Source organism: Aplidium turbinatum, chromosome 10 (assembly GCF_918807975.1).
Source record: "Aplidium turbinatum chromosome 10, kaAplTurb1.1, whole genome shotgun sequence".
In the NCBI taxonomy this organism is placed as follows: domain Eukaryota; kingdom Metazoa; phylum Chordata; class Ascidiacea; order Aplousobranchia; family Polyclinidae; genus Aplidium; species Aplidium turbinatum.
Window position 1 is genome coordinate 10,164,697 of NC_137481.1, and position 71,169 is coordinate 10,235,865.

Genomic DNA, 71,169 nt, shown 5'->3' on the forward strand with positions numbered 1-71,169 from the left:
CTGAGTTCTTCAACCTTGTAAGTGTTGATTTTAGGCCTATTTTTTCAACTGAGAAAATAAAAGTTTTATTTTTTTATCTTTCTTTTCTAGGTTTGGTGGCTGTGGACTTTTAAGATAGGGTTTTTTAAATAGAGGGCAGAGGCTTTCACGCAGAGCCGGTTACCGATGGGCAAAGAGAAGTTTTATTTCCCATTGTTGAAGACGTTATTCATTGGCTTATTGCAGGAATTATTTTATGATTATTTTACCCGTTAGGTGCCGCTGAATTAGCAGTCCTTGAAAATGCGTTGCTCAAGCGCATGGCCTATCCCGAAAGCAGAACCAGCGCGCTTCATCTTGAGTCGGGCTTGTAACTACTGAGCTAACGGGGCGGACATTTTGGGATAATTAGGAATTTGTGGTGCAGCACTTCAATCATATCCAAGAAACTTAAACATTGTCATTCAATCCAATTTATTTTTTGCCGCCCTCGCAAGCATTTTCTTTTAACTTATTTTCCCTTTTATCTTAAATTTTTCTGAAGGTGTTACGACCGTGCCAAATCCTTTCAACTCAATGACTTACTTCGATCACAAGCCGGTGTTAATGTTCGCGTTTCGTCGCTTCTACCCTTTTCTGGACCTTTGCTATGTTGACGTGTATTGTTTTTGCTGTGATGGTCAGAAAAAAAACAGCTGAACTGAACTGATGTAGAGAAGGGCAAAGTAAAAACACAAATTTGATAGCCTACCAACAAAAAAGAAAGATAGCAAATCCCAAAGGTTTAAAATGTACCTCATAAAACAGTGTTAGGCTATATAAACACTATCTTAAAATCAGTGATGTAGCCTACGCGCATACAAAAAATATAGACGCCGTCAGCGTAAATGCAAACGTTCGAAAAACCATACGCCATATGCGTCAACGTAACTTGTAAAAAAAGTTGGCGGCGTCAGCGCATACACTAGCTTAAACTAATTTTGTTTGCTAGGTGCCAAACATTCACACGGTATATACCACTTGAAACAAACAGTTTTATTTTGAATTTCCACGAAGATACACAAGTAAGTATGCGGCGTAGAATTTGCGGCGTCTACGTAGGCCTACATCTCTTATGGTAATTCCTGATGAGGACACACGTACGTGTCGAAAACGTTAGAGTTTATTTTTAATTGTGTTACATTTGTGTATGTAATACATCATGTCATGCAGTGGCGTACGCAGGGGGGGGGGGCCATTGGGCCATGCCCCCCCCTTAAAAATGGTTTAGAAGTTAACGACGTAGATTAAGGCATTTAATATGCTTTGCATTGCTTTGTCAAAGCCATCACTGTAACAATGTTGTTTTATAGACTAAGCCAATGCGAAATACATGGCCCAATCCACCTACCCCACCCTAGGTATGCCAATGTAGCATAGTGTTCTGTAAGCCTATTATAGTGATTAGTGAAAGAGAAATGGATAAAGTCTAAACTAAAACCATACTGGGATATCATGAAGACGTCTGGGATATCAATGGCCAGTGGCGTAGCCAAAGGGGAGGGGGGGGGTTTGGGGGTTACAACCCCACTTTGGCACGCGTGTGACGTCACGATATTGAGAATGATGCTTCCAGGCTCTTTATGCTTGGGAATGATGCTTTCAGTCTAAAAAAACTTGCCTAATTTTAAACAAAACTGCATTAAAAGAGCGAGTTTTGCCAATACCAAACATTCAAACATCTCAGCCAGGAATTAACAACAAGAAAACATTGAGACTTAGCTTTATTTCCCAAAAATGCCGAAGAAAACATGATCTTATCCTTTTGCTATGCCACCTGACAGCACCATTTTACAGGAATATTCATACCCACATTTTTGTTGAAAATGCTCTCAGAATGCACCAAATTCAAAGTAATTTTTCAAAATTTTCTGGGGGAGGCCCCCCAGACCCCCGCCGCTGGGTGTCCTCTTAAGAGAAAGCGCCGACGGGCTTCGCCCGCCAGTCGTCAAAAAACCCCCTTTCAAAATTCCTAGCTACGCTACTCTCAATGCCCCCCCCCCCTTGAGAAAATCCTGCGTACGCCACTGATGTCATGGCTACCTGGAGATGCGGCCTGATTTGTCACATTTTGCAGATTTTGATTACAGCTACTGCTAGTGCTTGACTGACATTTTTTGAGATGTTTTTACTTTTTGCGGTTTCCTAATGACATAAAACTTTTTTGTTGCCTTGGGGAAGCAATAGCAAATGAGAAAAAGTAAGTTAAAAAACGCAAAATCAGACTGTTATTGAAGATTAACAGTCTGACTAAAATCTTCGAAATCAAATTTTCTTTGTTTTTCAACATGTGAGGATGTTAAAACCTATTGTGTCATCTGGGGAAAAAAATAAAGAAAGCGTAAAAATCTACTTTTTAGAAAAATTTATTTAAACGTTCGGCCAAAGTTAGAAAAACCTGGAAATTTCTGTAAAATGTGACAAATCAGGCCGTATCTTTAGGTGGTCATGATTATGTTAAACCCGCTGAAGTTACTTTGTTTTATTTCTCTATGGTTCAACCCGGGGGTTCAACAAAGCAAACTTTCTACCAAAAGGCTTTATAGTAATACTGTAGGGGAAGGTGGGGTAAAGTGGAATACCTAAGGGTTAATTCAGTACAGTTCACTGATTTTGCCAAAAAATTTAACTTTATTTATTTGAGCGTTAACTGTAACATATTTCGACAATTTTTAAAGTGCGCTTTTGATGACTGCCAGCTTTTTTATATAAATTTTTTTAATTTTAAAATTACCTCCAATAGTCCACTTTACCCCACATATGTGGAGTAAACTGGACCGTTGTAAATTTTGAGCAAATTCCGTAATTTTTTTCCACGCAATCAAATTATTTACAACTAGCATCATTAGCGAAGACATTATGAAACTTCACAACTGCAGTTCATAAGTCCATTACTCCTATCCATTAGCCTACGAATCAAACTTTGAAAATTTTTTTTAAAAACAGAGTTCACAGATAAAGTTGTCATCCTCTTCATTGCAACCAGCGCAGGCTTCATGCGCCCACAGGATGTCCTTTGGTGATAACAAGGCATTCTGAAAAACAAGAATACAACTAAGTTAAGAATCTGCTCGTCTACTCGATCATGATTGGTGGGATATTCCGCCCCGTTAGCTCAGTGGTTACGAGCCCGGCTCAAGATTATGCGACACTGGTTCGACTCTCGGAGTGTGCGCTTGAGCAACGCATTTCAAGACTGCTCTCCATTTAGCGGCACTTAATGGATGGAATAATTTCAGGCAACAACACCTCAGCAATCGGAAACTTCACTCAGCCAATCTCGGTAACCGGCCCTGCGTCAAGAGCCTCTACAAGTATGCGAAACTACCAGGAATAACCTATCAAGGCTTTGTCAGTCCGAGGATAAAGATTCAATAACCAACCAACCATATCAGAACAACTATCCACTTGAGTGCTAATTAGGCCTACACAGCTGTTGTGTAAAATAAGCTACAAGACTATAAGTAACACAGCACCTAATTCGGTCAAGAAATCATAAACAAACAAAAAAAAATATGTATGACGGGGTAAAGTGGATCACCACTGGTCCACTTTACCCCACCTCTACATTACTACTAATTTAACTGTTGGCCAAATTTAGGCTAGTCAGCAACATGAGTGAATCCACGTAATCCGTACGTGATATAGTGAGGCTCATTTTTATCATTCAAAAAAACTTCTACCTTATGTACATAAGATACAATTTAAGTTACCACACATATCCTACCTTTCAATAGATCAGAGGGTGCAAAAAGTAATTTCAGTGCTTTTTTGTGTCTTCTAAAGTACAGGGGTGGGCAAACTTTTTGTACTGAGGGCCACATTTGAAAAAATGTTGCAGCCGGGGGGCCGCACACTCTCGTTACAAAGTAGGAAAATTTACCCGGTGTGTAAATAAACGCATATTCATATTAAACACAATTTTTGTATTTCACACTCAGTTACGTTTAAAGCTATGCAATCATCATCACAAAAGTTAATGAGACTTGTGCAACTGTTCACAGTTTTTCACAATCTTCTGGTTTGGTTGTGTCTTTTTAAATTGTAGCCTACTCCTTGAAAACAGCCACGGACTCACGGCACAACAAGCAAACTGCTTTATTCCCAATTTCGATAAAATAGTATTTAACAGTCCATTCCTTATTGAAAACACGACTTTCATCTTCAATCTTTCGCTTCTTAACAGCACTCATTATTTTAACAGAGTAAAAATATAAATCTTTTATTTTTTAACAAAAATCCTGTCGAAGCAGAAAACATTAAACAGTGCGTCTCAAATAACAATGAAAAGCTATTTGGAGGAAAGTAGAAGTACTGGTAGGCCTACGGTAGCCGCTACCGTATTTGTATTTTATGATCAAACAATTGCATCAAACAATGCGTGAGAGCATGTTGCAATACATGCGCGACTGACGTGTGTGTTTACGCACTGAAAGTGAAGAGAAAAACACACTCGGAAAGGGAATAATATTTTGTCATGTAACCTGTTTAATTAAAACAATAAGTGATGAGTGGTAGTTTCTGCAAGTGCCGGCGGGCCGCATAAAATGGTCTCGCGGGCCGCATGCGGCCCGCGGGCCGTAGTTCGCCCACCCCTGGATAATGGCGTGTGCAGCATAGACATCTTATTCTGTGGTGTGCAGCTACTTTTCGTCATGCTTCACTAAACTTAATGGTATCCGCTCAGTAGTGAAACTTTAATAGCAAAAAAAGGCGGGGTTCCACTTTACCCCGTTGGTCCGCTTTACCCCACCTTCTCCTATATGTAAAATAAATTTACAAAAGAGGAATTCGGAAAGGCAAGCTATAGGCTACCGGGATTTGGTGCAACAACCAATAATTAACCAATTGTTGCTTCTACATTTGATATGTTGGAATATATTGTTTTTGCTATAAAAATAAAAAGGAGCTACAGTAAACTGTTTTTGGCACAAATTTTATGTTTTTAGTAAATCTTCTTCTTCTCTCGTATTGTCGCTATATGTCAGGGCATCCGTTGGTTAGCCACTGCCTGGTGTCGTCATCGATGGAAATTAGGCCTTCCATACCATGGGGTGGTCTATATAGCCGGCAATCCTTGATAATGTGGGCTACCGTCTGCATTTCGCCACACTCACAAGCAGCACTCTCTGCCAAGCCCCAGCGCAACATGTCTGCACCATAGCGTCCAACACCAGTGAGCAAACGGTTACGCCTTGATGAGGCAAGTCTAGAGAGGCCATGTCCCAGCTGGTTTTCGGACGGGGATCTGAATACTTGGCGAAGTGGGGACGTGCTGCTTGACCATTGTTCACACCACGCCGCGTGGCACCACTGTTTGCTAGGGCTTCCACCAGAGGCTGCCAGAAGGTCTTGTGCAGCGCGTACAAATGGCTTTCTTGATTTTAGCCGCTGCTTTGGTGGATATCTCAGCGTGGTTGTGTAGCGTTTTTTGTAGCATCTCAGCGTTTTTTAGTAAATAGTTATTGCGCACGAATCAGTATGAGGTTAAATAAACTCAGGCAAAGCAGGCTCTGGCGCCTGGCCTGGCCCTGGCGGTGCTGTCGGTGCAAAGGAGAGAAACAGAGAAATGAGAATGTGCCAGCGCGACTCGCGGCTTTGCGAATTGTGTTTTTGCAACAACCCGCGGAACAATCAAACCCTCAGAATTTTTATCGTGAGGTTGCTTCGATTGATTCTTCTTCTTTGCAGTAACCAGAGGTGGGCAAGGCTTTTTTCAGGGAGGTTATATATCTGTGACGTCATAAACGAAGGAGGTGTAAATTGTTTTAAAATTGAGGTCCACCTAAATTTTAATTGAGGATGAAACAAACTTTTTTGTCTTTGGAAGGCTATTTTTAAGTTGTCATGCGCATCGTAGCCAATACAAAATTTCAAAAGGAGCAAATACGTAGCCGCAAGAGGGTCTGGTGGGCCGTTAAATAATGCTGGTCAGTTAAATAATGCTGTAACAAAGGGTGAAATTTAATAATGTTGCATAAAACTAAAACAGTTTTAAGAATAAATACCGTAACTTAGACAAATTAGGCCTATACGGTAATGGTTGATTCAATGATACCTTTCACACTAAATATCACACAGTAGTTAACTATTGAATGTTCACATTACATCTGAAGTGTACGCCTGTACGGTGTACGTCATACATAGAAGCAAAATGTATTTCACTGAATGAAGGCTGTCTCGGTAAAGCTAAGATAGGACAGAAAAATACTTGAGATGGGCCATACCACAAACTGCAACAAGTAAGATCGAACCTAACATGCAGATGTCTCTAATGTTGAATTCAACATTACAGTTGACTACTGGTTTAAAGCAAAATGTTAAACAACAAAATTGCACATCACTGCTTCTGACTCCTGGTAGCAGCAAATGCGTTACATGGCTAAATGTTGCATAAATTTGCTCAAAGAAATAGATCTTTTTCAACAAACTTTTCTAGAGCTTTTCAGTAGCTTTCAAGTTTGCGTCGGTTGCACAATGCACATACAAAAATATTTCAGGGAGAAGAGCAATGGATGCAACCTATTTCGTCCCCCGATTTAGGGGGTCAGAGATAACGGGGGTTAGGTACTGAGTCAGAGACATAGCCACGATGAGGAGGGGCTTGGGACTGAGCAGTCGCTCCTAAAAAATTGGTGTTTGATGCTATCAAAATGTTCTAATGACATTCTAATAGTTAGGAAATCTTGTATTAAATTCTAGGCAGTGACTATTTGATCGGCTCCGGTCTTTTAATCTGAAACACTATTTGACCGGTATTCTTTTTTTCCTTCAAAGCAAAAGACAGAGGAGAAGAAAAAAGTGCCTATATAACTTCTAAATTCAACAATTTTATTCAACTGAGTCAGTGGCGCATGCGATTTTTCTCGGGCTGGTGTTCCCAAGGAAATGAGTTTGATACTAAAGCCTTTGAATTCCTTCAAATGAAACTATAGACATTATCGCTGATTGTATTTTTTCGCAAGACCAGCCCAACCATCCACCTATGAAAAAAGAAATTTTTATAAAACTGCTGCACATGGCCACCGAAGGTATGTTTCTATACAAAGACAAATTATATAAACAAATTGATGGTGTCGCAATGGGTTCGCCTCTGGCTCCAACTCTTGCTAATTTCTTTCTGGCACATATTGAAAATAAAATTTTTTCTGAACTGATGTGAACTGCCATCCTAAATTGTACTGACGTTATGTTGACGACATTTTTGCTATATTTAATGATGATTATTCTTGTATGCAGTTTCTCAACATTCTTAACTCGCAACATCCTAATATAACTTTTACGGTAGAAAAAGCCAACCAGACAATCCCATTTTTTAATGTCAAAATTAAAATTAATAGTAACAAATTTGACACTTGGGTTTGGCGAAAACCAGCCAATACCAACCTCCTTCTTAATTTTAATGCTTTATGTCCTTCTACCTACAAATCTGGATTAATTAAGTGCCTGCTCAAGCGAGCACAAGATATTTGTTCTAATGTTGATAATTTTAATAATGAAGTCAATCGTTTACGTTCTTATTTTAATGCGAACAACTACCCCACATGGTTTTTTAATAAGGTGCTCAGAGCGTTTTTGGATTCACGTTCTACGCAACGCACTCTTAAACGGACGAACGTGAATTGAAAAACTTTCTAACAGTTTCCTTTATCGGTAAAGCATCGAAATGTTTTATCAGTAACATGTCAAGTTTTATTAAAATGAAGTTCAACGTGAATATTATTCCAGTATATAAAACATTTAAAGTGGGTTATTATTTTCAGCTTAAATCTGGGACTCCCTCCTGCTTGTGTTCAAATGTCGTGTACAAGTTCACTTGTTCGCACGACGCAAACTGTACATACATTGGTATGTCCACGCGGCATTTGGCCACGAGAGTGAGGGAGCACTTAGATTTAACTAATTTGAACAGAAGAAGTGCCATTAAAGATCATATATTCGATTGCCAATCATGTTTAAACAACAAACCATCCTTGAAATCTTTTAGAGTTTTGCGTAAATGTTTCACCGAATTTGACACTAAAATCCACGAGGCTTTGCTAATAAAATCATGCAATCCTAGCCTCAATACGCAGTTGTTTGCCGCAGGTGCTTCTTATTTGCTTAACGTCTTTTCTTAATTTATCATATGATGCGTGTTTGCCTCGCGGAATTAACCGCCATGTGATGTGCCTTTCTCCTCTGCCATGTATGGCCGAAAACGTTCGTAATAGTTTATGTTCAGTTTAATATATAATATTATGTTAAATGCCGTGCGGTTGCTTGGTTTCATCTGTTTATGGTTGAAGAAACTCAAGAAAGTCACCTCTTTACCAAAATTGTACTTGCTTTTGCCACCTAGAAGTTTTGTTCAAGCTAAGTTGCTGCTTTACTCAATCAAAAACTCCGATTTTATGGAATAGCCAAGAAGATTCTCCATAGAAATAAAAGGTTCATTGGAACTTACACTGCTGCGTTATTGAGTAGAATAAAACTGTGCTTTTTAATCACTTTTATCATTTGCTTATCTTTTGTACTCAGAGCTGGGCAATGAGCATCTGCTGTAATACCAGTACCCAGTCCTCGAAATTAGCGGCGGCACACGGCAATTGCCGTGGTAAATGCCGCCGCAAACGTCATAATGGCCATTATGCTACGGCAATAAAAATGCCGTCGCAAAATGAGCATTTAATTCGGACAAAAATTGTTCAAAATTTCTTCCTGTTTGATTTACTCGCAGCGGGAGTTTAATCAGCAGAAACATCGCACCAAGACCTCACCTCGGACTATTTTACTTGCTGTGAACACTCACACAGTCTTCGAAATTAGCATATTTTTACTTTGCAAAAACGTTGACGAGGCCAAACGGCAAAAGTTGAAATTGCCTCGGCAATTGCTGTGAACGTTTATTACGAAAAAATTGCACCAAAACGAGAAGAGAAAAAAATAATCGGATAGTCTATCACGACCGCACTGTTTGATTTGTTGTGATGTAATAATACCAAAAGTAGAAAGCGAGCAACGCGATACGCACGCTGTTATGGGGATTCACGTTAAATAAGTCGTTGGGGGGGGGGGAAAGATAGCTAATTTTGGGTTGATTCAACGTTCGAGTCAGCACAAATCGATTTAATTTTCCCGGCGGGTTATATCGCGTAACAACAATGCCCAATAAGAAATTTACGTTTGTTTTACATTAATTCGATATCTAGCGACGTTGAATTATCATGAAATAACGTTAATTGCTCAATCAGGTACAGGTAACAAATCAATAGCTCCCTGCGAGAAGATTGCCTCGATTTACGTATACACTCACATAATTTCGGCACAATTAGGATACTGCGAGCAACACAAAGTCTGTTGGATAAGGAACTAGTCAGAATCGGAATCATCGGATGCTGTATCGGAGGATGAGGTTGTCGCCTCGTCACTGGAATACTTGAAGACGCAAAACTGCCCGTTCATGAACGCGCGATGCCATATGATCGGAAGCGTTTATCCAATTTTGTTCCACTTTTTATATTCGCAACAACACGGGTAAAAAAATAAGCATTCGATGAAAGAATAACTTTTGCGTAACAGTTAAGCCAGTATTTGTAAGGTTGCAAACTTTTTACAGTTCACAAGAGCATTGTCAGCGCATAAAATAGCTTGCCTGATGCTCAGTCTAGGCTACCGCCGTTTAACACACAATGAAGAAGAAGCGCATACAATTTCGTTTGATTAAAGCATACGGCAATTGCCGCCGCAATCCAAGGTTTGTTGATTTGGCGACGGCAATGTTTTTGCCGTCGTAGATGGAAGTTAATTTCGAGGGCTGAGTACCAGTTGATGAAAAGTCACTCTATAAAGTATTGCTAATTTCAAACTTGATTTTTTATAGATATCGTACTACAAATAGTTTAGTTCAGATAAAACAAGGTTTTTTCTTCAGTTATCCTTATTATAGGCCTATTTCAATTTACTTTATTTTATATTATATTTATTATTGCTATAAAATTCTAAAAATCAACTTGCAAAAACACCAACAATTGCCAATATGCTAAATTAAGAATATCCTGCCAAACGTATCAAAAAACAATTGCCAAATTTTTCAAATTTGGCATTAAAAATCCCAACATGGTATAACCCTGATTTCAACGTCATTATGGAAAACATACGTTCTAAGTAAAATTTTATTCTTGTTTTGTATTTTAATCAAAAATCTCTAAAAACAATTCATATTTTTTCTACTTTGTATTGAAAAGTAGCTGAAGTACGACTGAAGCAAATGTAGCATTTCTCCGCTAAATTGGGAAAAAATTATCATTGCTACTGCATCTGCTACTCTAACAACAATGTACGATAGCGCTGCTATTGCTACCAAAAAAGTAGAATAGTAATCCCAGAGTAATTCCAGGTAATGGATTTGCTTGTGAAAGTTTTGTCAATTACTTTTGGCTGATGATGCTAGTTTGTAATATTTCTTATCAAGCAGTTTGTAATGGTTCCCAATTTTGTTAGTTGTGCTATATATTGGTGGAAGGTTTGTTGTTAAACTTTTTGTCTCCAGGACTCTAATCTAGTACTAGTAGTTATTTTGTATCGAGGTTGATTAATAATAATCTGTGGTGCTGTGCTAATGTCCTAAATTGATTATAAAGTCTTGTTATTTCGTGAAACCATAACTATGAAGGTAAGTGGTTTGTTTGTGGATCTCTTTGTTACAGTTATGTTGGGGTCTGCTACTATTCGGCTAGTCCGATTCGGCTGATCCGATTCGGCTAGTCCGATTCGGCTATTACCCTTTTCGGCTACAGCCCGATTCGGCTAGTCCGATTTGGCTGATCCGATTCGGCTAGTTCCCTATTGGGCTACAGTCTTTATCTGTTAGTTCCCTATTCGGCAATTTTTTGAAAATCCAACGATAATCCTTCTGTAATCCAACATCGTTTCTTTTGCATTCCGACAAAGAAAAACAAATTGAAATGAAATTTAGCGAAAAATGTTTGAACTATTAAATTGAACTGTTTGCTCACATAAAATAGACAACGTCTTCTGTTTATTTAGAGAATGTTGTAATATCGCTTCTTTTATAGTTGAAATCATCGAAGCTTTAGATGAGTGGGGTTTAGACCTAACCATTGAGATCTTAAAACTAAAAAGCGAATTAAATTTATTTTTGAACTATCAATGTTTGCTCAGATAAAATTGACATGTATCATGCGTCGCCGTCTGCATGCAAACTTAGAATATATTAGAATCCTCAACTATTACAAAATTCTAAATCCAACGACACTTTCTGTTTATTTACTGTAGAGAATTTTGTATTTTGATCTCGAAGCTTTAGATGAGTGGAGTTTAGACCTAACCACTGAGATCATAAATCATATTTATGACACCGGTTACATCCCTAGTGATATGGTACGTTCCATATTCATAACTTTACCAAAGAAAACCGGAGCAACAGAATGGTCACTCCACAGAACAATTAGCCTTGTGAATTACGTAACAAACAGCTTACTCCGAATCATGTTGATGAAATTGAGACCAAAACTACAATCGGAAATTTCAACAGCACAGTTTTTATTTGTTCCAGACAAAGGGACCACAAAAGGAATTTTTTACATTAAAAATGATAACAGAGAAATGTATGTCCGGTTCTTCTGTTTATTTAGAGAATTTTGTATTTTAATTCGACAATATGGTATCTTTTGCATTCTTGCATTTTATCCAGTGTTTACCTTTGAGTGCCTTCCCAGACGGCAAAATCTGTCATTTTTACATTCATTCAACGTCTGCAGACGTTGAATCAATGTAAAAATGACGAGTTTTGATGTCTGGGTTCGTTCAAAATATGTGTTTTACATGAAAACAACAGTTTTCATGATTACCAATAGGGGTTAATGAGATAAAGTCTCAGCGAAAACGTGTCAACGAAAAAAAGACAGTTGCCAAATAGCGTTTGCAATAAAAGATGAAGTTAAAACCTAAGTGGCAGTTTAGAGTAAACCTGGGTTTCGGCGTTACATGACCTGAAATTCCTTTGGTTAGTTCCTTCGTTAGACTCTCAGTTGATGTTACTTGATCATGGCAGAGGAATCGATTAGTACGCAGCGCAAAGGTGAGGTTTTTCTACATGATGGCTACATGTTTCAACTAGCTCAATATAGTCCAGACGGGCTTAAGAAATACTGGCGTTGTTCCCGACGTGATGAGAAATGCAAGGCTCGCATCAACACTTGTGTGGCAACAAATCAGGTAATAATGTGTGTTATGATGACTATATTTTGATCATTTGAGAAAATGTGCCAAGAAATGTCAAGTACTTGAATTGTAATAATTGCAACCGTTGTTCACCTGCATTGACGTTGGACCTGGGAATGCACCACGGACTGCCCTACCCTAATAATAACAACTGCTTTGATAGTGACGTTGTGCTATTACTTATTACTAGGGCCATTTTTTTACCTAAAAAATTGAAAAATATGACTTTATTTTTTGAAATATATGATAATATATGACTTTGTTTTAAGCATCAAATTTATGCTAATCTCTAATTAATAACTCGTATGTAAGTTTTTACATGTATTTTGAACAATAACACACTCGAACAACTAACAAAACACTTCTATTTCACTTGAAAATCACTACAAAAATTCAAATGTCTAATGCATCCACTGGCGCCGACTTGCGGGGTGGCCAGCCACGCCACCCCATAACCTCTATGGCATGATGGCAGCCACCCCGTTTAGGTTACATTACTTACTGCAAATAAATGTAATTTGAACGGACGTTTAAATCTTTTTTTGATTATTGGTTTTCGCTTCAAGTCAACGTAAAGCAAGAGGTGAACCAATACAGTATTGCGAAGAAAATGATTGTTTTTGTCACAAGCATGATACTTGCGTAACATCAAGCAAGCTACGTGAAGATTACGCAACACGTGGCTACGATTTGTTTCCTTGTTGTTGGGATCGTTTTATTTGTTACTTTTCATAAGTCATTGTTACATTTGTTAGGTTTACAATGGGATTTATTAATCAATAAAATACGATCTTTCCATTGCCTCTCCCAAAAATCTTTTTTGAAAAATTTTAAACTGCTTAATATCGCTATAAATTATGACAGCTATAAAATACTCGGAAATAAAATTAGCTCCACCCCCTAAATGAATATCTATTTTCAAATTAAAAAAATGCAATTTTCGAATGCTTAGTAAAAATCAAACAAAAACATGCAGTTTGAAAGTTTATAGGTTGCCATATTGTGCTATCTGCCACCCCGTGCAAAAATAAAAGTCGGCGCCTATGTGTAGGCCTACCTACCAAACCAGCTACTTAGTAGTACGAGTCAAAGCTCTGTACTCGAAAAGTACCCTTGACTCTTGAGGTCTCAGCACTGGTTGACTTAGTCGCCGTTAAGCTGAACTATCGTAAGTCCAAATTTTTCAAAATTGCGTTTTTGGTTGATTTGATATCTTTATAAACTACAGTTTATTTTGTTAAAGCATCGTAAGTCCATCTGCTTTAGTTTTGATGATACAGAATGATGAACTATCGCAAATTGGAGTTACGATAGTTTTGCAAAATAATAAAATGGGACTTACGATACTCTGCTCTGAAAGTAATTTTACACGTTTCACGTTAACACTCCCTTTTCTTTTAGGTAATTTTTCTTTCAATCGTTTTTTGCATGTTGATATTCAAGGCTTACTTATATTTCTTTCTATTTCGCATAACAATTTTGCTGTTTTATTGTAACTACATTTCGACAATTTTTTATTGTTAAACTATCGTATGTCCATACTCATTTTTCTAACGTTCAATTTTTGCAAAAAAGAATTATCTTTTTTTCAACAACAAAGCTCCATGAAAGACAATGTATATATAGTTTTCATGTTTTTCCGTTAGAGAACTTTTAGAAAGATCAAACAATGTACAGCAAACACAGCGTGAACTTTAAAATTCAATTTTCTCAAAACTGCATTTTTGGAGTTACGACGGTTCAGCTTATTAGCGACGTAGTGGCCTACTGCAAGTGTTTATAATGTTCAGAGACTGGATTGTGTGTTGCAAAATAATGTGTCAAGATGATGTCACAATGCAAATTAACATCAAACAGCAAGCGCTATTACTAGGCTACAGAAAGTAATAAAAATGTTGCTTCCAATGCTAAGTGAGACTCAGCGTGAGAACTCTCATTGCCTCCCTTCCACAAATTATTATCAAAGTTCAATGTCTACAGGAGCTGTTTGAACTGCATTTACAAAGTTACTCCGGCTCAATCTTTGTATTTTGAAGTAAAAATGAAGTCATATTTTATGATCTAAAACAGAAAATATAACTTTTTATGACTTTATAACTTCTTAAATAGACACCGTAGAAACGTCGTTGTTTCACTGTTATCGGTTTGACAACTTTCTGCATTACCAAAAAAATATGACTTTAATGACTTTTACTGGCCCTACTTATTTCACAGGTAGTGAACACTGGCAAGAATCAGCATTTTTAGAAATGAAGACGATGTTCGATCAAGCTCAAACTTTCAGGAATGTCGTTTTATGATTATTCGCAAGAAAGAAAGTTTGTAGCAATGAAATCGGAGAAAAAGTCCGTTTCGACCCACCCTACTTGTTATGTACCGTATTGATTGTATTGACTTGTTAAACTAGGGATTGGAATTTTGTAATAGTTGAGGATTCGAATATATTCTAAGTTTGCATACAGACGGTGACGCAGGATACATGTCAAGTTTATGTGAGCAACATTTTAATTTAATAGTCCAAAAATAAATTCAATTCGCTTTTTATGTTTCGCTAAATTTCAATTCAATTTATTTTTCTTTGTCGGAATGCAAAAGAAACGATTGATGATGATTATGTGTCTCATCTGATACAGACGTTGGCGATCATGGTCTTCCAATCTTTTCTGTCATTTGCCATTCGTATAAAATCGTTCGTTTTAACTGTTGTGTTTGTGGCCCATTGATTCAATCTGTTTAAATAAGTTAATCTTTGACGGCCACTGCTTCTTTTTCCCATCCCAAATCTCCCTGTCGGTAAATATGACCTACAAATTGCATCTGGCGCCTTCTAACTGTTCTTATTATCATATCGTTACTTATTGTCTAGCATTCACATCCGTAGGTTAGAATTGATATTACATATGCTTTCAAAAGTTTAATTTTGGTCTTTGTTGTCATGTTGCGATTCCTGAAGACTACGCTCATTTTACTGAAAGTATCCTTTGCTATAGCGATTCTCTTTTTAATTTCAGTGTCACTTTGCCATCGCAAGTTATAGTGTACCCAAGATATTTCAATTTATCAACTTGTTTCACACCATTGAGTGCAACACACCATTGAATGTATGGTTGCAATTTGGATAAGTTTTCATTTTTGATACGGTCATACATTCTGTGTTTGAATTTAACTCTTACCCATTCGTGTACTGTTATTGACAGCACAATTTAATAAGTCCTGTAGATCGTTTGCAGATTCTGCTATCAGGACTGTATCATCATTCATCAGCGTATCTCAAGCTTGTTACATTTTGTACCCCAACCTTTACTCCATTCATATGTTCGATGTCTCTCAAAATCATCTCACTGTAAGCGTTGATAAGATCTGGAGATCGGACACATCTCTCTGTTATCATTTTTAATGTAAAAATTCCTTTTGTGGTCCCTTTGTCTGGAACAAATAAAAACTGTGCTGTTGAAATTTCCGATTGTAGTTTTGGTCTCAATCGCATCAACATGATTTGGAGTAAGCTGTTTGTTACATAATTCACAAGGCTAATTGTTCTGTGGAGTGACCATTCTGTTGCTCCGGTTTTCTTTGGTAAAGTTATGAATATGGAACGTACCATATCACTAGGGATGTAACCGGTGTCATAAATATGATTTATGATCTCAGTGGTTAGGTCTAAACTCCACTCATCTAAAGCTTCGAGATCAAAATACAAAATTCTCTACAGTAAATAAACAGAAAGCGTCGTTGGATTTAGAATTTTGTAATAGTTGAGGATTCTAATATATTCTAAGTTTGCATGCAGACGGCGACGCATGATACATGTCAATTTCATCTGAGCAAACAGTAATAGTTCAAAAATAAATTTAATTCGCTTTTTAGTTTTAAGATCTCAATGGTTAGGTCAAAACCCCACTCATCTAAAGCTTCGATAATTTCAACTGTAAAAGAAATTTAATTATTCAAACATTTTTCGCTAAATTTGTCGGAATGCAAAAGAAACGATGTTGGATTTTGTTGGATTACAGAAGGATTATCGTTGGATTTTCAAAAAATTGCCGAATAGGGAACTAACCGCTAAAGACTGTAGCCCAATAGGGAACTAGCCGAATCGGATCAGCCAAATCGGACTAGCCGAATCGGGCTGTAGCCGAAAAGGGTAATAGCCGAATCGGACTAGCCGAATCGGATCAGCCGAATCGGACTAGCCGAAACGGGCCATTCCGGTTATGTTGACGTAATGCCTGGTGTCAATTCCACTGCCAATTAAAATAAATACTATCTAAGGCAGTAGTTTTATGTTTTATATAGTTTTGTAGCCTATTATATTGTTTTCAAACATTTAAAATCTTGACTGTAAGTAAGTTGCTATTGCATTGTCAGTCATCAATGAGCCAAGACCAAGAACATATATTTTTCCCTTTTGTAGTAAATATATACTTAAATGGTTTTTATGTTTCAAGAAAGTGAATTCTGTATGTGACTAATTTAGTCTTAAACCTAAAACCAAACATGGCCTAGCGCCAAGTAAACTAATAATAGGAACTGTTGTTTAGTATCAAATGTGATTACTTAGCAATAATTGCATTGCTAATCTGATGAATACCTTAACACAGTGAAAGGTTTCATTTTAAAGATGTGCATTGTCGTTTTAATGTTTAGCTAAGGTTTGGTACCTTAGCTAAACATTAAAACAATTTATCTGTTTCTTTTACCATACTTTTATTCATTGGATAAGCAGTATGACGATTGATGGAAAAATAACTATTGGTAACCCTCATGAACACACAAACATTTCAGCATTTTTAACATACTTATTTCCAATTTTTTAGTCCATAGCGGAAAATAAGCTGAAGGCTTTCAGCATTGGCAGAATGAACGTGACCAAAAATGTCCTGTCAAAACGTGACAAGGATGGCTTGAAAAAGAAAGAAGAAGAACAGAAGACAGCAGAAGTTTATAAAGACTTTGTTGCTACTTTTGAAGGGTCAAAATCAAACATTAAAACATTTGTTAGAGGAGATGTTATTAACCCGGATGCAACAAGTACACTTTATTGTATATGATTAATCAAAATAAAGTAGTTTGTAAAAAAAATTGTGTTCTAAAAATTTAATTTGTGATATTAGTGATTTAGGATAATAGTTTATATTCAGCTGTCCCGTCCCAAAAACATACATCCATGATACACAGATGGTTTTAGTAAATTATAATTAACCGGGTACACCTTAGAAAAAATTTCCTCGCTGGGCTTGCATTTCACATTCCTACTCATGCATCACACATTTAAACCTACACAAAGTATATAAATATATAATTTTGGAAAGCTTGTGAAATTTGCAAACTGTTTACAGTCTTTAATTTGCACTAAAGGCATTTATTCAAAGAAGAACCTGATTCAAAAATGTGCACATGATTTCTGCAGATTGCAAAATAAATCTGAAAGGTCCAATTTCTTTTTTTTGTAAATTTCTGTGGATAATATTGCCGTATAATTATATAAATAACTTAATGGAGACTTTTTAAAAATTAATGTTTCTGTACTGAAATATAATATTTTTGCTAAACATACTCTGAATTTTGAAAGTTTACCTAAATTTTTAGCCCTACTAGCCTTCACAGACAAAATTTTACAAAAACGCTCCATGAATTGATGGCTCATACCCCAACAATCATTGCTGTAAAATTTCAGAAAAATTGGATAAGTGGTTTGGACAGAGTTGCAATTTTGCAATAAAGAAACATGAATTTAAAAAAATCAGCATTAAGCATAAAGTATTTGAAAACAGCACAAAATGTTATTAAGATGATAATCTTTCTTCATAAAAGAGGGGTTGAAGTATTAATAGCTGCACATTAACCCATACTTTTCAAATTGAAGTCAAAAGTGGTGATTTAGTGGCCTCCAGGTACATAAAAATGTATATACTGTAGTTAAGATTAAATATTTTTTCACAAAAATCAAGTTCAGAATCACTAGGTGCATTCCAAAAATTGCAATTTTAAGGCATAAAGAGTTCGAATATGGCAAAAACAATTATGTACATATTCTGAATCCTCATTAAATTTGCTATTTAAATCAACTAAAATAAACAGTTGATAAAAAATTTGTATTTTAAGGAAGTGTGCTCCCTTAAATAATAATTTCTGCAAGCATAAAGTTCTTTGCTGTTATTAAATCGAAAACTAATTTGTGTTTAATAAATTAATATCGGTACCTTAAAATATTTCAGGAAGATTGCCTGATATTGGATTAACATCATAGTATGTGAAATTTGATAAATATTGTTTCTATTCATACGGCTTTCAGGTTCACTCAATTTTATAATTTCAAAATTATTTACAAAAGAGCACTCATGAAATTATGATAGAGAAAAAGTATTTTTATTCTACAGTAATTTGATGCTTCATCAATGCATTATATTGATCTTTTTTAGTAGTAGCTACTTCTGCATTGCAGTGGACACCAAAAAAGGAAAGTTGTACATGCCACAAAAGTCACGCTTTTCTGACCCAGATCCACCCGCAAAGCCCAAGCTTCCCGTCACTCCGAAACTTTCAAAGCCTGACAGACCAACATTAAAGGTTTGTATTGATCGTGTACAATGTTGATGCATAATGTTGATGCAGTACAACCACATAAACAAAAAGCAGCAAAAATACCGAAATGTTCTTTTTTAGCATTGATTTTACATTTTTGTGCATATTATCTCCAAATTACTGTGACATTCTGACATGTGAAAATTTAGTATTGTAGTAGGCCTAGTGGCCTACTGTACTATCACAATGGTTTTCATAATTTCTTATATTCACCATTGAGAGTTCATAACCTACCGTGTTTCTCTTCAATATTCACCATAATTTAATTTAGTTTCTTCAAGACAATTTTCAAAGAACTTCTGTTGCTTGCAGAAAAAAGACGACAAGAAAAAAAGTAACTTGGAGTTATTTAAGGAAGAGCTGATAGCGATGCAGGAGGAACGTGAAATGCGTCACGCTGTGAAGCGCAACAGAAATATGTTCCCTGCCCCTCCCTCCATTAGTCCCGACAGAGAGAACGACAATAGACGAGGAAGATCTTCTCGGTTCGAAGCTGTTGATGAACGAACGCTATCTCGAGTGGCTAGTGCATCATGTAAGCTTGCATGAGTTTGTAATGGAGATTTTGTTTTGTTTAATCTAATCAAAAAAGTTGTAACACGCAAAAACCTACAAACGAACCCAAAATGTAAATACTAAACTCATGTTTAGCGAACGTTTCGAAAACTAAACTGTTTTCATTTTCGATGGTATTTAAAATTTAATCCTAATAATTATTTAATAGGACTGAAGAAAGAAACAGTTTAGTTTTGGAAACGTTTGCTGAACATGAGTATCGACATTTTAGGCTCTTTGTTTTGGCATGGGAGTGATCAGACTTTCCAACTATTTTGCTCTATGGGTTAGTTTTGTTCAACTTTAGGCCTGTTTTTGGTTGTGTTTGTATGAGATGTGAATAAGTTGTTAAAAATTTAGATCTAGTAATTACTGAATTTGTTGTTTATGAATAGGTAGCAGTAACTAAAGCCTTGTATCAAATCGCTTAATGATGGGAGAATGACGACACATTTGCCGAACAAACAATTCCGATTTTAACAAGAACACTTTTTTTTATCAGTATTGTGTATAACTGTAGTATAAAATAAATGTTTACTGCAAAGTGCAAATCTTACACAATTGCTACTTCAAGAGAGTGTTACTTCAATTTCGAAGGAAACTATGCATTCTCGCATATTTGAAAACTTGAAAATTATATGAGAATTAAGTAAAAAATAAAGAGCCCAAAATGTAGATACTAAACTCATGTTCAGCAAACGTTTCGAAAACTAAACTGTCTTCATCTTCAGTGCTGAACACGAATTTCATATCTACATTTTCTTTATTTTTTGGTTAGATTAACTAGACGTTCCAATTATTTTGCTCATAAAAAAACTCTTGTGAAAAAACACAATTTCGACTAACCCTCCCACTCCCATCATTAACCAATGTAATGTGTTGTTTGTATATTCCCACATTAACAATATCTGCTTTACAAAAACAGTGCTTGACGACCTAGTTGCTAAATCACATGAGAACGGCGATCCAATGACGACAAATTTGTTCTTAGGAAATGTAAATCCTAAAATGGATGAACAACAGCTTTGTGAGCTATTTGGAAAGTATGGGCCTTTGGCCAGTGTCAAGGTAAAGTGTCAACAAGCTTTTTCTTTAGGTTCTTCGATAGATATTTGTTAACGTGTCTCATTATTCTCCCATGCCTGTTCCCAATAATGAAATTTCAGGTTATGTGGCCAAGGACTGACGATGAACGAGCCCGCGATCGAAACTCTGCTTTTGTTGCTTTTATGACGCGGAAAGATGCAGACAGAGCATTACGTCATTTACAAGGTACGTCATATTTCATGCGCGTCACAATCTGATCTATTGGATTTTTTGATTTTTTTTGTTTCATTTTTGGCACTTTTTCCACAGGAAGAGATGTGATGGGTTACGAGATGAAGTTGGGATGGGGAAAGACTGTCCCTGTTCCTCCACATCCTATATATGTTCCTCCGTGTCTTCTTGAAAAGACCATGCCACCTCCTCCGTCCGGACTGCCATTCAATGCACAGCCTTTGGATCCAAAGAAAAAATCGAAAGTTCCAGGCGTCCCCCCGGATTTCATTGATCAGAAGGATTTTGAAGATGTAAGGATTACACTTTCTTAATGGTCTACCCATACTTTTTCTGTTTTTATGCATTATAGTATGAAGGCAGTAGGTGTACTGTATATGAAACAGTTATTTAAATTTTCAGGTAAGTCTATTTGTGAGAATGACTCGATTTTGATTATTGCGTCTTGCACATACATTACAATTTCTTCATATAGTGATTTTAATAACTTGTAGAGTGTGACGCAGATTACCCTTTATAGCGTTGCTAAATGTAGTTGTGAGTTCGTTATTTTAACATTTGATCAACATTGGCATACTTTTGAATTATGTGTCGACCTTCGTGTTGTCGCCTGTTCCTGTCCTCAATCTCCAACTCTCAACTAAAGACTTTGAAAAATTCACTCATTCGTGTGGTAGTTCCTACGGAAAGGTATCGATCCAGGGCAAGAGAGTTATTTGTTTTTAGGCCTACTGTAAAATGTCAATTTGCTAGCTGTAAACTCTTTGCTTAAGTAAAGCATTTCCTTGCAATGTGAACACTGATTCAATTAGAAAAAAACTGTTTAGTAGCTTTTTTTTTCAGTGTAAAAATGCAGTTATACCCCTTTGCTGCTTACGGAAGCTATCTAATTCATGCAATCTTCTTCGAGTAGACATTACTTTAATGTAAAAAGGACGGATTTTGCTAGCTGTGTTCAGATGACAGTATTTTATCAAATCTTCACACCATTTTCAACCGGAGATCGTTCACCACTTACATTTTTCTCCAGGAATTTGCTCGCAGTGATCCATCGGATGATAGAGTTTGTCGTTCGCGAAGGGCCGATGTTTGAAGCCATGATAATGAACAGAGAACTTAACAACCCAATGTTCAGGTTCGTGCAAAAATGAGACGTTTACAATGTTGTATGAGCTGTATCTAATACATCAACTTGCTTTGCATCCTCTTAGATAGAGGACATAAACCTGGATACGACAAAAGTCGCATGAAGCGACTTCTTCATTATTCTTAACTATTTTATGGTTTCATTAATAGAAGCAAACGACGTTTATGCGCCTGAAAATATGATATCTGTTCATTTACAGGTTTCTTTTCGACAATAAAAGCCCTGCTCATATCTACTACAGATGGCGTCTTTACTCCACTCTTTTGGTAAGGAAAGCCGACTATTGAGTAAAATTTGTCAACAGTTCTTAAAAAAAAAGTTGTAAAATAACAGCGTAAGTGTTCATTTGGCTACGGGTATAAACTGTCCCAGACAGCAAACCGGTCGCTTTTTACATTGATTCAACGTCTGCAGCCGTTGAATCAATGTAGAAAGCGACTGGTTTGCTGTCTGGTTGGCCAGTTGTCTGAAGACGTGTTCACTAGCAATTTTTTAACTTTACATGTACAGGGCGAGAGTCCAACCAACTACGTACAGAAAGATTTCAGGATTTTCAAAAACGGTTCGTTATGGCGACCTCCGGTGGTAAACCCCTACGCTGGTGGTATGGCAGAAACCGATTCCGAAGACGAATTGCCATTGGCAGACACAGCCGACATCGATAATTTGCCAACAAAGGCCGACGATCCGGATAAAGTTAAAGGGGAGCTCAGAGAAGAGTACGTGCAGAATTCTTTTAATTTCATTTAGTTTTAATTTTCATTTTATTCATTGTCGGTTATGCGATTGCGGACAGGCTCTATCAAGCACAGATATGTGACGCGAAAGAATTCTCCACTTGATTTAATAGTTTTTTTATTTAAAGGGAACGTGATACACTGGAAGATATTTTACGGGGCCTCCTCCCCCGTCAAATCCCCATCGGTGATGCAATGGTCTTTTGCCTGGACCATGCTGACTGCGCTGAGGAGATCGTTGAATGCGTTGCGGAGAGTTTGTCCATCTTAGAAACTCCGTTGTCGAAGAAGATTGCAAGATTGTACCTCATATCTGACATCTTGCATAATTGCTCGGCGAAAATTGCCAATGCATCTTTTTTCAGAAAACAGTAAGTTGTTGTTGACCTCGCTGTTCTAATGTGTCAAAAATTTTGAAATTTATTTTTTGACAAAATAACGCTCCAATTCGTGTGGTTAGTTTCTGACGAAGTTATGCCTGTGAAAACAGAGATTAAGCGTTCTCAATTTTCCAGCTTCCAGACCAAGTTGGAGCAAGTGATGCGAGATCTTCATGCCTGCCACCAAGCGATAAGTAGCCGGCTCCGAGCTGAGCAGTTCAAACAGAAGGTTTTATTGTGCTTCCGAGCTTGGGATGACTGGGCCATCTATCCAGACAAGCTTCTCATTCATTATCAAAACACTTTCCTTGGCCTTGTTGGAGAAGCAAGCAGACCCATCGACGAGGTGAGCTCTTTTTCAGCAGAATTAACGCCCAAGTGACACCTTTGTGATAAACTGAAATATAACTAATAACTGTACAATAACAATATCGCTGATATCACGTTTTCAAACACGTTGCATCGATGATAGTAAAGCTATTCTGGTCACATTTCACCTTTATCTGTTTTTCATTTTTTATCTTTTGCTTCTAACCCGTTTTTCAGACTCCACCTATCACAGAGACACTCAAAGAAGTTGATGGAATAGCTCTGGATGCAAACGACAGTGAAGACGTTTTAAATGAGCTGGATGGTGCTCCTCTTCAAGTGGAAGAAAGTGAAGCAAACGTTGATGGCATACCACTGGACGGGGATCCTCTTGATGGTGCTCCTCGTATGTCAAAAGATCTTTGAATTCTTTTCTTATTTTGGAATCGTTAATGTTAAAATCTGCTTCCAGAGATCTTGTACAAAACCTTTAAGCAGCAGAGATGTGATCTATGTGAAAAGTGTACAATAAAAGTTTTCGCCGTGTTGACACTGCAATGGTCACCCTGTTATTCTATTGCAGTGGAAGAACCGAAACCTAAGCCTCCTCCTGAACAACCCCGATTTGTCCAGTCCAAATGGGAGACTGTTGATCCTGAAGATGTGGAAGCCCAAGCCATGACATCATCGAAATGGGATCAACTCGAAAACCAGAATGTTGACGGCCAGCCACTGGACGATGAGTCTGAAACTTCCAAAATGGTAAAAAGCGTCACCAATGATAATGACTGCTTTCTTACAACCATTACTTCACTAATTGTCATCTCTTCTGCTATTTATTCAATGTCGCCCACATTCACGTACTGTCTTCATTTAAAACGAAGAAGGCTTTAAACCGTGGCTTTGAAAGCAAAAATGTTTAAAAGTTATGTCACGCTTCATATTGATGGATGAACGAACGACGTTTAACCGGTAGACAACTCTGCTTCGGCCCCTATGCCTTAACCCAGGGCTTTCCAAACTGGGGGTCGCAGAGAGTTACCAATTTTACATAGAGTAGGCTACTGCATATTAACAGTCTGTATGACATGATGCGAAAGTGATTAACTTTATTAAGAGTCGCGCACTCAATACCTGTATTTTGCAAGTTTATATGGTGAAATGGAATCGGAGTTTAAAACCCTTTCACTGCATTGTGAAGCAAGGTAGCTTTCAAAAGTCAAGGCTTTGAAAAAGGTCATTAATGTTTAAAAATGAAGTCGTGACTTTTATAACGGAAAAAAAATCAAACTTGATCCACCATTTTCGCGATGACAACTGGCTTTTGAAATTATGCCAAATGTCAGTTTTGCTTGAAAAACTGAACAAATGTATTTTGTCTCTTCTAGGAGATAACATCAATGTTTTGCATTGAAATCTAAAATTGATCCGTTTATCAAAAAAATTAAACATCTGGAAACAAAAGATTCAAAATGATTTATTTGAAATGTTTTCATTTACTGAAAAGTTTTTGGCTAACTATGATGTAAATTCAATCGTTATTAAACCTCTGGTTATCGACCATGTGTTGAAACACTTTCAGAAGTAGTTTACTTCAGAATTGGACGTTACCAAATTAGATTGGATTTAAACTTATTTGCAATGCAAAAACAAAGTAGGCCTACCAGGCACCTCTCTCTTAAACCACAGGAAGAACTTGCTGATCTATCTTTTGTCTTTAAGTTACGGCTTGAATTTTCTCGAAAAATCTGCACACTTTTGGGCTAAACATTAGAATATCCAATATCCATCATCAGGGTTTTTTTTAAGGTTTGGTTTGGGTGACCGCTAAGTAGTTTCAAGAGACCGCAAGTGTTTCATTTAAATACAAAAAAATAGCCATATTTGCTTAAGACATAGCGAAAAACAACCATTACTTTTCTACTGTAGTTGCAAGTCCAAATTTTGGGAAACCGCTGGAGAAATTTGGGGGACCGTTTCGGTCCCCCAAAACACCTTAAAAAAACACTGTCCATCATTATTTATCTCAGCAGTAACTGCTCTCCTGTCATTGGTATCAACTATCAACGTACCTGTGCGAGTCAGCGTTTTCAATGTGGACGGTAATCAAAACAAAATAGGCCTACTGTTCCAGCTTTAGCAACATTAAAACCGCTTTGAGACCTGCATTAATAAACATTGAGCCATGACTGGACTTGCTTTGTGGAAGAAAGTAGTCACACAGAATAAGAGTGTTTGTTTTTTTGTTTTGTTTCTAGTAAGCTACGTGTAAAGTAGCAGACTTCGAGCAACCGGCAGCTTGTTTTCAGTTTTCGTTCGAGTTAGGCTTTTGAATAAATATCACAAATGTATATTTCACACCGTTAATCGTGAGGTGTTGCGAGGGAAAAAGTTTGAAGTTTTACCTTAACCAATAACGCGTTTTTCTGATCACGTTTGTGCTTACGCCATCCTTATGCAAATATACTGCAGGAAGAATCACTGAAAGATGAACTAAAGGTGAACAAAGCCAATCGTGCTCGACTTCGTGAAATCGAGGTATGTTGGTTCGCGTTTATGTCATATGCAAACTCATCACATAATGACAGGTGAACAGGCCGATAGAAAGTCTATTGTAAGATGGGTTGTGCCTTCAGTCATCTATCGGTTTGCCCCATGTTGCAAGAGATAAGGATACAAAGGTCCGTTCCGCAAAGGATACATGCTGACTTTGATCAGAAATAATTGACAACAAAAAACCAGCAACGTCTCACGACATGTAGACATAACATTGACTTCGTAACACTTTTCGATTATATAAACGCCTGAATAGGCATTATTGAATGTAGGCGTAGGCCAAGTATTTTGTACTTATGGCTCTAACAAATCTATTGCAATTAACCAGGTCAAAGTTATGAAGTTTCAAGATGAATTGGAATCCGGTCAAAGGGAACGAAACAGATCAATATCTTTGTCAGATCAAGTCGAGCAATATCGTCAGAAACTACTTGAAAGGGTCGGTTCGTTTGTAGTTGCTACACTTTGCTGATAGATCGTCACTTAAAAGTGCAATTTATTTTTAATTATAATGCTGCAGTAACATTCTTGATGATGTACACTAATTTCTTTATGGTCTTTTTTTTAACTCAATTTTCAGGATCAAGAAAAGGAACGAAAATCTATGAGAGGTTCAGAAAAGAAGAAAGAAGTCAAACGAAGGTAAGATCTGCAAATCTTTAGTCTAACCTTCCTTTTGGACTTCATGGTTTCTTATTTCTAACATTCCTTTGCATTCTGTTATTGTTTTCTAAGTTGGCCAACAGTTTAGCTTGGTCGCATTTGGTAGGATCGTTTTGTGTTTCATTAGATCTTATACTTTCAGCATCTACAGAGTGCACAGCTCCAGTGAAGACAATTCTAGTTCAGAAAATGAACGTTCAAAGAAGAAACGACGCAAGAAGGACAAAGACAGCTCTAGCACGCCATCTCACCGCGGTAATTCACCACGATATTATAATTTGCGTGAACAGGTTCACTGGTCTAGTGGATCGAGTACTTGCCTTTGCTGCCATAGACATGGGTTCGATACCCTGTCAAGTCAGACAAATAATTATAAACAAAATGACACTGAGTTCCTGCTGAGCCCTCATTGATGAAACGGATAATGCTTGCTGTAGCTCCGTTTGGTAGCCTTCTGAAGCACTGATAGCAACAGTAGAGTTCAATTTGGTGCAGCTTTATCGAAGTCTGATGACACTGTTTTGAGCAAAAAAGTTATTTTGTTTGGAGAGGCAGGCTGTGTTACGGTAATGTCATATTGCATTTCATTAAATGATACACAGCGCAAAGCCATCATGGTAAGTCTAATGTCTATGTTATGGAAGATTGTTGAAAATGTCTGCAGCAATAATTGTGTTCATGGACTTGGTGTTGTAGGTGGCGCACTTGTTTCTTACGACAGTGATGACTCAAGTGACTCGTCGCGCAGACGCCGCACGCATTCCTCAAAGAAGAAGAAATCAAGAGCAGTGTCCAGGTTTGCTCTCACGAACTACCAGTTCTTGTTTGTATTGCTGATAGAATTATTATCATATTCAGCTCGTGACAATTTTTTTAACTGCAGTAGCGATGGTTTGCAAAGTCCTTGGCTAAGATTTTCTTGTGCATTCGCCTTTTGCGCGAAACCGGTGTACGCCTTATCCAAGAGTACCCAGACAGCAAACCAATCGTTTTTTTTACATCGATTCAAAATCTAGAGACGTCTGTAGACATTGCATCGACGTAAAAATACGATTGATTTGCTGTCTCGGTGGCAATATCAACTTGTGTGGCTTAGCGTTCGTTCATTCAAGTTTTATGACAACGACGTGAAAACCAAAACTCATTGATGACGTCACGTTTTTTCCCAGATCTCGGTCGCGTTCACGAGAGCGTCACGGACGGAAGTTGTCGCCATACAATCGCAAACGACCGTCGAAGAGTCCGAAACGATCGAAGCGATCAAGGTCCAAAGAAAAAAAGAAGAGGAAAAGCAGACATTGAGTGTGTGCAAACTGGCGCGAACCATGATCTCATCCGACGCCACAGCTCATGGGTTGGCTTTTTACGAAGCAGTGGCCCAGCTTGGAAAGCTTCACACGTCATCCAGCAGCATTAAAACGATGTAAAAATGGCAACTCTGTTCGCTGGATACGATTTGCTTGCAACAATTTACACATCGCTAGCATTACATCAACATAAAACGGTGAAGGTCTTGATATTAGGATGAACCACTGCTTGTTTGTATAACCCAGTCAGCAAATCAGTTCATTTTTACAAAGGGCTAATCGTCTAACTGGGAACTGCATTGTTTTGCTGAGATCAATGTGAGGTTGTAAAATAAATAAATCTCTTCGAGCTTCTCGACTCTGCCGACTGGAAAATTTAGGCTTTATTACAAACAAGATTGGTGAATGAAGAGGAAAATTCCGAGTTGATTTAAAATTCCTGGATTTGTCCTGCATGAGACGTTCATCGGAATGTAAACACGAGGTATCCTAACTTCGAGTGCTGCCAATAATATCACGAAATATAATTGTGCAAAGTTTATACTTTATTTTGTTCCTAAAAGGTCACAGTGTTATATAGCAAACGCAAGTCATAACAAGAGTTAAAGGTATTACAAAGCTACATCAAAATCAATAACATGCAATTATAATGGTAAAATGGAAACACTCAGGAAATTGATATCCTACGCTACACTTACAGTGGCAAATATATTAGTAACAGCTTTTTGTCAGGCAAGTTGAGCGGACAAATTGCTTGTCCTCACTACACAGTTATACAAAACAAAAATACAATTGACATGTTGGTCATATCGCACTATGTTGATATATTCCCCAGCATACGTGCAGAGCTAAAACAGCGGTATTGATGATTGGTACAAACTTCACCGTCCATGCCAATATGATACGACCAACAAAAATTTGGGCCTTATCTTTGCATTTTATCATTGTTTTTTTTGACAAAGGTTTCAAATTGGAATTACTGGGGATGTTTGAAACAACCATTTCGGAAAAACTTGCAATTTCGTTTCGATGAAAAGTTCCTTTTAAGTTTTCGTTTGGTTCATTTTTTCAAACGCTCAACACACCAGAACCTCCATCTACACAAGCCCCATAAAATTGAGTTTGGCTTTGCATCACTTTTTTTGGACATTTACTGATTAGGCTCACCAAATCTCCAAATGATGTTTACCAGCTCACTGGTGTTCCAAATACAAATCTTTCGAAATAAGCGAAATTAACTTTTGTCAGAAGTTTCCTTGGTATTGTATCGAATTTAAGTGAAGAATTTCGTTTCGAACAGCCTTAAAAGTTACACTGAACAACTTGTTCAACTTTATCTGCGCATAAACGTCGATCGTCTTGAGCGCACCATTGGTTTAGCCGACAATTTCTTGACTTCGCTGAGTGAAGAGAATCTTGGCCGGTGCCAAAATGGCGCACCAGTCATGAGTGATGATGAGCTTGGGGAGTTTTCATATTTTCTCCCGTAACTGGTGCGAGGAAACGTCGCAAACGGTTTCGTGAACCTTGAAGGCAACACATGGATGGCTGTATCGGTGTTCGGTGTGGATCTGTATTAAGGTATAGACTAGTAAAACAAATGAAAGTCTACTGAGCCACAGCGTGCGAAATCTTCCATGCGAAGTAAGCTATGCAAACTTGAACAAATTTCTTCGAACGAACTACATTTTAAGATTAAACAATATTAATACTTCAAAAAGTGCTCAATGCCAAGCAGAGCAAATTATATCGAATATAGTTACGTCTCTCTAAAATCTCTACAGCCTGTGGTCCCCCATTTTAAGACTGCAATTCCGACACTCTGATTGACCTTTATAGTCTAACTAAAAGGCGCAGGAAAATTGAAACCGACTAGGTCTACTGTACAAACCTACCCATAAACAGATTGCCTTGTTGGCTGCAAGCTTAAACCTTCCATGTAGCCCGGAAGTCTGGGCGATGTGATCGTTCGTCGATGGTCGAAATCTTCTTTGTGCACATTTCGTCCCTCAGCCAGCCATCTGCTTGTCTGCACTGAAAACAGATCAGGGGATTTCAGTTGACAAAATTGAAACTCTTCGAGTACAATTCTGGTCATCAGGCAACAGCCTCCGGGCAATCAAGACCAACGAAGGACAACTAAAGGATTATCACGACATGCAGTTCAGATTTGCTGAAGATACTTTTGGACTTACGTGGCAAGTAGCCTACTGTAAATAAAAATTGCCTGTAAAATAAGATTAGCTACCTTTTCTCGGTTTCGGTTGGCGATCTTCTTCAGACCTGATAGAGATTTGTGATGGCACGACTTGCAAATAATCAGGATGGATACTATTGCTCTGTGATGATAGTGAGTGGGGAACTTGATCGGGCGATGTGGGACGTTGTGGAGGAGGCCTCCTCATCCCCATGCTGAATTTAACTGAACAAAATTAAACATGTTGCAATTAAGTTAAAAACATAAATAAACAAGTTACCTCGCTTCATGCCTTTATTGCGCAGACCGAATAACTTCATATGATTATTCGTTATCAACATGTCCAAAACAAAAAAAGTATCAGCTACAATAAGCGATGTCAGCACGCTAAGGAACGACGAAACGTGAAGGCAATCTTGTAAAGTCTAAATCGTGCTGAAACAGGTAGCAGAGGTGGTGCTGAACCGATGCGTGGTTGCAACTAGTATAACCCAGCCAAACCTTGTGAAAACTACCTTTGGAATCTTTTCTAAACGCAGTTCGATCCACCGTCAACTCGTCAAAGGATATTACTACTTTTCCTTGGACGCCTTCCACAAATCCACCAGATGATGTGGATGACCTCCAAGCTTCCGTTCGTCTGAGCTGGAAGGAAGACGCACTTCCCGGTCTTGATATTTCGTGATCTTCGTGGAACATGACGCGTTTCTGCTGCAGGAGAATTGCGCTCACCGGACGCTGAGCTCTGCATTGATATGCCATCAGTGACTAATAAACATCATCTGTTAAACCACGCACAGGGGCGCCGGAACGATGTTTGACTGGGGGGGGGGGGGGGCAGGATTATGAAAAAAGGGCACTTTTGTTGCTGAAAGGCCAACTTTTTTAAGTTTTAAGATAAGATATAGCGATAATGCTCATCTATCAGCTCACTATCGAGTAATGATACAAGTGTCCGGTATACAAAGAAGAGCATCGTGCTATGTTATAATGATGTAACCTACTGTGTTGCAGAATTTTGTGCCGTGAATATTATTTTGAGGCAAAAATGAAAGATTATAATTAGGGTAAAAGCGAATAGCAGAAATAGTTATATTGCAAAATGTGCAGTAGCTTGCATGCCCCCCGCCCCTCCATCCACAAAAAAATTGAGGGCAGGGGGGAATCCGCCGCCCCTGACCAGATCGTTACCCATTCTAGTAAAGAAACCGCGACTTCATTGTTTGCATATTATGCTCGCAGGAGCTATTTAGTGGCCTACCATTCAGATGCAAATTGTTGGTATAAAAACAGTAAAGTATTTATCGAAAGAACCCACGTATAACCATGTCGGAATAAAGCCGACAAAATGCATTCTCAAACAACATAAAACAGATTACTACAACCATACAATCACGATGACATAAGTTTATGACATCTCTTCACGTCATGTTGATCAACAGTGACTTTTGAGAAAGAAATCCTCGACCAAACAAAACATGACCGCATATACCAAGGTGATCCATCAACAACATCGGCCATACTTTTGTTTGGAAGCGGTGTTCTTGTGCTTGGGAACTTTTGCGCTTTGAGCTCTTTGTTTTTGACTGGAAACTCGCGGTTTGTGGAAGAGCACTTGAGAACCAGAAAGACTTAGGCCTGTGGTGTTCCTGTCAATTTCATCAACGAAATCATCCAACAACGTTCCCTCGAAATCTGGCCACGTAAAACAGAGTTAACTTTTGGGTAACACTAAAAGGCGGAAATGCGGAATAAGCCGAAGTAACTTTAGAATTAAAACAGTCATAGTATTTAATGATCTCACAATTGCTTCTAAATAATATCTTTCAATGATATTTCAACATAAGAAAATGTTCGGTATTGAGTTGTGGCTAAAAATCGCATTTCCGCCTTTTACCTATTTCAATAAATTCCATTAAATTTCGAAATTTACTCCAATAACTGTGGAATTAAAACAGTCAAAGTACTTAATGACCTCACAATTGCTTCTAAACCATATCTTTCAATGATATTTCAACATAAAAGTAGGTTCGGTGATGAGTTGTTGTTAAAAATCGCATTTCCGCCTTTTTCCATGTTGCAACATTTCATTCTTTCATGATGAAGTTATCGCTATGTTAATCAATATGGACGCCAAGATCGCACTTCCGCGTTTTCTACATCGGCATTAAATCGCTACTTCTGCGGACAATACGCCATTTCACGCCGGCTTATTTCCGCCTTCCGCCTTTTAGTGTTGCCCTTAACTTTTTGTAAGAAATCACTGAAACTCATCGATTTCGTACAAAACCAATAGAACTATTTTATGAGTAGATGGTTTGGTTTGTAAGTTGATGATTTTTCGTAAGCAAAACAAACTATCAATTCGCATTGAGATCGACATCGATTTCACGTTATCCAATATTAAATAAACATTAAAACAAAGTCAACCTGTTTTGTTCTCACCCGCGGCTAGCTTGTCGTCCATTCCGCTTAAGCTGTCATCGTCAGCCAACACTCGAAGCTCATGTTCATCTACGCTGTTATTTGGAGATTGATAACCGTCTTCTGCATCTTCCTGATCTCCGATTTTCATCCCGGGATCGACTCTGCTGCTTGGCATAGGGATGTTTGGCGATTTATTATTGTCTTCCGCATCTTCTTGATCTCCAACGTTCATCCCGGGATCAACACTGTTGTTTGTCATGGAGATGTGCGGAGACTGATTATTGTCTTCCATATCTTCCTTGTCTCCAAGTTTGATCCCAGCATCAAAGCTGCTCCTCGGCACGGAGATGTTGACAGGTGGGCGCGAGGATTTGTTTTCCTGTTCGGAATCGGGAACGACGGAATCTTCTTGCATTCTACGCAACAATAAGAACAAGACATGAGCGATGATGCCTGGAGACACAGAAAACACTGATTTTTGTGGATTAAATGCTCGAGCGTTATACGCCATGTACTGTACAGACAATAAACAGCAAGATAAAAGTTGAATAGAATATTCAAGGCTTAGCATTTCTATTTTAAAACGTACGTGCTTCTGCGTTGAAGCTCCGGTGTTCCCTTACTGGACGGACTCCCAACCAGTGAGGAATCTTCACTATATCGCTCTTCCGGGTTAACACGGTTCTGTAGAAAGGTATCCACTGGATTCTCCTCCGGAACTGTGTAACCCCAATCTTCACCATCAATGTATTGGCCAAAGTCCGGTTCATATTCCGTCTTGTATTTCATGTCTGTGACACGTTCGTCAACATCGTTTTCCAATTCGTTCTCGTTCAAAGAAATGCCAATGTGGTCCATCGCCGTCAAGAACGTGTCGCTGATTCCTAAGTCTCTGTCGTCTGCGTGCTCACCGCTTACGTCATGCTGGTCACGTGACTGTGGAAGACCTTTGTACTGAAGTGTTGACTCAGCGAGAGAAAGGTCCATTTTCTTACAAAACAAAGCGGACAGCGGCCGCATTGTCGATGGTTGATCAATCTTGAGGTGAGATGGACCGTGTAGTTTTTCTGCATCCTTGGGCACGAGCATCAATGCCGTGGAAGTGGCGCCATCGCTGCTACGCGCAGACGACCATTCCCGGTGGCTGACTGGTTGTTCCTTCACCCTGTCGAAATACACCGGTCGGTGAATAACGTTATCTTAGTAGTAATGGTAACAAAAAACGACAATTTTTGTATTCTATAATTGTAAACTACAGTAGTAAAGCACCGCCTAAAACGATCAACCAACAAGTACGATGGTAACATGTTGATATCGAAACCTTATTTTAACAAATCATCACTGTTCAAATTATAATCGTTATTGGAACTGCAATATGAGGCAATAAAGATGGTACAAATAAATATTTTTTGAAGCTTTACGGTTTACACCCCTATCCGGGTGGGGTTGATGTGAGAATGCAGAGATCTAAATTTCAATCATAACTTTTCTTCAATGAAAGCTTCAAATCACCTCGTTAAATTCTTCTCTATCTTTGTACTGCTTAATGCTCTCTCTATTTCCGCGTACTCGGGGATTGGTGGCGTCGCATCTGCAAGAAACAATACCACGTTGCATCAGGTCGATACAGAACCGGCAAATATAGCACAAAAAACTCCCAAGTTCTTCATACGAAAAAGGCTCTTGTGGTGGAAAATGAGAATATACTTAAGGTGAATTTTTCTCCTTTAGCCTTATCGTTGTGTTTTAGCTCTACATCGTGTTTTAATTGCATCTCGTCTTAAAAAAATACAAGCGTACTGTTTCATGCGCATTTAAAATTGCTACTTTTTACGATCATTAGAACTTGCCTTGGGAAAATTGTAGGTTACCAAAGGTGAATTCGACCAATAAGTTCAATACCTGGCCACGTGACGTCTTCGGCTTGAAGAGTAATCTTGTCACCCACAGCACCGCGGGGCTTCCAGTAGCCGGCCTGATAATCATAGACAAGTTTCCTTACATCAATGTAACAGAAGTGGTCCTCCATGTTTTTAGCTTGAACGCTAACCGAACCGTTTGATCCTGTGAAAGGTCGGCCATTATCTTTAGCCAGCAAAAAAGTAGTAATCTAGACTGCAACAGACTGGCTTGAAACAACGGCAGCTTTTAAGATACCCTGACCAGAAAGCAATACAAAATGACAAAAATACAATGATTTCTTATAAAAATTTTTTATAATAATACATAGCTGTAGCGTACTCGTTATGAGATCCATCTGAACCAGTGCAATATGTTGTTCAGGCAAAGCAATCACTTTGGCTAAGTTCTGTGGCGCAAGGAGCACTAAACTACCCAGGGTCAGATGAGGCAATTCATAAGGCCTGGTCATGTGGATGTATGAAGTCGTTTCGGATGCGCTGAAACAACACAGAAATCAAATTAAAGCACATCCAGCTAGCAAAACCTTCCTTTTTAATTTGATTCAGGTCTGCAGATTTTGCTTGCTGGACAACGATTTGGCACAAACATTAACTTACTCAAAAATTAACCGAGTTCTTAAGTTTCATAAAAGACACTTACTGCTACTCCATGTTATTTTAGCTTGCATATTTTTATAAAGTGGTCAACAAAGTAACATGTTCTTTTCAAGCTTGTTTGCAAATAAATTTCCGAAATAAAAAGAAGATTAAAAGGCCACCGCACTGAGAATGGAGGGAAAGAGTGTGACTAAGGGACAGCTGTGTCATAGGTTCCCTTGAACTTTAGTGTCGGGCAAACATTTACACCTACAATTTTAACAAATCCACACAGCAGAAAATAAAACAAACACCAAAAAATCAGTTTCATAAACTCAACGAAAAACCCGCATAGGCAACAAACCATTTTCCTTCTGACAATCGCTCTGAAGATGTGAGTGTAGCTGATTTAGGCCTTCGGGGATACGCAGATGAAGTGTTAAGGATGAACCTGGCTTGCTTTGTGTTGGAGCTTATTCGCTCAGAAATTCGCAAAATACTGGCGTTGTTCTGCAATAAGACGCAAACAGTATATGTCTCATCTATAGATTATGCCTGCTGTACTTCCATCTTCACTTAGGTCAGCTCAATAAGTTGCTGTATTTTCTTTGTTGTTAAAAGTAGACCTCAATATCCCTTGTTCCCAGATAAAGTAATAACGATCTCAGATCTACCAACTCCAGTGCCGAAGGCGATAACCACTCGGCCACAGAGCTGGTCCCAGATAACGTGATCAGACTGGTTTGGTTAAACAACAAGTCTTGATAATTTTTGATCGTTAACTACGCTTTTCTACAAGTTCTGTTTGCATACTTTACACAAACAATGCTGAGATATACATTATACAAACATACGATTGAGCAAATATCTATCAGCGGGCGCGTTTGACACAAGCAATTAGCCATCTACTCCAGTTCTCACCTCAGTGATAGTCACAGCGTCTTGACTCACAGGGGTGTTCATGGCTGCCATCTCAATCCGGTTTATGACACTCTTGCATATTTCCTTATACAGACTGTTGATGTCGCCCTGCGGTACACATCATGACTTACTGCATGCCTCACTACAGAACACAACTAAACGAAGTAGTTTGTTTGTCTTGAAGTAATTGAATTCATTCAATGACATTTCATCACATGATTACACAGTATAAGACTAAAACAAGACAAAGGTTTCAACACACAGGCACAAACAGACCAAATTGTAAAACCACTACAGCCGGATCAACTGACTTCTAACCCTCGCAATACGGAAACAAAGGACGGAAAACCGTGTATCAACTAACTAGTTGTCAACACTAAACTTAAAACGATTTCCCGCTCCTTTCACCCACCCCGTGCAATGTTAATTCATGGGCGAGTTTTGAAAGACGTAGGTAGAGATCATGGTCACCGGTTGCTAAGCTGAGTACGTGACAAACGCTTTCGTTTTTCTCGGAGATGTGATGGTAGAAGGAAGGCACTACACTCAGAAGTAAGACAAGTTCTGAAGCCAGCAGGCCTTGGTGGGCTTTCCATTCTGAAGCAACTTTTCTAGACAGATTTCCGTTTTGTTTCCTGTAGTAATCACACGTTGTAACTTTATTTGATAACGTTGTGCTTCATGTGTTGAAACAAAACAATTTAACTTTGGAGCATTCCATCTGGTCTTTCAACTTTGCACATTTCAAATTGATTTCAATTGAACTTTAAACGGGTTCATTTAAAGGCATTCCGTGGCAAACAATGCAAAAAAGTTAACAAAAAATATTATGGCAGTTTTTTTCCAACAATTAATACTCAGTCATGCGTGCATACACAGATACCCCAATCAGTCATTTTTACATTGATTCAACGCCTGCAGACGTCTGGCTATGTAAAAATGACGGATTTTGCTGTTTGGGCAGATTTGCTTCGCACACTTTATGCACGAAACAATATCAGTTGATTTTTTCTAACATTTAGACGAATTGCTTTTGGAACAACCCTTATCCAGCTCTTTTTACAAGATTACGATAACAATTAACATAAAAGCAACACAACACCTGTTAGGTGGAGCAGTTTGAGGGCGCACATGAGCAACATTCCTTCCATTCTGACGGCGGTCATTCCAAGCTAGAATTGTAAAACATTGCTTAGTGACAATCTTGTCTAGCAACGTAAAATCGATGTAAAAAAGCACAAAACGGATTGAAAAACATCACTCCAACATTTAAGAAAAAAAAGTCAAATTTAATCACGAGAAAATTCAATCACAAGCACGTCATACCGGTGAAAGGGTCGGTTTTCAAGCGCTTAACGTGGCAGGCCTTCTTCACGAGCCTTTCGACAGAATGATATAAACACAAGTACAGCCGATCGTACAATCCCCCAGAGCTAAAATTGCCGGCTGAAGGCTTGGTGACGTCACGATCTAGCTTGCAGGAACTGACAAACAAGCTGATCACTTCGGTGCAGGAAGAGGCGTCGAGGTGAAACAACTGCAAAGTGTCCTTGCCAAACCTAAAATGGTATCAGCTGCGTGAACGAAAAGAATAGAGCACGGAATGCACAACTCACACTCAATGTTCAGCATGGTTCAAAAAACGATTAGCAGCTTAAGTCGTTTCCATCGTTTGTGCTGAAACTCAATTTTGATTTGTGTACTGTCGTATTTATGCAGTTTTTCTAAATATTAAGTGTATTGCTACTCCACTTTCAGTGCTGAAATTAAATTTCATGTAACACTGAAGATAAATACAACTTACAAGTTAATGTTGGAAACGTTTGCTACACCATACGCTTTTCGTCTTTAGATCAATCAATATCCTAACTATTCTATTGTGTAAGCACAAAGTTTTTGATCCTTTCAAAAATATCTTCAACGTGATCAGTAGAAAACATACAGTGGATTGAGTTTGGTGACTTCTAAGGTTTGTTCGATCAAGCTCCCAGGGAGGTTAAACTCCAAAGATGAGATCAGGAGCAGGAGGAGCATGTTACACTTCTCTTTTTCATCTTCTCTGAAAAGTTAGTTACAACTTATAATGATACGTACAACTTGTACAACAAGACAGCAGCATAAACTAAGGAAACCTAAAATCATCAAACTATGCGAGCTAATTGTCTCTGCAAACATGTTCCTAGAGTAGAGAATAAGCTATCCAACCACCAGCATGCACTTCCAACGAGCAGTTTGACGCCACCAAAAAGTAAGACATCAGAAACGGCGCACAGCGAAATCTAGGCATACCTGTTTTTTAAGAGATGTGTCAAGCAGTTTTGCGATATTATGTTGAAAGGTTGTTTGATAGACTGAGCTCTATTTTTTAAATCTTCCTCCAAGTTGCTGGCGAGAAATTCAAGTCTTCGTTTATCGGTATCTACGACAGAATACATGAGAAATATAATATGGTAAATAAATACGGTTTTATGGTACCGGCATGATAGCTCAGTTGGTTAGCGCGTGACTTCGTGAACAAAGAAGCTTCAAGATCAAGCGGCGCTGATTCGACTCTCGGGGTGTGCGCTTGAGCAATGCATTCTAAGGACTGCTCTCCATTCAACAGCACCAAATGGATGGAATAATTCCCCGATAACAACATTTCAACAATCGGAAAATTTCGCTCAGGCAATCTCGGTAACCGGCTCTGCGTCAAAATCCTCTACAAGTTTGCGAAACTACCAGGAATCACCTATCAAGGCTTTGTCAGCACGAGGATAAAGATTCAAAAACCAAACAATATATTTATAATAATGATTATCATGTTACATTTGCGCCCATTGCGACAATAGAGTACACTGCAATCACAGGTGCCACGCAACTGGAAGCAACGAATGGACATGCAGGTATCAAGTCGGCTGCTCTCATGATTCTTTAGGTATCTTGTCGAGACGTAACTGCGTGCTCTGGAATGGTGTCGAACTGATATTCTATTGAGCGGCGCGCTGGTGCTGTCACGGCCAGGCAGCCGACAAATAAAGACAACGTGGAAAAGAACATCTCGTTCTAAAACGTAACTTCTGAAGCATTGGTGAAATGAATAGAGAAAGATGTAAAATGTCGCAAGCAAGGCTATACCTAGTCATGTTAAATTATACAAAGCTCAAACACTGTCAAAAGCAATATTTACATAACCATCAGACGCCATCTCCGGTTACAGCATATTGCACATTAACATCTGGGTGATTTGTTTCCAAGAGTGGCGATTTTGGGCTAACGCGCCCAGTGTCGCCAAATTGAATCGCATCCATGTCTGAATGTTGTCTTGGCATCGTTTTGGCTGTCTGCCACGTTTACCTTTACCTCCTGTGCAAACTCTGCTGATTCCAAACTTTGATCTTTCAGTGTGGCCGAATAGTTTTAGAACTATTGATGCAATTGTTGCTGCTGCTGGATGTAGCTCTGTGGTAGATCTTCCATTTTCATGCGGTAAAGTAGCCTTTTGTTGGACATGTTTCTCCTGATGTGATTTTGGAAAGTAGTGAGTTTTTGCATTGTTGTGGACATCCAATTCACGCATTTTAGACTGCAGAGCATGACTTGTAAAACGTAAGTGTTTAAAGTTTTTGATTTCAGTTTGATTAGAACTTAGAAGTCTATTGGAGGTTGAGAGCTTTTTATTCTTTCGAAAAGCAGCTTAGCCTAAGCCAATTAGGTGTTGCTCTGCAGTAATTTTATCGTTGGTCGCGGATAGTCGGTGACCAAGTAGTAGTAGTAGCGGTGGTAGTAGTACTCCTAATCCGGTGATGTCTCCTTTACCGAGGATGACCGGATCCAAGATATACGAATTCTGATACTTGTTCCACTGTACAGTATCTATTTCCGTGTAGAGTGTAATTAAGCCTGATTGTTAATTTTATCGGTTGTCATACATTTGGTTTTCGTCATATTATATTTACAGAAACTCCACAGCAAACCAGTCCTTTTTTTTTACACATATACAGACCTTGAAGCAATGTAAAAATGGACTGATATGCTGTATGAAAACAGACCATAAGGTAAACCCAATCCTAGGCAAGCACAACCCAAACATTTCAAAATATCATACCACGATTGTGAGGCTCATGCGTAGGGAAGCAGGTTGAGAACTGGCAAGTTCTGTCTCCATGGATTTGTACGCTCTTTGATACTTTCGTGCACATGTACGAGTTTTCGTTCATTTTGTGTCTCTGAAACGAACGAGTAAGCACAAAGATGTAGCGGTGCCATTGTTTGCTTGAAAGGTCGTTTCAGTTTGTAAAACGCTTATCCACTGTATTCACATGCTCATTATCTCCTGATGTATAGATTTTTTTTAATTTTACTCGTATAACAAAAAAGTAACAGTCGCTCCATCCCAATTTCAAGTTTCGTTCACTCTTACGTAGCCGAAACTAATATTGACAGTTGGCTGCGGAAAATTATATACAAATATCAAAAGTTGATAAAGCTTAATTGCATAGCCTAGATACAATAGCCAATAGGCCCAATAAAAAAATTCACTAAAATATTGAGAACGTTTGCCAATGAATCACAACAGTTAAAAGAATGATGCTGATGCTAAATGATGCATCAGAAATAACATGGTCTAACACACCACAGGGCGGCTGGACAATGCAGAGTCATAGAAGAACTGCTGGACTTGAAGCCTTTCCGCTGATGTGATAAGTCTACCATCCAACATCCATACAAGAGGCAGACAATCGATGACGTGCAGTCGGTAGTAGATGTCCTTCAAATTAGGAATTATTCAATACCACCAATATGCACAATATGCTATCTCACAATGAGACTAAAATGTTTGAAACTTCCGGGTCTATCCGATAAAAAGTACGCATCTTAAACTTCGAAGTGTTACTGTAATCACTGCATAAAAATTGGTACATGAGCTACGCCAAGTCTTCAGCAAAAAGGTGGCTTATGAAACAGCATATTATGACACAATAATTTTTTTTTAAATATATTTATGCAATTCAACTTATAAATAGATTCACACCAATTGCTTAATATCTTAATCAGAAAAAGAAGTAACGGTAAAGCCTAGTTTTCAGAATCTTCGTAATGGACCAATGATGATAACTTATGCAGCCTGCATACATTTTCTAGCGTTTCATTTCCATGCAAGCGTAAATCGAGAATGTGAACATGGCGTATGTGAATTAAGTCACTCCACGTGAGCTGATTATTGGACAAATCCAATGTACCAATAGCCTGCATCTTTGATAAATTGTCCAGGCACTTCAGCTGCATTGAAATCAGAAAAGTGATTAATTATAATGGCATCATAAATGTAAATTAAATAGCCTAATTGATAAAAAATATTATTTTATGACAACTACAACTACCAATAATGCGCGTCAATGAAAAAAGTAGAATATGACGTGTAAGAGATTGTTTAAAATACAATGTTTTATCAAGTCTAAAAAGTTCCTTAGTGATAGCCTATTACCAAAAAAAATGAAAAAAAATGACTAACATAATAATGCAAATTGCAAACAATAACAATAGCTACAACTATAGTCGATAAAAAGACATGAAGCCTGGCTTGATAGGTGACTTGAACTTACAAAAGCAAAAAAAAAACTGCTGTAAAGGAAAAATTAAGATTCATAGACTACCTCATAATTTATTTCTTTTAGCCTATCGACTAAGTTAATCACGATCAAAAATTAACACCTTTAATGGCTTACTTTGTTGTTTGAGAGATTAATTCTCCAAAGATGCTTGCAACATTCAAAGTTTTCTAACTCATCCAAACAATTTTTGCTCAGATCCAGGATTTGCAACCTGGGACAGCATTCTAAGCCATCCACAGCACCTACGGTATATATCAAAATTACATTGCACAATTTCTAAATATGTGTATAAAGGAATTACCGTATGCATAGTTGCATACTGTATCGGTTTCAATTTTATTGATGAGACAGAGTTCTAGTGACAAATTACTGCAGGTGTTCGCAGGCAATCACACCCTTGGATTGATCTTATCTGTTTAACAATAACGTTTGTAATCATAAAACTATGAATGACACGTGCATTGTCACCTAATGTGTTAAGCTGACAACTACAGGCAGAATACTTACCTATTCCGAGCCCAGAAATATCTAAGTAAAGAGCTTGTGACAAAGGACCCTTCACTCTTTGGCATAAAATCTGTAAATAAATTAAGATTTGCAACTTCTATACATACAATGCTGCGTATAAAGTTGTACGTTTTTGCAAAACATCAAAAATAGTTAAAAATTAAAAAAGTTAAACACAATCTATTTTTCCAGTGCTAAATTCAAAATATCATCTTATTTTACTTTGATATGCAATATCAATCTCAAACTAAGCTAAGCAGTTTAAAATAAAAAAATATATCTGAACCATAATTCGAAGCTGAGAATTACACAGAAATTTATCAAGTTGATACAACTAAGGATGGGTCCAGAATTTTGCCACTGAACACTTTTATAAATAAATGTAAAGTTTATATAAATAAACAACCTAGGCCTATCTTAATTACAAATGATGTTTCGATGTTTACAAACTATCTTAATTACAAACAAGCATCCACTATATAAATAAATACGGTACGGTACATAAAAAGCTCACTAACCTTAGTAGTAATTTTCATAACGATTTTGGTGCTACTTGATCCTTCTAAGAAGCAGTTTCAGTGTTAGTATGTCCATTTAAAGCAAGATTAGAAATACTAAGTGTGTCAGACACATTGAATTCGTCTTTTTTGTTACATTTCAAACGTTTAGTGGAAATTTTTCTGGACTTTTATACAATTTGAAGCTTTTTTTGAAGTTGTTTATTGCAACATTCTTGTAAAATTAGGCCTAATTGACACAGGTTTACTTTATTACACCCTAGAAGCTGTTTACACCAAAAAAATTGCTTAAAATTTTATAGCTGGTTGCTTCAAATTTTATTCAAAAAATGTAATTATTACAAACTACAGTTCAATCTGGCATATTCAATTCAATCTGGCAGTAACATATGATTGTGAAATCATTGAACCACAGAAACAGACTCAAACACAAATTGGTTTGATTTTGAATCTTTATCCCCGGACTGACAAAGCCTTGACAGGTTATTTCTGATAGTTTTGCATACTTGTAGAGGCTTTTGACGCAGGGCTGGTAACCAAGATTGACAGAGTAAATTTTTCCAATAATTGAAGTGTTGTTGCCAGGGAATTATTCCATTCATTAGGTGTCGTTGAATGGAGAGCAGTCTTTAGAATGCGTTGCTTAAGTGCACACTCCGAGAGTCGAACCAGCGTCGCTTGATCTAAAAGCTTCCGCGTTCACGAAGTCACACGCAAATCAACTGAGCTATCAGGACAGATTTTCAATTTTAGATTCCACTTGCTATAAGTGTAGTGGGTAGTAGTCCAGTTTTTATCCGGTGATGTCCCCGTTACCGAGGGTGGCCGGATTCACCTCCAAGTGCCGCAATCGTCTTCACACCCTGCCTCCACATCGATCTGTCTAACGCGTCCTCTCTTGTCAAGCCCACCTTGCTGCTTTCTTCCTCAACTTGCTTTTTCCATGTTTTCTTTGGTCTTCCTTGTTTTCTCCGACCCTCCACTCGCAACTCCAGCGCTCTTCTCAAAACATCATCTTCATCCCTTCTCAAAACATGCCCATACCACCTCACTCCATTCGCTTTTGCCAACTTATCAACACTCTCATTCAACCCAAGCAAGCTCATAAGTTCTTCGGTATTCCTTTTGTCCATCAGCTTTACACCACACATTGCTCTCACCATCGCTCTCTCAGTTCTTCTTAAAATCGCCAATTCGTTTTCCCGTAAGCACCATGTCTCACTTCCGTACAGCATTGCAGATCTCACACAACTAATATAAATTCTTCCTCTCATTTTCAACGGAAATCTTCTACCACATAACAACTCTCGACACTCTCTGAATTTCACCCAACCAAACCTTCCTCTTGCAGTCACTGCCGCTTCACAACCACCACTGGCATTCAATCTATCTCCTAGATAGCAAAAGGCATTTACTGATTCAACTTCATCATTCAGCTTTTCAACAGGACCAATCATTCCTTCCTCAATCTTCTTGCATCTTTCACATTCAAAACCATCTCCAGATCTGCATGTCACTCTCTTCATCTTTGCACATCTTCCATGCACCCATTTCTTGCATTTCGTACATGTAACAGAATTTGCCATCACTCTTCTTCCGCAGACGCCACATGGGTCAATTTTGCTCATTGTGATTTCCCCTTCCGTTCCGCTTATTACGACCTTTGTCTTTTTGATGTTCACACGCATACCTTTACATTCAAACGACTCCTTCCACTTCTCAAATTTCCCTCTCAGATCTTCCATTGTGTCACTCAACAAAACCAAATCATCGGCGTACAGTATCTCCATTAATGAATCTTCTCTTACACATTCGGTAATCACATCAATCACAATGGCAAAGATTAGAGGAGAGAGGACAGAACCCTGGTGTACACCGACCTTCACCGAAAACTCACCTGAGAGGGCAGATCCAACGCGAACTCTCGTCCTTGCACCGTCGTAAAGACCCATTACGGCTTGAACGAGAGCTTCTGGCATTACTTTTTTTCTCATTGCCCATTCCATCACTCTTCTTGGAACTCTATCAAACGCCTTTTCCATGTCCACGAAACACATGTACAAGTTCTTACCCTTGTCCCGATATTCCTCTTGCAACCTTCTCAAAATAAAAATAGCATCTGTCGTTCCCTTCCCAGGCATAAATCCACACTGCATCTCGTCCAGCTTCACCACAGATCGTATTCTATTCTCCAACACCCTTTCCACTACCTTCATTGCATGCTCCAACAGTTTTATTCCCCTATATGACCCACAATCCATTACATCACCCTTTCCCTTGAAGATGGGTATCACCACACTCATCTTCCATTCATTTGGCATTCCTTTTCTATCTAACACACGTTGACTGATTTCCTGCATTACTTTCAATCCTGTCTCTCCACTTGCGCGTATCATTTCCACAGTGACTTCAGATAGTCCAGGAGCCTTCCCCGATTTCATTTTCTTCATTGCTTGCATCACCTCCTCTCGAGTAACTCTCTTTAATGGACCTGCTACCACGTCGGCTTCCACATTTTGATCCCAATCGTTTTCCTCGTTCATTATCATCTCCATATGTTCTTTCCAAATTCTTCCACGATCTTTCTCACTGAAACCAAGTTTTCCATCCCTTCCTTTAATACATCGTCCACCATCTACATCTTTCCCATCCCGCTTCATAACCTTCATAAACTTATATACTTCGTTAGGATTGTTTTTTAATTTGGTCAATTCCTGCTCAGCTTCTTTCTTCATAGCTTTTGCAACTATTCTCTTTGCCCGATTTTTCAATTGTTTGTACTTGAGCTTAGTTTCTTCTGATCTATTTCTGCACCAAGCCTTGTATGCGACTTTTTTCTCCCCAATTACTTCCCTCACATCTTCATTCCACCACCACGTATCTCCTCGATCTATCCTGCCTTTTGTTTTCCCACAAACTTCATCGCAAGCTTGCAGAACTCCATTCTTGAAGGATCCCCATACATCATTCACATCGTTGTGAACAAGACTTTCAACCCTCTTTTTAAACCTTTCTCTTGTGTCGGCATCTTCTAACTTCCAAACTTTTCTTTTGATCACCCTTTTTTTATTTACAGTTTTCTTCAGACCTTTCTTGTCCAAATCGATAACCACCAACCTATGCTGAAGTTCGCATGGTATCGCTTTCACATCTTTGATCAGTTTTCTGTTTTTCCTGCATACCAACCCAAAGTCAATTTCGGTTTTATTTCCACCTGCACTGAAAGTCACTTTTCGTCCTTCCTCTTTCTTGAACCAGGTATTTGCAACACACAGGTCCTTTTCATCACAGAACTCAAGTAGTCGCCTTCCATCGCGATTTCTTTCTCCCACGCCAAACCCTCCATGAACACCTTCAAACCCATCAATTTGTTGGCCAACGTGGCCATTAAAGTCCCCAAGACCCAATACAATTTCCTGATCACTTCTTGTGCTCCATTCATAGGCCATTTCGTCATAAAACCTTTCTTTTTCTGCATCGGATCTTCCACTTTGTGGCGCATAAGCACAGATTACTCTCATCACTACATTCTCGACCACCATCACTATCGCCATTACTCTGTCACTCTGTCTACGAACCTCAACAACATTTTCATATAGCTCTTCCTTTACCAAAATCCCAACTCCTCCGGTCCCAATATCATTGCCCGACCACCACAGCTTGTATCTCCTTCCTTTGACACCCAAAAACCTGGCTCCTTTGTTCCTCCATCGGACTTCCTGTAAACAGCAAACATCTACCTTCCTCATTCTCAGCTCTTCACTCACCTCAGTACCTCTACAACGCAAACTTCCAACATTTAGACTTCCTAGTCGTATCCCTGAATTTTTAACAGAAATGTCAGACAACCCGGAGATTCTTCGCACCCCCTGCCCATTTAAGGGCTGCCGGGGACTGGGGGCCATTCTATTTTTGACACTTATCATTAGGATTTTTTGGTGCATGGTTTTCTACAGGGAGCATGCCCTTGCTTACCCCCAACCTCCATTTAAAGACGGGAGTGGTCTTGATGACCGGCTGCCTCTGCACGACAACTAACGAGTTCGGCCAACCCGGGTTTGACTAAATGATTCCATAAAGTGGATAGGCCTAAGAAGTCTCTGAATAGAAAGATTTGTTGCTTTTTAATGGCACTCAAATGCATATGCTGACAGTTAAATCATTGTTACTTTATCTCTAAAAAGCTGAGCATTTATTGGTCAAGCTCAGCCTTTCCCAGAGGGGTCTAAGTTTTTGAGCAGCAAGGAATAGAGCAGCTTTTTAGTGCAAAACCACAAGGCATAAATAAGTTACGGTACGTTAATGCTAGAAAGTTCAAAACAAATATATACAAGGAATAGTCAGAGGCAGATCCAGCAAGTAGCCTGAAGAGGCTAGGGCTGTTAGGGGAGGATGTTAGGGGTTAGGGGAGGCTGTTAAGGGAGGCTGTTAAGAGGAGGCTGTTAAGAGGCTGTTAGGGGAGGATTTCAACAAAACATAATCATGTACAGTATATGTAGGTCTACATAAATCGACCTTGAAAATACACCATGAATAAAGTTACTTTTCTTTCTCTTAGGGGGATGATCGCTCCATTTTCCTCCTTCGTATACACCACTATTCAGTTCAGTTTGTTTTTATCTCTGACCATCACAACAAAATACAATATATGCCAAACATAGGTCTAGAAAAAGGTAGAAGCGACAAGTATGTGAAAGTTATAACTTGCATGATACCAAAGCAGGACAATTAGTTTAAAATATGGCACGGTCACAACACCATATGCACAAATACTGGATATACAGGGTCATCAATAATTAACGTTACAACTTCAAACAACTGTATTTAACAGCAATATTTAGCGTTACAATGTTAATAGATTGAATATTTCTCGATTTTATATTTTAAGCTTAAATTTTATAGGCAATGAATGAAAATTTGAATAAAAGAATAGCTATTATAGACCTCTTCAAATCAAGCAAGTCAAGGAGTGATATTTATAAGAACTTAAAAATTCACAGAATGTTGGTCTGGAGAACTCTCAAAAGGCACAAAAAAACTGGAAATGTCAAAATTCGACCTGGCCAAGATCGCCCTTGAAGTGCCAGAACTTCAAAATTGATAAAAGCAAGCAGAGAAAAGGTGCGAAAAAATCCTAAGAGACCCATTCAAAATCTGGCAAAGGAGGCGATTGTGGCCTATGGAACCATGTTTACAGTTCTTAAGAAGGATTTGAAGATGAGCCCATTCACACACATGAAGAAACAGTTGCAAAATGCAATACCATTGAGAAACGTCTCTCCAGAGTCAGAATTCTGCTCTCATACATTGAAGGAGGAGGCACTCTGCCAAACCTTGTGTTCAGCAATGGTAAGAAATTTGATGTCCAGCATCATATTAACACTATGAATGATCGTGTTTGGTCAAGAGATGGTGACGTGAAACCCCGGGTAGTCACTCGAAGACAAGGGGCGGTATCAGCGATGGTATGGGCCATAGTCAACGAATCACAAAAGAGTCCATTGATTTTTGTTGATCAAGGAGTGAAATTGAACCAAGAAAACTATGGAAATGCTATTCTTGAGAGTTCATTGTTGCCTTGGACAAAGGCAACACTTCAAAAAACGTAATTGATCATTCCAACAAGATTCTGTCCCTTCACATGGAGTTAGAAGAATGCAAAACTGGCTTTCAGCCAATGTGCCGTTCTTCATTTCCAAGGAAGAATGGCCTCCTTCATCCTCAGACCTGAACTCCCTATACTTTGGCATCTGGTCTTACCAGGAGAACATGGTTTCGACTAAACACCACCAAAGTTTGGAAGCGCTGAAGGCTATTCTAAAAAAAAAGAATGGACCAAAATATCTCAAAGGGTTATTTGTGACTCTTGCAGGGTTTTTTTGGTCCCTTTTGTGTCTTTTGAAGGTCCCTTTTGAAGCGTTTCCGATTTGTTATCAACGCAAAATTTTAGAAACTCACATTGAGTAAAATTTGTTTTTCCTAAATATTTAATTATTTGACAATAATATTACTGTATATGTTTATTATTCAAAAATTGTCTACCATTTGTTAAATAGCCTATAGTTGTTTGAAGTTGTAACGTTAATTATTTATGACCCTCGCCTGTAGTCTACCGAAATGTATAAATAGAAAGCAAGTAAACATATATTGTCATGAAATCTTGCCCATCAAATTTTGTATAATTGCAAGAGCTAAAAAAGCAGCCTATAATTGGGACCACTTAGTCGCTAGACCTCAGAGGTTAAACCTTTAACAAGGTCCAGGCCATTGCACTTAAAAGTAGCCATAGATTTTAGGTTAATTTATATTACCAGTTTGACTGATTCTATTCTTAAACAAGTTTTGTATTAAGTTTCTTTCCATATAAGGTTTTTGACACAGTTGATAGCAAGTTTCTAAAATTTCTAAACAAAAAAAATGCAAGTTCAATCTCTAATCTCTCTCTCAAATCTCAGGAAATTAAAGCCAACTCTTTGGCCTAGGTATATCCTATATGTCTTTTTGGAACTTATTAAAGCCTACTCAGCAACTAATTAGCATCTGCTGATAGTTTATTTTCATTTATCCCATACATAATTGGTGTAAGATATTTCATACCGTGGGTTTCACAATTCTCGCTATCATGGGCAAAAGCGTGGATGGTTGTCCTGCCAACACATAGGAAACAATCCATCTTTCTTTTTTGAAAGGCGCTTTCGTCAAATTGTTTCACGTATGTTTTTTTACTTTAACAAGGTAAAGATACCGTAGTTAAACAGCGCTGCAACAACTTACCTCACACGATGGCAAACAATTTCAAAGTGCAGATATTTAGGGCGATATCAAAATAAACATGACACAAACACAACTTACAACGCCCTTGTGTGCACAATTGTTGAAGAAAACAATGCTGCTGTGTGGCGCTAGTGATTTTTCAAAAGATAAAAACAAGAAAGACAAACAAGTAAAACAATTTGTGGACTACAAGTGAAATATTAACAATAGCCATAAACATAACGTCCGCGTTTTGTCGCTTCTACCTTTTTCTAGACCTCTGCTATGTTTGTCATATGTTGTTTTTTGTTGTGATGGTCAGAAATAAAAACAAACTGAACATAACTTCAATAGCGTTGCCACACTTGTATTTTGAAAATTTTGTTTAGTCTTAGGCAAAGATTAAAACCCTAACTTTATTCCTAAGTTTATCCCTTACCTTAATCCTTCCTAAATTTAGTACTAATCTTATGAAATGCTCTGCGATAATACTATCCGTTGTGTCTCCTGCTTTAAAATGATCACTCATTGCTGATATGAATGGAAAGAAATATTCAATACTCATTGATGACAATGTGACTTTCGTTATTTGCTATATAAATTATTGTTATTCCCATTACTTTTCCAACAATTGTGTATTTTTACGAAAAAAGTTAAGGCGTTGGTGTAATTCTGGGTAAAATGGTGTAATTTGTGGGTTGAAATGGTGTAGTGATCAAACTGGAGTCTGGCAACACTGTTGATAGCTATGTGGTAAGTGTTTTTTTTACAGCTAAGATCTCAAGCACAATATGTTCAGTTCGTTTTTATTTCTGACCATTACAGCGAAAAACAATATATGCCAAACATAGCAGAGGTCTAGAAAAAGGTAGAACCTCAGTTTATTACGGTACCTTTAATCTATAAAAAATTCTATCTGCCCCAATAGAGTTTTTAGGGTGCAACCTAATTCGTACCATGAACAATTCGTACCGTCAGTTCGTACCTTGAAAAGATCGAGAGAGAAAATTTAAAAAAGCCGAAGTCGCTGATCGTAGTTTCCGCAAACATTTTAAAAGGGTTAGGGTATCGGAGTATCGGTTAGCGGCATCCGCAAACAAACAAACTGAATTTCTGAAAAGATCGAGAGAAAAAAATAGAACATTGCTGATCACAGTTTCCGCAAACATTTTAAAACTTCCGGTAATGATCCTAAGAGTTTGCCGAAGTCGCTGATCGCAGTTTCCGCAAACATTTTAAAAAGGTTAGGGTTGACCGGAGTTTCCACAAACATTTTCAAAGGGTTAGGGTGTTTCCGCAAACAAACAAACTGAAAAGATCGATAGAAAAAATAGAACAAAGCTGAAGTTGCTGATCGCAGTTTTTGTTTTTCCGCAGTTTCCGCAAACTTTTTAAAATTTCTGGTAATGATCCTTAAAGTTTTTGTTTGTTTGCGGAAAATTTTAAAATGTTTGCGGAAACTGCGATCAGTGACTTCGGCTTTTTTTAATTTTTTTTCTTGATCTTTTCAAGGTACGAACTGACAGTACAAATTGTTCATGGTATATACGAATTAGGTTGCATCCGGGTTTTTACTATCATAACTGCAGCAGTCTGCCCCATTAACTCAGCGGTAACCCGGCTCAAGATCACGCGGCGCTGGTTTGACTATCGAGGTGTGCGCTGGAGCAAATGCACGTTAAGGACTGCTCTTCATTCAGCGGCATCTAATGGATGGAATAATTCCCCGCCAACAACACTTCAACAATCGGAAACTTCACTCTATCAATCTCGATGACTGGGCCTGCGTCAGTGATTCAAAGCCTCTACAAGTATGCAAAACTGCCAGGATTAAGGTCTGCAAGAAGCTTTCCCAGTACGAGGATAAAGATTCAATCAACAACCTAACTATGCAGGATGAAAAAACTTCATAGCTATCAATTCAGCTGTACAAAGTTTGCTAGATAAATTGCGACATTCAAAGATGCTCGTTCAAAGTGTTTTCTAGAGGTCTGTAAAAGTTTTCAAATTTGCAGCATGATTGATAAAGTGTGACATTTAAAAGTTTCGAACGTTGTGCAGACGTTCTCACCACTCGGTTACGCAGCTGACTTATAATAGGGTCATTCCATGTCAACTGAACAGGGTGTGCAAGCTCGGCCCTCTTAGATTTTCACTGCTTTAATGAAACGATCAACTGAAATCAGCCAGTGTAATTTAACAAACATTGTCATGGAATAACATGGCATTGTTCAATACAATGTATAGTTGTATACAGCATAGTTAGCCCTTCAGTTGGACGGGCAGATTTCGAGTTATGCATCTCGTAGTGTCAAGATATCTCTGTTTTTCCCTGTTTTTAACAGTAAGTTTGACTATACCAGGCCTCGAAACTGAAGGCGGCCATGGCCGCGATTAACCTTCAAAAACCGACATTTTGTCCGCCGAGTCTCGCCCTTCCGTCGGCCGCATTTGTCCGCCATGAAGTTCCGAGAAAATTTTATGCAAGCGGCCTTGTGAATAAAGTACTTTGCCACTTATAATCACAAAGGATTAGAAAGCAGTCAAAGCACCCGATAAATCACAATACACACTGTCTTATGCTTGAATTGTTAACATTATTGATTGACCAAGCAGCTGATGTCTGACATCCGCAGGATGCAAGTGACATCACAATACACTTTATTGATGCGATATACTCAGTCTTCGAAATTAGCGTCGGCAATAAAAATGCCAAGGCCACACGAGCGCTTGTAAGGTTAAAGTTAGACATTCCTCCCAGTCGTTATTGCACAGCCATAGATTTGTTCCTTAGTCAACACCCTGATGGATCTCTATGAAAAAGAAAGAGCCGTGTGGATTGGTATCAAAGCCCGAAAGCCGCAAAACGTGGACGCTTCATTGCGAACGGCAAAGACGATGTAGATTTACAGCCAAGTGATGAGCCTCTTGATGTGTCTGATTCCAGTGATGACGCGACAACCTCATCCTCCGATACAGCATCTGATGATTCCGATTTTGACAGCTAGTTCTTTATCAAACAGACTTTGTGTTGTTTGCAGTATCCCAATTGTATACGTAAATCGAGGCAATCTTCTCGCAGGGAGCTATTAATTTGTTGCCATTACCTGGTTGAGCAATTGACGTTATTTTATGATAATTCAACATTGCTAGATGTCGAATTAATGTAAAACAAACGTAACTTTCTTATTGGGCATTGTTGTTACGCAATATAACCCGCCGAGAAAATTAAATCGATTTGTGCTGACTCGAACGTTGAATCAACCCAAAATTAACTTACTTTCTCCCCATGAGTTATTTAACGTGAATTACTGTAACAGCGTGCGACGTGCGTATCTTGTTGCTCGCTTTATCGCTACTTTTGGTATTATTACATCACAACAAATCAAACAGTGCGGTCGTGATAGACTACTCTAGTATATTTTTCGTTTCTGCCGAAGTAAAAATGCGCTAATTTCGAAGATTGTATGTTGATGCGTGTCAAAGTTCCGATGGCCGCCATGTGCTTGTGATTGGCCGCCGAACAGCTTGCTTCAGTCGGACACGTTTGGCCGCCGGAAAAAAAAAGTTGTTTCGAGGCCTGTATACTGTATGAAACTTTGTTTCTGTTTGGAGATGCAATGAACTAAAATTTCAGACAAAATTTTTTTTTAGATTTTTGACTTCCGTGACTGGCCGACTGCTCTGAGGGTACTAAAAAAGGTTGAGCACTATTGGTCTATACTCTATACAGTACTATGTTATTTTATTGATATTACTGTTTCATGCCACATTGTAGGACGCAGGTCCATGTTTTGATTTGGTTTTGTTGTGATGATGAATTTTATAATTCATTTAACTATTTTAGATTAATGGATTTAAAAGGTATAATCAACTTCGCTGTTTAAAGGTTATCAGTTTCTGTACGCTAGGCTATTGGTGGACAATGTTGGCCTTAAAACAGTGTATCCCAACTTATTTCAAGGCAAATCATATGCGGATTGTTTTACATAATTTTTGCAATCTCAGCCTTGTGCCTTCATCTTCACAGTGGAATCCAATAAATCCTGAAAAATTACCGAAGAAAAAAGTTTTATCATTTCAAGAAATAGAGTATTTAGAAAGCATATCACTTGTGCAATATAAACGTACATCACTTGAAAAAGCCATACTTGAAGATATTATACATTTTGCAGATTCATTGCAATTTGTTAGTACAGAGAATGTTGAACCAATGGTTTATGTTTTTGAAGATGAGATGTTACACTTAAGAAAAGATGTTACAACAGACACTTGTGCTAAAAGCATTTTAAAAAACGCTAAAGTTGTAACTGAAGGATATTTTGTTGCACCCCCGGGTAATGTAGCATTACTAGAGTCTGAAAAGATTCTTAGGCAACAAACAAATGATTGAGAAAAAAATTGCATATGCCAGCTTTGCATGATTTTAGTTTTAGAACAAGAAAAGTTAAATTGTTGTTTTGTGTTTACAGAACTTGCTAATTGGTAGATACCTTCACACCAGTATTTTATAACTCTTGAAGATGTCATAACTGCTTTTGAAGTGTTAAATTATGGCAAAATTTGAAATTTTTTTAACTGTTTGTTCTTATGAAATAAATGCTTCAAACTACTTTTTGGTATGTGGGCTTTAATGGGTTTTTTAAATAATTAATTCTCACTGTAAACAAATCAAAGTTCTGTGAAAAGCTAAAAATCACTACAAAGTTATGTGATCATGTTAAAACTGGCATAAGGGTTTAGAGTTTATTTCTCAAAGTTTGTTACTTTTTATACTATGCCTGATGCAAACATACCGTAGCTAGTTTTGCAAATTTTTGACACAAGTGCTTTCACTGCTTTAAAACAATAGTCTTGTGTCTCTAAGCTAAGCTTATGCCTTGATAGATAGTCTGTGATTTTTCGTTTCAAAGGTAGCTAGCTTAACTATATCCAATAATATTTATTACTGCTTCATATTTTCATCAACTATATTTCAAATTTCAAAAAAACTTTTAATTATTATATATTGAAGTGCGTATTGGATAAAATTCAGGTATTTCTTGATTGATATTTTTTATTATTACCACTTTGTATGTATTTAGGTGTGATGCAACAGTGATTATTGTGTACTTTACTGAGATCAGTTCGTTGTTTTGAATTTATTCGTATGTTAATATTTCATTGATGATGTTGTTTTCTGCAAATTATGTCATCCAACTGGTGACTTCTTTCTAAGGTATATATTGTTATTTGTATTTCAACTTTTTTTGAATGTACAATAAGCATTGTTTGGGAAATACAGTTAAAGCTTAATTATGGTATTAATTTTTGATACAGTCGAAACTCTGTTCTGTTTTGTTAGCATTTGTTTTTAGGTGAGGTACCTGTTTTATTTTCAGTATATTTTATACAGAATGTGTATATATATACTTTAATTAATCAAATAATAATTTTAAATTGATTATGATTTATGAAATGGATTAGTTGCTGTACAGTGTACATTTCATAAACATGGGATCAGGCAGTTCAAAAAAAGCTAGACCAGTGAGTGCATCTGAAGTCGAAGGGATCAGCATTAAAAATCAAAAAAAGCTTTCCCTTCTTAATGGCAGATCAATAAGTTTTCCTACTCAATTGGCATCACTGAGAAAAGAGTCGACAGAAGACAATGAGGTAAATATTTTGTTAACTGTCTCTTTGATTTCACACGTAAGCATAATTCCGTTGTCATTTTTGTGATCTACAGTATTATTAGATATGACATATTTTGGCCGTGTAGTATATATATACAACTTGTTGACTTATATTTTATTGTATATTCTTCTTGTAGACTGTCTTATAACCATAATACTATAAGTACATTATTTACAAAAATACCATGTTGAGTTGTTGACGTACAATTAAGTTGAATAGCCTAATTTTTTTTGTACATATATATAACAGTAGAAACAGATTCGAAAATCTTAAATTATGTATATATATACTTGGTTTCACCTTAAAGCACTTTTTATTGAAAAGAAAAGTGTTATTTCACTGACTGTCTTGACATTTAATGTTTTATTGAACAAATGTTCTCAAGTCCTGTTGAATTTTTACAAAACGGAGCAAAACAATAGAAAAGTAATGTTATTTTGCCTTAGTTTTGCAAAAATAATTTAACTTGGACATGTTTACTCATGCTTAGGTGTTTGCTGCTCAACCACTGGGGAGTCTTCCTAACAATCATCACTCTGACATCTTCACTTCCAACAATCCCAAATTATCAGACCCCATTACTTACAACAGCAACTCGAATGCTCTGGACTATAATGAAAGTAAAAAAACAAGTGATATGAATTGTAGCACAGGAAAAGTATCTGGACATCATTTCACTAAACCAGTTCCCTTGCCACACAAGATTAATGCCGGCGATCACAGCATGGATGACCAGTCTTTATGGACATTAATGGACTTGTACAATGCGTTGACTGCAGAGTCTTGGCTTAGAAAACCACTTCTTGCAAGAACTGATTATCTTCTGTTATTAGATTGCAGGTATTTTTGTATGTGAAAGATAAAAAGTTGTTTAATATTGTCGTTCCTATGCAGAAAAAATTGTCTTTCTTTAGTTGCATATCGGTAAGCTTTTGTCAGAAAAATTTCTACCTTCAATTTTGCTCAATCTATTGGTATATACATATTATTTTGTTATATATTATATATAAGTTTTTTAAACGCATGTAATGAATGTTGGATTGTTGGTGTTATACGGTGCTATAATTCATTCTGATACTAATACCATTTGCAATGTTGTTCTTGCATAAAGGAGCGAAGATGAATACAAGTCGATGCATATCATCACTGCGAAACATCATTCCTCTTTACAAACAGAGTATGGTTGTCTTTTAAGTATCCCGAAACAACTGCAGTCTTTTGATATGATTGTGCTGTAAGTTGAGTTTCATCATGTCAAAGTCAAGATTAAGTAATTGTCTTTTATTTTATTTGCTTTTGAATATTACTATTTGGATTACTCGTTTAATTATATTGACTTAAAATGGAGTTTGTAGATATTAATTTTTTTGTTGGTTGAAGCTTTACCTGGGTTGGTTGGTTGTACGTGGGTTGGTTACACGTCTACAGACGTTGAATCAATGTAAAAATGACGGATTTTGCTGTTTAGGTCGTTGCCTCATTTCAACAAAGCAGTTTTTTTTTTTCGCCAAAGCTGACGCTAAGTCTTGACAAAAATGCATACATAGATTCATTGTGTCACACTGTATGCTTAATTCATACCCAAACGAGGTACCTAAACGTATATAAATGAATTGACGTAAATGGTTAATTTTGGCTATGATCCATATTAAGATCCATTTTATTTTTCTCAGGTATAACGACGACAATGAACAAGTGTCAGCGTCTTTGAGAAGTGCAGATGTCAACTTTTATGCATTGCACTCAAGTTATCAGGCGTTCGAGAACAAATACCCTTTTCTATGCACCAAGGATATTATAAGTAGCACAGCGCAAAGGCATCCGTCGACAATGGTAAAGTCAACATGTTCGAGATGTGAAGAAGACGGTTGATAAATGGTTGTTTGCATTTGGTTCGGTTTATTTGGCTTCTGAGAAGGACTGTTTCGATTTGAAGAGATGAAGCCGCAAAATTTGGGAGCGTATTTATTTAACCTGTCGCTGTGTTTGTGTTGGAGATTTATACAATGTAGCTTACTAAGATTAAACTGAAATATTTGTCCTGAATCTAATATTTTAATTTTGAGCTAAGCAAAATGAAACTCCATTTGCTTTCTCAAAGATTATCAGATTTAACATGTTTGAAATGATAGCCTACTTGTTTAGCGATTACTCTTTTTTCGATTGCCTTTTGCTAACAATATGCTTCTTTTGTTAAAGACGTGGCCATCAGAGATAATTGATGGACAAATCTTTCAAGGAAATTCGGAGCACGCTTTAAGTGAAAACATAATTAAAACACTCGGTGAGTTATGTTTGCTGAATGCTTCTTGTACCCTTTTTACTTAACTCTGTGTTAAAATATTGATAAATGGTCTTACAAAAGCTAAAATGGCTAAGTTATGCGCTTTCTAAGGTTTCATGCTAGGTGCAATCGTCAGGCGCAACACTGAAAAATAAAAAAGTAAACTAAACAGGAAAAAGTTCAAATGCAACCAACTGATGGAAAGCAATCAAGTAAAAGCGTAAATGATGAAGTTCAAAATTGTTTATCGGCAAAAATAGCGAAAGCAATAAATGGTAAAAATGTTATCATTATTTTCCACTAACAGGGATCACCCATGTTGTTAACGTAACACTGGATTTTCCAAATGCCTTTTCCGACACAGTTGAATACATGAGAATACAATTGGACGATAAATCAGATGTGGATTTACTTTCATGGCTTTTCAAAACTACGCAATTTATTTCAGAAGCTCTGAAAACAGAAAGGTGAAGCCATTTTTTTGCAGTTTAGTCGGGGCTGTGAAGTCGGGAGAATTTCGACTGGTCTGGAGTTGTTAAAAAAACGACTCGGCTTGATACAAAACAATGAACAGTAAAATTTGTGCTTGTAATCTTCAAAATATTAGTTTTTGGAAAAGTTATTGTTTCAATTGCAATTTCAGTGAAATTAATTGTTTTTAAAAATAAAAAAACAAAAACTTAAAAAAATGTGGCAACACTGAAGTCGGAGTCGGCCTGTTATAAATCGAGGAGTCGTATAATTGTCGCCCGACTCCACAGCCCTGAGTTACTGTATACTGTGCATCTTGCTTGCTCTCATTTGCTATTATATTCTCTTAAAAACTAGACCTACTACTTTTCTGACCAGTGTGCTATAATTTGCAACTTTCTCCACCACAGAAGACAATTCTTGGAGACGAGGTTTGATTTTTCATTTCTTGAGCATAACGCTTGAATTGAAAAAACAAAAGCGTGCCACAAATCTGTTCACTTTTTGTTTTCCTTTCAGTGAACACGGCCAAGGTCCAGATTCCGTCAAACGGAACAAGGTGCTAGTGCATTGTCACATGGGACGCAGCCGCAGTTCAACTATCATGCTTGGTTATTTAATGGAGAAAAAAGGTTGGTCTCTGCTGGACTCTTGTGATTGGTTGAAGGATTGCAGACAAACCGTCAAGCCTAATATCGGTTTCTTGAACCAGTTACTGCAGCACGAGGAAAGACTGTTTGGTCAAAAACTCACTGATTTTCACGATCTCCCGTTTTAGCTAGCCTAAAACTTAGTTAACTTTGCTGTCTGGGTGAGTTCTGCGGCGGTTTCACTCGCCATCAGGCAGACCACGAGTAGGTTACTGCAGCTACACCATGAGATTTATGAAACTCATTTCCTCATGACTCACAATCACGTAATTTTGCATCACTATTTGCTTTTCGATTCATCGCTTTAATCAAAATACTTTTTTCTAATTATTTTCTACTACTTTTAATCAATTTAATTTCTCATCTTGATGCTATTTTTATGTGGATGTTAAGTTCATTTTTCGCTTGCGATAGATTATGTAATTATTGTCGTTATGCAATTCATCACTCGCACTTCCATGCTTTCACGTTCTCACTGCACTGTGTACTTTGCCACTGTATGTTACTTTCTTATTTCTATTTTATAGCTTCAGTATTCGTTGCAATCCGAAAAGTTCACGTCTGTGATAATGACGTATCCTTTGTTTTGTTGGTTGTGGTGACGTTTGAAAATTTTTTTAATGTTTTGTATGAAGAATGTAGGCCTTAATGTTTTTGAAGTAAATTTTCATAAATTACAGCAGTAGTTTTCATCATTTGATAAGGTGAAAGTTGTGTTTATTGCCACTATTCATTTTGGTGTACGGAAAGTTGCTTGTGACAATGAGGCGACTTCAGCTTGAAGTTTACTAATCTGGATCTATGATCTGAATACGATATTAAAATGTTAGTTTATGTTAGACTGCGCAAATCCAGTTTTACTCGTCCGCTGACATGCCTAGTTATCTACACGATTTAACGTCTCTCGTTCCCCGCATTGCGGGGCTGGACGCCAACGAATGTCTGCTCTGTCTGATGGCATTTCTCCATACCACCCGACATGTAAAGCAATATCGCAATGTAGAGCTAGGCTATAGCGTACTGGGCTTATTTTGTTTTATCATCAACCTATTAAAATTAAAAATACGGCAGAACTTAACATCGTTTTGATTGTAACACGAAAACTATAACGAAACAACTCGAACACTCAGATCCCATCAGGACTTTATCCAAAATGTGCAGGATATGACTGTGAATCATAGACGTCTTTAAAGTTATGTCCGACAGAAGAGTTATATTTTAATAGTCTCTGGTTAATAAACAGTGGTAAGCTTTTAGTTTTTTATTTTTTCTGTGTGTTTTCTGGATGAATGTCGTTCTTTTAGTTTTTACCACATAGATCCACGATGAATACTCCCGGAGTGGTGTGACACCTGTTTTTCATCCCTGTTATTTCATGTAGAGTTGCGATTTCCTAATAAAGACTCCCTAGCTAGAGGCTAAAACGTGGACCGATGCGATTTATTTCTTAGTATTTTTTGTGTTCACTGTCTGCTTTGCAAAGCTCTGAGGAGCAACGTATTCTGCGATGGATACAGCCGCACAGCGCTATATAAAAACAAGCCATTATTATTTACATAACAGTATTTTTTAAACTTGTCATTCTAGTTTTGCGCATTGGGAGCAAAGACCGCATAAACTTTTTCAAAAATGTGTGGCATGTTAACTGCGTTTATTTTCTCAGTGGTTGACTGGTATAAAAAAAATTATCGCATGCTTGCTTGAAAAAAATTGTTATGTTACAAATGCCGGTACGTGTTTTGTTTTCATCATTTTTTTTTCGAATTTAAAAACCTATAGGCCTCGGATATAGCCTACTGGCATTTTTGTAGGTTTTTAATTCTTAATTTTGTAGTATGTAGGCCACTGATGCACTGGTTTTTACTGCAGTAAATTTAAAAGTATACTTCAATAAAAAAAAAAAAAACATTAAACTGTCCAAAAACAAGAATCTTGGTATCAAGTTGAGAACCACTTAACTAGCCGGAGTGATTTGTGGGTAGGCTAGACCAAACCCCACCTCCATGAACATTTGTGATATTTTGCTTCAATTGTTTGATGTTATTTTTCTTTTAACAGTAGGCTATTAGGCTATTAGTTTAGAAATGAGAATATTCAATGTCAACACAGGGATATCAACATATTGAAAAAATCACTTTGCACGCATTAAAAAAATGCTATCGCCGTGAAGGCTAGACTGCTGTCAAGCATCAACAGATCTGTTGCCAGAGACTTCCTGAGGAAAGCATTTTAGAGATTAAAAGCTTCGCGATCTTTAGTCACTGTTGCCATTTATATTTAAGGAAGGACAAATAGTTGAAAAAAGATGTTCCAGTCCCTATTGTCAGAACAGTAAAGGAAATGGTAGAAACAAAAGTGTACAGCAGCCAAAATTCAAAAGTGCTCACTCAACACAATCAAAAAGTATTTTTTGCGTATGTTAAGGTACCGTAATAGCAGTTTTGTTGTACCACCCATACCTTGCAGCCCGGTTTGCCCACTCAAGATCAAGTGGCGCTGGTAAGCTGGTTCTGCTTTCGTGGTGCGCGCTTGAGCACAGAGTTGCCAGATTTTGAAAAAAAAAGTAGCAAATTTGCTCCCAAAGTAGCCCAATTTTTAGCAGGGGGCGCGGGAACTATGTTTTCCAACTTCTGGGGGGCTTCACCCCCCAGACCCCCCGTGAGGCGTTATAACACTGGCACAGCCACAATCTTTTGAATGTCTCTGTTAGGCATACTCCATAACAGAGCTGCTTAGCCTCAGTTTTGTCATGTGTTGGTTTTTTTTCACTGAAGGACAAGGTGTACAATCATCATTACACAAATTCAACAAACATACATTTTCATCAAGCCATTCATTCTTATTCCAATTATTACTACACTGATTAGTAAACTATGTAAAAACTGCATGCCAGTCAGTGGAAGAACCTGAATAAAAAATGTTAATTAATAACATACAAGCCGTCAAATGCTCTTGAATGTACAGCTAAAAAACACACATATGAAAAATCAGCTTAACAAACCCAGTGAAATTGCACAAATTACTCTGCTAAATAGCAACAGAGTTACCGGTACAGTAAGGCACGTTCACATCAGGCTCTATCGGGTACAGATTAGATTCTCACTACTTTTTCAGCACACTACTTTTCAAGCACTTCTGCGTTCTGACTTCTACAGTAAGAGTAAACTGTAAAGACATAGAACGGAAATAACGTAACGCTAGAATAGTCTAGAAACTCACTCAACCATGTCCCTTGCTACGTCTTGGAAACATGAGAATGCGCTGTAAAATTTGTAAACTACAAATAAACTGTCAGTAGACTGCAAGCGAAACTTACTTTAGTAAGAAATTTCCGATGTAAAAAAGTCGCAATCTTGTTATATTGTCGCCAATCTAAATTTAAAAGTAGCCCAAAAAGTCGCAAGTCGCCAAGCTCAATTTTTTGTCGCAAATCACATATGGAAAGTAGCCCAATTTGCGATACGTAGCCCAATCTGGCAACACAGCTTGAGCAACACATTTCAGGGCTGCTCTCCATTTAGCGACACTAAGCGGATAGAATAATTCCCGGCAAACAATAGAAAACTTCACTCTGTCAATCTTTGTAACCGGCCCGACGTCAATGGTTCAAAACCTCTACAAGTATATGAAAACCCATTAAGGGCTATGTCAGTCTAAGGATAAAGATTCAAAACTAACTAATAATCAGCCGAAACCATGTTGTTTTTTTAGCTGATTGTTTTTTTAGCAAGAAGAATAAATCCGACATGGCAACTCTAAACTCAAATTTGAACAAAGTTATTTCTTTGGATCAAGCAATCAGGTGAATTGGTCCATTCCTTGATCTTGATTTTCAGTTTGTACCTTGGTTGGCTTTAGGGCTTAGGCTACCAGTAACTACTTTGTAAAGTACCTTGGATTCCAGCAGGTTTTATAGGATAATGATTGGAGGACCAATTTATCCATTGCATGATTTGACAATTTAAACGGGGTTATTTTCAGGCATGATCATGACTCTGTTGTTACACTGTGGGCACAGTATGCTTTGTTTCAATTCAATACTAGGTTATAAACTGGCAAAGGAAATTTCTACACTACTTGTTCGATTTGTTCTGCCTCGGTAGCTCAGTTGGTTAGCGCGTGACTTTGTGAACAAAGAAGTTTCAAGATCAAGCGGCGCTGGTTCGACTCTTGGGGTGTGTACTTGAGCAACATACGGTACGTTAAGGACTGCTCTCCATTCAGCGGCATCTAATGGATGGAATAATTCTCCGGCAACAAGACTTCAACAGTCGAAAAGTTCACTCTGTTAAGCTCTGCAAGAAGCTTTCCCAGTCCGAGGATAAAGATTCAATCAATTCAAATGTTACAAAACAACTTTATCCGATCATGCCTATTTTTTCCAACATCAACAAGTAATATACAATTATTCCTTATCATAGATTTTATGTGCTCGGAATAAAAGATAAGTATTAAATTAGAGACTGCACAGTCCATGCACAATATATGCACAAAATGCTTCCATGGGCCTTTGCTGACTGCTTTGCTAAATGTAAATGAAATTCACTAGTATTTCAACCATCAAATCAAAAATAATGATTCTAGAGAAGAGCCCTAGTGGTTGCAGTCTCAAAGCCGAAGAAGCCCCCAGGGGATCCGAAGAGCTACCGCCCCATCTCTCTGCTCTGTATCCCCTTCAAGATACTCGAAAGACTTATCTACGCCCGTGTCGAACCGATAATAGACCCTCAGCTCCCTCTGGAACAAGCCGGCTTTCGCCACGGAAGATCAACCGTAGACCAGGTCACTCTGATGACCCAAGACATCGAGGACAGCTTCTCGGCAAAAAAGAAGGCTGGCCCCGTGTTTGTCGATCTCACGGCGGCCTACGACACTGTATGGCACAGCGGCCTTACCTGCAAACTTCTCCGTCTCCTTCCTGACAGGCACATGGTCTATATGATTATGGAACTTGTGCAAAACCGCAGCTTTACCCTTTCCACCGGTAGCGGCCGACGAAGTAGACTACGGTACGTCGACTCAGGAACGGCGTCCCACAGGGCTCTGTCCTGGCTCCCCCCCTCTGTAACACTTACATCTATGACCTGCCTGACACCATCTCCAGGAAGTATGCTTACGCAGACGATCTGGCTCTCCTGCATCCAGCCGGAGATTGGCAGTCAATGGAGAGGAACCTAAGCCAGGACATGTCAACTGTATCAACATATCTCCAGAAATGGAAGCTACAGCTCAGCAAGGCAAAGACAGTGTCGGCGGCCTTCCATCTAAACAACAAGGAAGCAAAACGTGAGATCAACATCACCACCGATGACGAACACCTCCCCTACTGCGCCGAACCCACCTACCTCGGCGTAACCCTGGACAGGTCACTCACGTACCGACGACACCTGGAGTCACTGTGCAAAAAACTATCGGCGCGCGTTGCACTTTTGAGGCGGCTGGCAGGTTCCGGCTGGGGAGCTGATGCAAAAACCCTTCGCACAGCTACCTTGGCCCTCGTCCATTCTACCGCTGAGTACTGCGAACCAGTGTGGTGCCGCGGCTCTCACACCCGCCACATTGCGGAATGGCCCGTTTCGGTGAGTCCGATTCGGTGAGTCCAATCCCTTAACGGGGGATTTTTTCAATTTTTTTTTAAAATTATTGGGTACTGTAGCCTAATTATCATTGCCGTTTTAGGGTTAGGAGTTAGGGTTAGGGGTTAGAGGTTAGGAACTCACCGAATCAGACTCACCGAATCGGACTCACCGAATAGTAGCAGACCCCCACATTGACACCGCCATCAATGACGCACTACGCACTGTGACTGGATGCCTGCGTCCCACTCCAACGGACTGCCTTCCCATCCTTGCAGGCATCCAACCTGCTGAGCTTCGCCGTAAAGGAGCCATGATTTCCCTTGCTCGTCGCGCACTGGACCCCGACCACCTCCTCCACAGTACACTCCAGCGCCTACCTGGAGGACAGCAGCGACTGAAATCAAGACGCCCATTTGTGCCCGCCGCACGACAGCTTCTGAACAACGTTGAAGATCTTGAAATAAGTGCGGCACACTGGACGAACTACACATGGAACATGGAGTGGCAAAACAACACCTCCCGACTCCATGATTTCCTACCCGACGTCGATCCCCACCCTCCGGGAATGTCCCTCGCAAGACTTGCGTGGGTCCGGCTTAACCGCCTACGAACCGGCGTCGGTCGCTTTCGTTCAGACATGTGCAGATGGGGCCTGGCTCCCTCACCGGGATGCGAGTGTGGCGCCACAGACCAGACTGTAGACCATGTCGTCCATGACTGCCCAATCCATCAACCACCACATGGAACGCTTGGACTGAAGGCCCTGGATGACGAGACTGTCGAGTGGCTGATGACATCATGCCCAAACATATAGTCCGGAAGAACAGCTCATACGACGAAGAAGAAAAATAATGACTTATATTTGCCATCTATAAAATCAAACTTTGGTAAGGAGATGCTATGTTTCAATGGAGTATCACTGTGGAATGAAATATCAAAAGAAGTACGTAAAAGAAACATTTTACAGTACCGTACTTTTAATTTTAAATGTTAATGTTTGTTAAAAAATTTGTGCAGTAATGAGTAATCATTCCTGAAGCACATCACTGCTTATCTCCTTGCACATACCGGTAAGTCTTTATGTCGCTTTGTTTTTGTTATTTCACTGTATTATGTTCTTCAATTTTTGTGTTTTGCTTATATGTTCAGGTGGCAGCTGACTTTGGTGACCTTTTGGTCTTTCGCTGCAATACTTGCTGTGCAAATTATTTTTGTTTAATCGCCAGCAGAAAAAATAAATAAATTGAACAAAACTTTATAATCAAATAAAAACTTATCGACAAAGTTATGTTTTCAGCATTAAAAATTTAACATGATCTGAAAACCATAACTTTTTAAACAATCAAGAATCCGTGTGCTAATTTGCCATCATCAATGTAACTACATCCACTTTACAAACTTACAAATATTTTATAATGAAAAATAAACTTAAATAGACTGTTAAATAAACTTAACAGAACAAAATTGACAGTTAATTTATCAATCATGTTATTATATACAACTTGTGTAAGTTTTATTATCTTTTTAAGTCAACTATGTGACTTGTTTTTTGGTTTTGGAGTTGACGTTTTTATAAAAACAGAGTTTTTAATGGCAGTTAACACAGGCAAGATCTCTCCTATATTTCTCTCTCATTTGAAAAAAAAGATAGGAATAAATAAAATTGCAGGCGACCTAAGACTTACAATCCCCAAATAAAAAATAGCATCATGACTTTCAACAGGCATAAAAATGTATGCAATGTATCCATTAGTGCTTTTATCAGTGTGTGAGTGTTGTTTCTGTTATCGCATTATTTGTAGCACTTTTTTTACAAATCGTTTTATTAGGCGCATCGTGCAGAATTATTCTGTCAGAATAAGAGTGGTGTTTGGACGCAGTTTGGTATTAACACAGCATCATAAAATGCGCTATTGTAATTTTAACACACACAGCAATACCACAAAATCATTACACACTTAAGAGTATGAAAATATCTTTCCAATAAAAAAAGAGTAATTGTTTAAGATAGCGAATACAATTTTCAGAAGTCGGTCTTTGAAAAAAGTGGTCACAAATTAGTACATGGACTTTACTGTAGATGTTTTAAATTCAGTATCCTAGTAAAATTTTATTTCAAAACAACAAAGAAAATATTTCTTCATATTATTTTCATTAAGACAGAAGAGTACTGTACTGCTCCAGTAACCTAGAAGTGCAAAAAATAAATCTTTCAAGACAAATACTTCGGTAGTATATAGTGTTAAATTTACTGTATGTTTTATCGATTTTATTCGCAGATTCAGTTAATTTTTGTGTTAAGCTTTTATTTCACATTATTATCTCGCTATACATTTTATGGCATAACTTGGTGCAATGAATGTCAATTTTGGGAGACTGGAGAAAGGAGTTAGTGTTCACATTCGAAGAAGCAATGGTAATCCTAAAAAACTACTAGGCCAATGAATATTTTGTTTGTGTTACTTTTTTACTGATTTTACTTATTCTATCTCATAAAAGATATTTATTTTCAAATCGGTGCAGGGTCAAATCACTTGTATCAAAAATACAATTAATCACAGAGCTTCTGGATATACTTTTTTATCAGCCTAGCTAAGTTAACCTAGATCAGGGTTACTCAACTAATGTTAACCAAGGTCCAGATTGACAAGTTGAATATTTTTAGCGGTCTGGTAGATAATTAAGTTATTTCCCACGCAACTACAAAAGTTAAATTATCTGTACCAAACCACTTTTTTTAGCTAAAATGTAACTCAAATTGGATTTCTGAGAAAGTGTTGGGGTGTCTGGGAGTCGAACTCCCCAGCAACTAGGATAACCTTACAAATACACCATAAAAAAATTACTTTTCTGCACTTTAGGCGAAGGGGGCGGTCGCTGCTGGATCCATCTTCTATGCACTTGTTATGTTATTTCTGTTGCTAAATTGTTGTATTCTGGTACTTGCATTTTAGGTCGAGTTCATAAGGCTATAGTGACCAAACTTCAGCCCAGTTCTGCAAGTGTGACAGTTGAATGGTTTGAAGATGATGAAACCAAAGGAAAAGAGGTATGTATATTATGTTTGTTTCTTGATGTTGATTCTCAACGTTACATGTTTATTATCGTCAATGATCGCAAAACAAAGCAGCAAGATTTTTGAGAATACATGTGTTTTATGATGTCTTTGGAAAAATGTGTTTATTTCATTGTATTCTTCTTGCGTAAAATCTTTTATAATTCTTGTTTAGGTTACCTTAGAAATGATAATGGAATTGAATCCAGAGCTTGCTCCAAGCCATCTGAAAAAATCTGAAAAACCTCAGGTGTGCAATTACATTCTTTCTAAATAGGTATTATACAAACTTTTATTGGAGTTCTAAAAAAAGTCTGTTAAAAAAAACAGACTTTGATTTCAATATACTGTATTTGTTTTGAAGTGAAGTAGGCCTATGACTTTCTCAGTTTCATCAAGCGACAACTCTGGTAAGTTTTCTTGATAATTTATTTTTTAGAGCAGATATGCCAAAGAATATCAATCCTTTCAAAAAGAACTAAAGTTTTTATTTCATGGCATACGATTAATTTGATTTTCAACGGAAACTTATCACATAATCAGGCTACTTGCATGCGGGATAATAAGTGCTCCTGATTAGCGTGTTTTGTGGCAACAGATTATGGAATTTAATTATTTTCCATTTGAGGCAATGGATTAAGGGATTTACGTTTTTAATTTGTGACATCAGATTGCAAACTATGAATTTCGTTAATTAACATCGCTTTTACTCAATTACTATTTTATTTGGGTCTTTAATAATAAACCTATCTATACTGCTCATTGTCTACATTTTTCCTTTTTTTTCTTTTTATTTAGAAAAAAAAAGATTTAGTCCATCACGATTTCAGGAATGCAACTAAAGTTACCTGTTAGAGGGCTTAAAACGACTTAGAAAGTCATACGTGAAAACGGCAGTGTTGCCAGCAATAATTTTTTTTAATATTTGTAACTTATTCTCAAATGCATGATAGATTAGTGAAAATTAATTTTTCTAAATGAAAAATGGTAGCATAGTTTCTGAAAATCAGGGAAACAGTTTTTAGTTTCTAAGGTTAAAAAAAGCTTTTATTCGCCGTATGAAATCTTGAGTTCAACTTTTTCAAAGTTTTTGTTTTTTAAAGCAATATTTTGCTTAAATAGAATAAAATAATATAGTTTTTTATTTGTTGTGCAAAAATTAAAATTTCTCCAACGTAAACTTTTGCAGAAAACAGATTCTCAGTCTGCCATCAATCGCCGTACCGTTCTGCAAAAACCTGCATCGGCATTGGAGTTGCCTCGGCAAACAGAGAACGGGAGTCCTTCTCCAGAATACCAACAAAAGAAGAGCGTGAAACAGGAACAGCAAAATGCTGTATCATCTCGGCAAAGCATCGGATCTGCTGATGTTAAAACCAGCGAAGAGCACATAATCGTCAGCGAGAATGTAAACGGGAGTGCTTCTGCAATGGCTCCACCGAAAGCTCCCCCGCGTAAGTAGTGGAGTCAAACGCCTGGACTTAGCAATCATTTTACATTTTTGATAAATTATAATTCTTGTAGAGATAAGCGGATGAATATTTTGCAGTTTATGAGCAGTGGCTCGTGCTTAGGGATGGTTAAAAACGGTTTTTTTTTAGTCGTCGTTTTTTTAATTGTTTTTTATTACGTTTTTTTACTCCGTTTTATTTTGTTTTTTATACTTTTTCCATTCGTTTCATACGTTTATTCAAGTAACAACTGTTTTCATGTATCATAACAAATAACTGTCTGTAGTCTGTACTATATCAGTTATGCATCTATTACTACCTATTGTGATAAGTTAGGCCATTTATAGCTTTTTTGAATAAGCTTCTTGGTGAGGTACTTAAACCAAAAACAGCTTCATTTTTGATCCGAAACCTAATGTGCAGCTGCAGCTCCTACTTTGCAGGTGGGCGGAAGTCAAATGTGGTCGATGAAGTGGAGAAACTAAAACGGAACCGTGAGGAGCGCCGTGCTGCGCAGATGGTTGAGCGTGAACGCCGTCAGCAATATTACGATCCGAATAACGCCAACTGGGAATTCGCTATAATGATAAAAGAGTTCAGGTAAATAATACACGCAACTAATTAACACGCTCTCTTTTACTATGGAGACGAAGTTTATAAATATATAAGCCTGAAATGTGATAAGTCTCCGTATGATTAATTATAATAGTATATTTACTTACATTTTTATCGTACATTAATGGTGTATATACAAATAATTTTATTTACCTTCACAATGGCAAAACTTCTGCCCCGCTCATTTTCGTCAAAATAAAATATAAAATCAATAATAACAAAAACTCAATTTATTTACATTTACACTGATTGAACGTTCTGGCGATCTGTGGATTTTTCCAGAACATATTAGTGACAGCAGATAATGATGGAAAGAAAACATGCAGTCAGTTTACTATCTCTACTGAAGTAAATAAATTTCAAAAGAAGTGCTTTGCGGCACATACCCAGACAGCATTTTAAGCATTGATTCAACGTCTCTATAGACGTTGTAAAAAATGAACGATTTGTTGTCTGGGTAGTTGTGAATTTCCGCAATTCTTCCATTAATGTGTAGGGCGACGCTGGATATGAAGCCGCTGACAGCCACAGATCAGGTAGCTGAGCATCGCATCTGTGTGTGTGTCCGCAAACGTCCGTTGAATAAAAAGGAAATGAACAGGAAGGAGATTGACGTCACGACCATTCCCAGCAAAAATGTCGTCATGGTAGGTCTTGAAGATTTTTGATATCCGTTTATTAATATGTGTTTTTGTTTAGTTGTGCTGTACAATAGCTTCGTAAGCAGCTTCATACTATGCTTCGGTACAGAATCTTGGTAGTTTGTAAAATGTGGAGTTGTGCTTCGTCTACTGAAAATTCAATAAGAGTTCAATTGGGAGGAATAACATGATTTCTTTATGGAAATAAAACTTACACTTTTTGCACGAGAAAAAATCTTGTAGCACTTAATATTAAACACAGTGTTTTGAGTTTTCAAATTCAAATTGACTCCGTTCTTTTCTATAGTTTTTGTTTCATTTCACAATGTTTCAGATTAGTGAGCCGAAAGCGAAAGTGGATATGACAAAATATCTTGAGAACCAGACCTTCAAGTTCGACTATTCATTTGACGACATATGCACCAACGAGATGGTGTACTGGTACACCGCACGTCCGCTGGTAGAGTGCATATTTGAAGGAGGCATGGCGACGTGTTTCGCATACGGACAAACTGGAAGCGGAAAAACACATGTATGTGTTGATTGCGTTCTGACGTTTTTGTAAAGGAAGTAGCTATGCGGTGCCTTTAGCAATGACGTGCTACCAAAGAGCTTTGATTTGTGGCAGTGTTGCCAGATAAAAAAATACTGTTTATAATTTAAAGAAATTTTCAGATAAAAAAGAAATTTCAAGTTAGTTTTTCTTTCCGCTCAGGACTTCAAAGTTTTCCAAATTACAAGTTTTAATCTTCAACAGCTTTTTCTCAAGTTCGGATATAATGCTTTATTTGGCGACAGTCATGGTGAAATGTGCCATAAATATAGCCACTTCCGTATATGAATATCTTCAAGCCCAGGCTAACACCTTGAGGTGAAGTGAATTAAGGCGATGTTGTAGTTCATCTTTGCGTCTTCCTTCTGGCGTGTCATTAAGTATCTTCAGATCATGCTGGGTGTTGTATCAATAGCTTGTCTAACTTCAATCAGGCATCCACTGCTTGATCATACAGCAACCTATAAAAGTACAGAAAAAACTAGGTTGTTTGCACTTCATGTCTAAAAGCCTGCCAGCAATATAGAACGCAGCCATAAGCCGTGATTAGAGCTTTAGTTAGTTGTCACAATGTCGCATTTTCGAACAGACAATGGGCGGTGATTTTACAGCCGGCAAACAGCAAGACTCACGGAAAGGAATCTACGCTTTAGCAGGTACTTATGCCGGTTGTGTGTTAATTTTTCTGCAATTGGTCCCCACTATCTTATATGCAGCATCTGATTGACAATGTCTCACCACAGTTGACCGCGTTTTCTTTCAGCTCAAGACGTTTTTCATCACCTGCAGAAGCATACCTATAAGCACTTGAACCTGGAAGTCTATGCCAGTTTCTTTGAGATTTACAGCGGCAAGGTACGAGCATGGCCTTTCGCTTATTGGGTGACAATTAGCTAAAATGTTTTTTCTCTATTATTTTAACCTGTAACATTTAAAAAATTGCAAAAGCTTTTAACTATGCATGAGTTTAAAAGAGTTATTTTGAAAAAAAGTTGTATTAACATTTTTAAGACTTCTTC

The 71,169-nt window shown here is 37.9% G+C and overlaps 5 protein-coding genes across 5 annotated transcripts in view; 3 read left to right on the plus strand and 2 right to left on the minus strand.

Moving 5' to 3' along the window:
* The first annotated feature begins 10,547 nt into the window (after positions 1 to 10,547).
* On the plus strand, positions 10,548 to 28,109 carry LOC145778825 (U2 snRNP-associated SURP motif-containing protein-like). Its single transcript, XM_082590410.1, has 21 exons — positions 10,548 to 10,672; positions 17,061 to 17,274; positions 18,689 to 18,813; positions 19,141 to 19,363; positions 20,309 to 20,451; positions 20,550 to 20,655; positions 20,740 to 20,954; positions 21,308 to 21,351; positions 21,692 to 21,796; positions 22,008 to 22,074; positions 22,319 to 22,527; positions 22,674 to 22,916; positions 23,061 to 23,271; positions 23,472 to 23,640; positions 23,818 to 23,996; positions 25,707 to 25,772; positions 26,119 to 26,229; positions 26,371 to 26,432; positions 26,605 to 26,708; positions 27,150 to 27,249; positions 27,623 to 28,109. The coding sequence occupies exons 1-21, from the start codon at positions 10,667 to 10,669 to the stop codon at positions 27,753 to 27,755; spliced, it is 2,835 nt and encodes a 944-aa protein (XP_082446536.1). The 5' UTR covers positions 10,548 to 10,666; the 3' UTR covers positions 27,756 to 28,109.
* Positions 28,110 to 28,198: 89 nt separating this feature from the next.
* LOC145778824 (uncharacterized) lies at positions 28,199 to 42,682 on the minus strand. The gene is made up of 23 exons (XM_082590409.1): positions 42,423 to 42,682; positions 41,905 to 41,974; positions 41,512 to 41,639; positions 40,919 to 41,065; positions 40,419 to 40,553; positions 39,891 to 40,011; positions 38,093 to 38,222; positions 37,746 to 37,862; positions 37,130 to 37,362; positions 36,906 to 36,975; positions 36,216 to 36,438; positions 35,804 to 35,911; positions 35,247 to 35,392; positions 34,626 to 34,783; positions 34,287 to 34,448; positions 33,897 to 33,975; positions 32,974 to 33,549; positions 32,403 to 32,800; positions 31,481 to 31,652; positions 30,473 to 30,702; positions 30,009 to 30,182; positions 29,656 to 29,794; positions 28,199 to 29,331 (listed from the first exon to the last, which is right to left on the minus strand). The coding sequence occupies exons 1-23, from the start codon at positions 42,438 to 42,440 to the stop codon at positions 29,094 to 29,096; spliced, it is 3,972 nt and encodes a 1,323-aa protein (XP_082446535.1). The 5' UTR covers positions 42,441 to 42,682; the 3' UTR covers positions 28,199 to 29,093.
* Positions 42,683 to 42,793: 111 nt separating this feature from the next.
* LOC145778946 (uncharacterized) lies at positions 42,794 to 46,327 on the minus strand. Its single transcript, XM_082590533.1, has 3 exons — positions 44,652 to 46,327; positions 44,320 to 44,519; positions 42,794 to 42,798 (listed from the first exon to the last, which is right to left on the minus strand). The coding sequence occupies exons 1-3, from the start codon at positions 46,325 to 46,327 to the stop codon at positions 42,794 to 42,796; spliced, it is 1,881 nt and encodes a 626-aa protein (XP_082446659.1).
* Positions 46,328 to 53,567: 7,240 nt separating this feature from the next.
* On the plus strand, positions 53,568 to 59,512 carry LOC145778617 (serine/threonine/tyrosine-interacting-like protein 1). Its single transcript, XM_082590144.1, has 7 exons — positions 53,568 to 54,830; positions 55,342 to 55,691; positions 55,963 to 56,085; positions 56,525 to 56,684; positions 57,051 to 57,135; positions 57,443 to 57,602; positions 58,126 to 59,512. Exons 1-7 carry the CDS (start codon positions 54,669 to 54,671, stop codon positions 58,382 to 58,384), a joined length of 1,299 nt encoding a protein of 432 aa, XP_082446270.1. The 5' UTR covers positions 53,568 to 54,668; the 3' UTR covers positions 58,385 to 59,512.
* Positions 59,513 to 66,121: 6,609 nt separating this feature from the next.
* LOC145778028 (kinesin-like protein KIF2A) overlaps positions 66,122 to 71,169 on the plus strand; it is an 11,906-nt gene continuing 6,858 nt past the window's right edge. The window contains exons 1-9 of the mRNA XM_082589419.1: positions 66,122 to 66,251; positions 66,790 to 66,884; positions 67,066 to 67,140; positions 68,080 to 68,344; positions 68,785 to 68,941; positions 69,453 to 69,603; positions 69,932 to 70,129; positions 70,740 to 70,806; positions 70,914 to 71,005. Coding sequence (XP_082445545.1) covers positions 66,191 to 66,251; positions 66,790 to 66,884; positions 67,066 to 67,140; positions 68,080 to 68,344; positions 68,785 to 68,941; positions 69,453 to 69,603; positions 69,932 to 70,129; positions 70,740 to 70,806; positions 70,914 to 71,005 — 1,161 coding nt within the window. The 5' untranslated portion in view covers positions 66,122 to 66,190. The remainder of the gene's footprint in view (positions 66,252 to 66,789; positions 66,885 to 67,065; positions 67,141 to 68,079; positions 68,345 to 68,784; positions 68,942 to 69,452; positions 69,604 to 69,931; positions 70,130 to 70,739; positions 70,807 to 70,913; positions 71,006 to 71,169) is intronic.

What these genes read in the sequence shown, in the direction of transcription:
- LOC145778824 (XM_082590409.1), bottom strand. An exon ending in GAAAACCGACCCTTTCACCG is followed by an intron (nt 36,976 to 37,129) that starts GTATGACGTGCT and finishes TTACAATTCTAG; the next exon opens with CTTGGAATGACCGCCGTCAG. An exon ending in ACGCTGTGACTATCACTGAG is followed by an intron (nt 35,393 to 35,803) that starts GTGAGAACTGGA and finishes GTCTTATTGCAG; the next exon opens with AACAACGCCAGTATTTTGCG.
- LOC145778825 (XM_082590410.1), top strand. An exon ending in CTGACAGACCAACATTAAAG is followed by an intron (nt 18,814 to 19,140) that starts GTTTGTATTGAT and finishes TGTTGCTTGCAG; the next exon opens with AAAAAAGACGACAAGAAAAA. An exon ending in CAAGCAGACCCATCGACGAG is followed by an intron (nt 23,272 to 23,471) that starts GTGAGCTCTTTT and finishes CCCGTTTTTCAG; the next exon opens with ACTCCACCTATCACAGAGAC.
- LOC145778946 (XM_082590533.1), bottom strand. Translation starts at nt 46,327, where the DNA reads ATGGCCCCCAGTCCCCGGCAGCCCTTAAATGGGCAGGGGGTGCGAAGA. An exon ending in TCATATAGGGGAATAAAACT is followed by an intron (nt 44,520 to 44,651) that starts GTTGGAGCATGC and finishes TATTTTGAGAAG; the next exon opens with GTTGCAAGAGGAATATCGGG.
- LOC145778617 (XM_082590144.1), top strand. Translation starts at nt 54,669, where the DNA reads ATGGGATCAGGCAGTTCAAAAAAAGCTAGACCAGTGAGTGCATCTGAA. An exon ending in TCTTTTGATATGATTGTGCT is followed by an intron (nt 56,086 to 56,524) that starts GTAAGTTGAGTT and finishes TATTTTTCTCAG; the next exon opens with GTATAACGACGACAATGAAC. An exon ending in AAACATAATTAAAACACTCG is followed by an intron (nt 57,136 to 57,442) that starts GTGAGTTATGTT and finishes TTCCACTAACAG; the next exon opens with GGATCACCCATGTTGTTAAC.